Here is a 60,948-nt window from a genome sequence, read left to right as displayed (position 1 = left end):
AGACATTATTGGTACGTTTCTAGTAGTAGCTGACATACAAGCAGATGGGCCAGGAGGTGCATCACTCCACATTCCCACAACGTGTTGTTATCCGCTAAGAGCCTCCACTTGAGCTTATTGGTTTTACACTTAGCCACTCCACCTATTCAGGATCCTCCAAGTAGTATAAGGGAGGTCAGATCCTTCAGCCGTATCCTCCTATTATGTTCTTTCTTGCTCGATGGTCTCCTTCTTCTCACATCACTCTCCTGCATGAAGTCACAGTGGGATACTCCAGTTTTATTCATTGTTACCTCTTACATCTGATGGTGCTATTTTGACTTTGTGTTCTTGTTGAAGTACGTAAGGCTTAAGAAATTCAAAGCCTCCCTACTACCAAACCAAAAACCTTAACTCCCCCCTCCACCCCTGCTTTTTATTCTTCCTATTTCTCGAAAAAAGAAAGCAATCTTTTTCCCCTATGTTCTTTCTCAGCTGCTTCATCTAGTGGTTAAAAAAAACCCTGTAAGCGGCGAATTCAGCCAACCACATCCATCTTTCTATCTTTGCTGACAAAAGCTTTAAAGCTCAGCTGGTTGAACCTACATTTTAGGAAGTTCTCAAAAGAGAAGCAGTGTGAACGCTTCAATCCTCATCAGGGTGAATGTCTGAATGGAGACGTCAAGGTACGTGATGCCATGACCAATTTCATTTTCTGGAGTATGTGTGTGTGTGTGTGCGTGATGATGGTTGAAGCACATTCAAATGTGATTTTAGTCTCTGGGTTTTTAGGGATTCACTTAGTGCCATTGTTTCAAACTCTACATGAGCTAAGAAACCAGCCACAACACGCACGGCTCACTGACAAGTTTATCAGCATTTAAAGATCAGAAATGACACTTCCAAGAATGGGCAGTTTTAGGAACTACATTTTTAAAAAATATTATTATTTTGCAGTCCAATAGGAATGTATACAGTGATGTGAGGGCCCATAAATCGACAGCTTTTCTATTTTATTTTTATTTTATGCTTTTGATGTTTTTCTGATGAAATAAGCATACGGCTTTGCTCATGGGATTTACTAAATACAGCTAGTCCTCGACTTACAACAATTCATTTAGTGACCGTCCGAAGTTACAACGGCACTGAAAATAGTGACTGAGGATGACCTTTTCTCACACTTACGACCATTGCAGCATCCCTGTGGTCCGTGATTTACATTCAGATGCTTGACAACGGACTCATATTTATGACGGTTGCAGCGTTCAGGAGTCATTTTGCGACCTTCTGACTAGCAAAGTCGGTGGGGAAACCAGATTCACTCAACAGGCAGGGAGCATTGTGTAAAGAAAATTAAGAATCTCGGGAGCTAATTGATTAGTTTCCCTATCTTGCTTTAGAAGAGTTTGCTCCAGAAATAAACCCTGGGATTTATCTATCTATCTATCTATCTATCTATCTATCTATCTATCTATCTATCTATCTATCTATCTATCTATCTATCTATCTATCATCTATCTATCTATCTATCTATCATCTATCTATCTATCTATCTATCTATCTATCTATATCTATATCTATATCTATATCTATCTATCTATCTATCTATCTATCTATCTATCTATCTATCTATCTATCTATCTATCATCTATCTATCTATCTATCTATCTATCTATCTATATCTATATCTATATCTATATCTATATCTATCTATCTATCTATCTATCTATCTATCTATCTATCTATCTATCTATCTATCTAATCTCAATCTCGAGAGCACAAAAGCAACATTCTTCAGAGCTTGCAAAGAGGAGAAGCTAATATAAGACAGGCAGAAATATTTAAGACTGGCCTTAATGCCAGCATTATGCTGGTTATGTTTTATGCTGATTTTAGGCTATTTTATTGGCTATCCTTATAAAACACTTAGAATCAATAGATTATAGGTTAACAGAGTTGGAAGGTACATTGTAGGTCATCTAGTCCAACCCCCCGCCCAGCAGACCCTGCACCATTTTTGACAGATGGCAGTCCAGCCTCTTCTTGAAAGCTATAGAACAATAGAGGATAGTTTCCCTATCTTGCTTTAGAAGAGTAGCACATGTAGCTTCACACATATAAATACATTTTTGTTGTTTTAACCATTCAGTCGTGTCTGACTCTTGGCAACTTTATAGGGCAAGTGCAGCTTCTTTCAGTTGTTGGATGTTCATATTTGTATCAGATTTGATATGATCAACCCAGAGAATTCTTTGCTTGTCCCTTCTTCTTGTTCCACTAACCATTCCTGGCATCATTTCCTGCTCCAAAGAATTTGCATGATCCGGGTAAAGTCAATCAGAGATAATCTCGTGATTTTGGCTTGTAGTGCTTATACCATTCAGCACCTCTCCGATCTAAATGAACAGCAACATTATATATTTAACATGTGTTTGCAGACAGCGTGCCTACGTATATGGGGAACTTGCAAAATGAATGTGTCTTGGTGTGCTAGACTTTCATTATGTCTCTGTCACTTCTGTCTTGCAAAACTAGCTGGCAGCGAATTCTGCCATTCCTCAGTCCGATTTAGGTATTTCAAAGCAGTTCTCAACAATGCATCCTACTGGTACCTGCTGAAAAACAGGCTTGATTGGACCCAATTAAAAGCAAGGAAAAGACAATAGCCTTCTTTGATTTCTAAACAACTGTTGTATGGTCCGTTTGATACTACAGTGTGTAATCAGCTGTACAGCAAACAAATGTTACTTTTTTCCCTTTTTGGGTGTGTGTGTGTTAAATTATCTTTGAATATTTTAAACATTTTTAAAAAGCCACCAGATTCCGTGCATGCCAATGTAAAAAGCAGCTGATTCCGGAACTCAAGGTTATTTAAATCTATTGGCAGCTCTTAGCAACGTACATACCCTATCTAGATATTAGTCAAATGCCTATGGGTGCCCGTCTACCATGAGGACAATAGCAAAATAAAAACATAACATAGAAATCGAAGAATGATATCAAGGAGCCAATACAAATATGCTGTCAATCATGCTGGACTTCATTTACATCTTGCCCCAATGCCTGCAAAGCTAATTGTTCACGGCTATTTAAAAAAAAATGCCTTTGAGTTCGTTTTTGATTCTTGGCGATTGCCTGCATATGGCTCTGTGGTTTTCTTGGCAAGGTTTTTCAGGAGTGGTTTCCTTTCCCTTCTTCCTAGGGCTGACAGATAAGGACTGGTCCACAGTTACCCAACTGGCTTTTTGCCTAAGTTGAAACTAGAACTCACAGTCTCCCTGCTTATAGCCCGGGGCCTTAATGACTACACCAGTGGTGCTTCATGGCCTTAAGTATAGCTTCAGAGCCGTGGTGGCGCAGTGGTTAGAGTGCAGTACTGCAGGCTACTTTTGCTGACTGCCCTCTGCCTGCAATTTGGCAGATCGAATCTCCATCTAACCCGCTCAAAAGCAACATCTCTCCGCACTTACTCTAATGGCAAGTTGAAACGAAGAGGCACATAGCTGCCAACTTTTCATAATTAACACATCTGCCACTTGTGCTGTCAGTTCTGAACAGGCCATGGCCCAGTACCGGGCCGCGGCCTGAGAGTTGGGGACCCCTGCTTTATACCATAGAAGAATCTGCTTGTTCCTGGCTTAGCCTGTGATGTGAATCTACCTCTTTTCTTTTCCATCAACTTTTTTATTTTATACATTAGAGCCTCAGTGGTGCAGTGGTTAGAGGGCAGTATTGCAAGTTACTTCTACTGACTATCGGCTGCCTGCAATTTGGCAGTTCAAATCCCACCAGGCTCAAGCCTTCCATCCTTCCGAGGTGGGTAAAATGGGAACCCAGATTGTTGGGGGAAAATATACTGACTCTGTAAACCACTTAGAGAGGGCTGTAAAGCACCATGAAGAGTCTAAGTCTAAGTGCTATTGTTATTCACAAAGCCAAGGGCCCTGGGAGGGTGGTAGCGATGGTTTAAAGAGAAGAAACAAGTCTACAGGTTCATTCCTGCTAAGTTAATTAGGAAATGATGAGGTGCCAAGAAATTTATGGAATCATCTAATTGTTTCTGCCATTTTCCTTCCATAGCATTATGGACATCCGCTCCTCTCTCGGCGAGAACCTCTGTAACGGATCTAACCTATCTTCTGAATCCACGTGTAGAATCCAAGATGGCTTCCTGATGGAGACCCTGCCCGCCATGTACTCCATCATCGCTGTCATCGGTTTCGTTAGCAACCTCCTGGCGCTCTGGGTGTTCACTTTTGGCCCCCTGAAGACCAACTCTATCACGGTCTACATGAAGCACCTCGCCATCGCCGATCTCTTGCTCGCCCTCTGTTTGCCCTTCCGGGCGGCTTACCAGAAACACAGCGGTCCTCCAGCTCTCTGCAAGATGGTCGGCATGGTCTTCTACATTACCATGTACGTCAGCATTCTGCTCCTCAGCTTGATCAGCCTGGACCGCTACTTCAAAATCATCAAGCCCCTTCAACAGTTCCGAATCCACACCAAGTCATTCAGCGTGGCCATGTCCATGATGGTGTGGGTCCTTTGCCTCGTCACAATGCTTTTCTTCCTTTTGGACACTAATAAAGGTGGACCCTGTGACCACAAGTGCTTCCATTTCAAGTACAGAGCCACCAGCGGAGGCATACTCAATATGTTGGCGGTGACTTTTTTCTTCCTTTTGCTCTTCTTTTTCCTTTATTCCTACGGTAAAATCTCGCTCAGGCTCCGTGCAGTCTCCCTGAAGAAAACCCAGCAGCGCAGTAAAAAGATGAGCACCAGAATTGTCATCAAGACTTTTGTGGTTTTGGTAGTCTTCTTCGTGTGCTTTGTCCCCTACCATGTGGTTCGAATACCCTACATCCTTGCCCAAATGAGGATCATTTCCGAACAGAACACCCAGGCCCTTCACCTTGCAAACGAACTGGTCCTTTGCATTTCAACCCTCAACTGTTGTTTTGACCCTGTGATTTTTTTCTTTCTGTCCAGCAGCTTCAAGAGATCCTTGCTGGACACCACTGTCCGAAAGCTGAAGTGGGTTTCTCAAAATAACCAGAGAGTATTGTACGTCAAATAATCCATCAGAAACTTCAGGGTAGAGGAGGACTAAGTTGTGTAACTAGGATAAACTTTGGATAGGAGTTTTTCTTGCTAGATCAGCTTTCTTCAAGAAGGTGAGGACCAGAAGTTGCGATTAACAAAAGCACTAGCTAAGGATTTTTTTAATCCAACAAGTCCAGAAGACACCAGGATCCAGAAAAGTGACTCAAACATCATCAGTGAAAATATCAATATACGTTAAGTGGAGACACAAGCTATGAGTGGGGTTTTTAGTCCCAACTGACAATGTGCTACATTTGAATTTTTTTTTCCCGAGAAAACCACAGACAAAGCAAAAAAGAAGATGAATGTTAAAAATAATTTGTGAGTGCTGACAAATTTGGTACGTCTAGGCAGAAAACTGAGCGTGTTCCTTTTAAAAGTTTGTCAAGCTGTTCTTACGTCTTCAAATATTTGTTTATCTTTGGGCAAAATCTTCTCTCATGATTCTACTTCAGTCTTCTAAGGAAACAGGAAATATGCTGGCCATTGTCTTCTGCATAATTGTTCTAGTACCTTTTAGTAAGAGTGGGAACCCAGGTTTATGAAGCCTCTGAGTGTTGAAATGCATCATTATTACTGGCTTCTTTGTAAACTCAATTGTCCACATATTCAACATTAGATTAAGGAATTGTTGCTTGGAAATGATTTCTTGTTTGCTTACAGGGAACAGTAATTCTTGAAAGGTTTTTCTCTTCTCCTCTTGAAAGGAAACAAAATCTTCTGAGAATTATTGTGAGTTTGAATAGAATTGGATATTTCTATGTCAGATTTTGAGATTACTAAAAAGGGGGGGGGAGTCTGTTGCTGAATGTTAGACATCTTATGGACAATGAAAAAACCAATATTAAATTTGGTTTCAAAATGATGTTTTGTTTAAAGAATTTGGAGAACTTGATGATAGTTTTTACTGGACAGCAATTACATTGGATGCTTTGGCTTTTTCAAAACAAAGAACAGAATAGATTTGCAGTGATTCTTGAGGCTTAAAAGAGCTAAAATTAAAGTATGAACATGCTTTGCACTGAAGTAGCAAGTTCAAGAAAACATGTGGTGAGGTCTATCGCATTGCAAAATCTACCACATGCAGCGTACAATTAAAACTGCAAAAAGGCAATCATTTTTTTGCTCTGCACTCAGAAAAATATTTAACAAGAAAATTCTTACCATGGCAACGCAAGGTTTTCTGCTCGTTATTCCTTTTGTGTAATTTAATCTAGGTTAGGTTACTTTCATTCTATTTTCATTTGGGTTATGGAGTGGAATAGAGACTGGATTCCTAGGAGGGAAGGGGCTGCATTCCAGAGGACCAAGAGACCACAAAGTTTTAGATAGTTTGGTGGGAGAAAGTAAGTTAAAACAGTTTCTCCTTAGGTGTTCTCGGAGTGTATTTTAAGTAATGCAAGTAGTTTGCTTTTACTTGGGCAAGATTTCTATCTATAGGGAGGAAAAATAAAAAAAACCTGTTTTGAAGTGACTCAGTTTGTCTTTCTTAGTTTTAGAACCGCACAGATAAAAGAACATATTTTTTTAAAAAAGAAATTCAACAGTCAGACTTTTCAGAAAAGGCACCGAATTTTCTGCTATTTTTCATTAGCTAGGTTGTACAGGTAGTCTTCGACTTACAGCCACCACTGAGCGCAAAATTTCTGTCGCTCAGTCAATATTGCCCCGTTTTTCAACCTTTCTTGCCACAGTTGTTAAGTGAATCACTGCCGTTAATTTAGTAACATAGTCTTTAAGTGAATCTGGCTTCCACATCGACTTTGCTTGTTGGAAGTTCGCAGAAGGGGGTCACTGCAACCGTCATAAATATGAGTCCATTGCCAGGCATCCACATTTTGATCACATGACTATGGGGATGCTGCAATGGTCGTAAGTGTGAAGACTGGTCGTGGGTCACTTCTTTCAGTGCCGTTGTAACTTTGAATGGCCACTAATGTGAACTGTTTTTAAGTCGAGGGTTACCTGTATTGTTTTTTGTGCATATATGTCATTTTCTTTACGAAGCACTTCGTTTTGTTATGCTCTGCACATTAAAGTAAGAATAAACAAATCCAGGCCTGGAATATAAATGCAGAGAGACTTAAGGTCTTGGAACTTTTTAATATAAAAAATAAATAAATAAAACTGGAATAAAAGCGACTGCGGGATAAATCTAGATAAGAGTTATATCAAATAAGAGCCTAATGCAACCTGTAGGCACACTGTTCTGACCTAGGCTTCCCCAGCAGCACGAAGCTGAGTCCTCGTCCTGATAAACCCCTTTTATTTAATTGACAGTGAATTCCTCTCCAGCAAAGTCTTTCCTCTCCCACAGTCTTTCAAGATAGCTCACAATTACCGACCTTGATCAGGCTAGGACAATGGCCAGGCCGATATCTTTCAGATGCCGCAATATTTGGCAAGAATGCAGGAATGAACTAATTGTCTCCTGCAAACTCCACTCCCCTGTCGCTCCTCTTTTATTCCCTATGAGAGGAGCCATTCACCGTTCACCTGTGGCCTTAGTTCCAAGTTGACCCCTGTTCTTTAGCTGTTCCCTTCGTCTGTCAACTCTGTGCATGTGCACACTGGGAACAGGCTCCAGCTGTTCATCTGCCTCACTGATGTCTGACTCCGAAGGCAGCTGATAACTGTCAGACGGCTCTGGCCCCCTCTCTGCCTCTGACACAGAGCCCTCTTCAGAGCCTTCCCCAGACTCCAGGACTGGCCCATGTTCCTCCCCAACCTCTTCACTGTCCGAATCTGCTGCCAGCTCTGCTGGCAGGCCACAACACATGCAAGCTTGAAATTGTGTGTGGGTGGGGTGGGGTGGGGATTTAAGTCCGGATTGCACCCGGAGAGCTGTTAGAGAAGGAAGAAAAAATTTGCAGAGAGACTTGGTTGAAAAGAACATACATCCTTTAATACTCAAATGCGTAAACAGCACAACCAGGTGCATATCAGTTTCTGTTCTACTCCTGGGTGGTCATGGCTTGATTAGAAGAAGGGGGGGGGGAGAGATGCTTCTCACGCCTATAGTTGGAAGTTCCTCAAACTTTGCAAAGCTCAGTCAGATGATGCTGATGCCCTTTGAAACTGTTCAGTCTGGCACCTGTGAGACATTCACAACAAGAATCAGAATGCAAGGAAATTTCTTGCTGTGTTGGAGGGTTTTGCAGTTTGGAGATTTGTAAGAGCAAGCTGGTTGAAGTTGCTTCACTCTTCTTCTTCTTTTTGTGTGTGCAAAGAGTGGCTATATGATCAGGTCTAAATTGGCACTCCCCCCCCCCCTTTCGACATCAGCACTGCTAAGAGGAACTTACTCCATTCTTATTTTTTTAAAAAGCTGAATGGACGTTATTGAAAACAACTGCAGTTAAAGCTGGCCTCGAGCTAACCTTTCCCTTTGGAATCCATGGGTATTTCTAGCTAGGAACCATATTTCCTTGCCAGGAATCTTGAGTAAAGGTAGTCCTTGATTTACGACCATTTGCTAAGTAACTAAAGTTACTATAGCACTGAAAAAAGTGAGCTTTTTTCACACTTACGACCATCGTAGCACCTCAATGATCACATGATCAAAATTCGGACACAGGGCAACGGGTTCATATTTGTGACAGTCACAGTGTCCCGGGGTCATATGATCCCATTTTGTGACCTTCTGACCAGCAAAAACATTGGGGAAGCCAGATTCAGTTAACAATGGTGTTACTAACTTAACAACTCTAATGGTTCACTTAACAACTGTGGCAACAAAGGTTATAAAATGGGGGAAAACTCACTTAACAACCATCTTGCTTAGCAACAGAAATGTTGGGCTCAATTGTGGACATAAGTCAATGGCTTCCTGTATTAGGGCCCAGTTCGATATACACCATCATTTTAAATAATCAGAGGTTGCAGAGAAGAGCAACCAAGAGGATTAGGGGACTGGAGGCTAAAACATATGATGAACAGTTGCAGGAACTGGGCATGACTGGTCTAGTGAAGAGAAGGACCAGGGGAGACACAATAGCAGTCTTCCAATATTTGAGAGGCTGCCATAGAGAGGAGGGGTTGTACACACTTGCAATTAAACAGAGAATTTGACAACGCAGAAAGAATTTAGGGAGACTTCTATGTGGACTAATGTGGGCCAAGAAGAAGGAGAGGAGAGAGGGTGAGGAGAGGGGAGAGAGGGTGAGGAGAGGTGAGAGAGAGGAGAGAGTATGAGGAGAGGGCGAGAAGAGGTGTGAGAGAGGGTGAGGAGAGGGGAGAAAGGGTGAGGAGAGGGGAGAGAGAGGAGAGAGGGCGAGGAGAGGGCGAGAAGAGGTGTGAGAGAGGAGAGAGGGTGAGGAGAGGGGAGAGAGGATGAGGAGAAGTAAGAGAGAGAAGAGAGGGTGAGGAGAGGGGAGAGAGGGTGAGGAGAGGGGAGAAAGGGTAAGGAGAGGTGAGAGAGAGTAGAGAGAGTGAGGAGAGGGGAGAGAGGATGAGGAGAAGTAAGAGAGAGAAGAGAGGGTGAGGAGAGGGGAGAGAGGGTGAGGAGAGGGGAGAGAGAGAGGGTGAGGAGAGGGGAGAGAGGGTGAGGAGAGGTGAGAGAGGGTGAGGAGAGGTGAGAGAGAGGAGAGAGGGTGAGGAGAGGAGAGAGGGTGAGTTGAGGAGGAGAGAGGGTGAGGAGAGAACAAAAAATAAAACTAATAACGAAATGTCACACAAAACTCTGTGGAATGTGCGTGAAGGAACCAAAGAGGCATGAGAAAATGGAGCCCTATATTTTCTGGTTAGATGAGGTTAACCACGAGGCTTCAACTCGAAGCATTTCAAAGAATAAGAACAAAGAACATGTAACCTTTCCACATTTCCGTTGTCCCACTTTTTCTTGACAGGGTCCTAGAGACCCAAGACTCGCAAATTCTTCTGAACATAAGCCTCCTCGAGTCACCCATTGGATGTGTTGAAAGGCTACTACCTACGTTTGTTTAACACATAAATATGTACGGGAAATCCTTGACTTGCCACCACAATTGAGCCCAAAATTTCTGCTGCTAAGCGAGGCAGTTCCTAAGTGAGTTTTGCCCCATTTTGTGACCTTTATTGCCACAGTTGTTAAGAAAATCACTGCCACTGTTTAATAACACCGTTGTTAACTGAATCCAGCTTCCCCATGACCCCGGGACACTGCAACCGTCATAAATATGAGTCAGTTGCCAAGCATCTGAATTTGGGTCACGTGGCCGTAGGGATGCTGTAACGGTTGTAAGTGTGAAAAAGGTCAAAAGTCCCTTTTTTGCAATCCCGTTGTAACTTCAAACGCTCACTAAATGAGTTGTAAGTCCGGGACTACCTATAAACCTCAGGGACAAGAAGCGGAGTTCGTTGCCAAAGTCATAATATTTAGAATGATGTACAAATTTGAAACCTCAAATTTCTTTTGGAAGCCGAATTCAACCCCCTTAACGCACGAATAACTCTTCCTCAAGGGTTTTTTGTTTTTAAAAAAAGTTCACAGCACGATTCAGTGTTTTTAATCGGTGGACCACACTTTGCAAAATCAGTTTAGCGAAACAAAGTTTTCTCTCCCTCTTCGAAAAAGTCATCGCTGTACTTTTTTTTTTTTAATGAAAAGCAGAATGACAGGAATTACAATTACAATTACTGTGACCGTAACAATCTTCTTCTTAAGAGTAACACATGAGTGGCCATGCGAGGGACAGGATGAAGCAACCTCAGCTACTTATGACAAAGCCACATCGGTCCTTACACAACCCAAGCCGTGCTATTTTTGCAAAGACTTTCTTAGATGTTAGTAAGCATATTTCCGAAATTTAGTAGCTAATACCGTAAATACCAGACAGATGCAGGAGGTGTCTTGATCCAAAGATCACATTTGCACCACCTGATGCATTCTACGGGTGATGAAACTCACAGTTTTAAGAAAATCAAGTTAGAAATGGCCTCGAGTATCAAATACCTTCTGCTGCTAAAAACTGAATGTTGTCTAAAAGAAATCCTTAGGAGTGTTAAGAGCAAAAAGTGCTACTACATCGATCAAGTTAAAACGAAGTCGAAAACTACAGGTAAGAAAGGAGAGAACAGATGGAAGGGACCTTGCAGGTCATCTAGTCCAACCCCCTGCCCAAGCAGGAGACCCTACATCTGCCTCTACCTAGGATCGAACTCACAACCTCCTGACTGTGAGGCGAGAGCTCCTGGTTCGTGCAAAGAACATCAACTCAATGAGGTGTAGCCAAACGATAGCTGGGCAAAATGACGTCAGACAGCAGCTTGGAGCTCATGAGATAAATTCTGCTTCACTGAACAAACAAGCCTAAAATACATTCCTTAAAGAACTTGAGCATCTCAGGTAGAAAATTGAACTAGACCTAAATTGCTAGTGTAGGACTCTAGTTCCTTGCAGAAGCATTCTCTCTCCTGCTCCCCAATTTAAGACCGGAAATCTTGTCGTTCAAAATATGACTTCTGCAGTTTAAAGGTAAAGGTTCCCCTTGCACATATCTGCTAGTTGTTCCTGACTCTAGGGGGCGGTGCTCATCTCTGCTTCAAAGCCAAAGAGCCAGCGCTGTCCGAAGATGTCTCCGTGGTCATGTGGCCAGCATGACTAAATGCCGAAGGCGCACAGAACGCTGTTCCCTTCCCACCAAAGGTGGTGCCTATTTTTCTACTTGCATTTTTACATGCTTTCGAACTGCTAAGTTGGCAGAAGCTGAGATGAGGAACAGGAGCTCACTCCATTACCCGGCGCTAGGGATTCGAACTGCTGAACTGCGACCTTTCCGATCGAAAAGCCCAGCGTCTTAGCCACTGAGGCACCACGTCTGCCGTTTAGTGAGAGTCAAGCTGTATCCTTCTTGACTTGGAGGGATCTTGCCAGCTTTCCCGGTATTTTAATTCGAAAGCTGCAAAGAATCCTGTCCAAGGAAAATGCCAGCCACTTCCTGATGCGTATAAGAACTGGCAAAGTTCCTTTTCTAGAGTTTCCTCCTTAGCAGGTTTGCATGTTCACTATAATTCTAGGAGAACAAAAAAAAATCTTGTTTACCTGAACGGGATTAAGTGCTCAGCTGAGAACATAGAAAAGAGGGTTGATTTTCTTTCATTGGCAGAAATGTTCCAACGAGTTCAATTTCAACCACGAACAAAGATTTCTTCTGTTGTTCATGGCATCTACCTGGCCCCTCTTAAACTCATGCACAGATTAGTTTCGAAGCTTGGCCCCAGGAAGACCCAACTCAACCACAGAATTTGCATCTCCACTATCTGATGAAGCATTTCATCCTTCGTTATTAATCATGGAAAAGTCGCTTCAAGTCCAAAGAAGGCAAGGTATTTCTTATTTGGTTTGAAGGCAAAAAGTTAGCTTTGGCTGCTTCTTGTAGGTGCTGTAGCAAACCTTGGCTTTCTATAGAAGTTCTGGGCATCCCTGTTGGACCTTGCTCAGGAGATGTAGTAGGAATGGGAATCCCTCTGGTGATGGCAAGGCTGCAAGCAATGATCCTCACCCATCTCTAGAAGGAATGACGATCTAGAACTCCTCGTTCCTAGTCAAGGAGCTCATCCCTAAAGGACCTGGTGATAAGAGAAGATAGTAGAAGCAGTGCCTCCACTCAGATCTTTGATCCGATCATCTCAGTTCCAGATAAAGGCCCCACTTGCTCTTCTTTTGAAGAGCCTGCAAGCGCTTAGTGCCGTGATGCCGAACCAGAGCTTTCTCTGCTGGCATGCGTGCTGTTGCCCCAGCTCATATCTCCGTGGCGTTTCTTTCAAGAGCTTCTGTTTCCCTGCAAACTACAAAACAGAAGCTCCCGAAAGAAAAAGATCTTGCCTCTTGCTGCGCTGCTGGTATTGGGATGCCCCTCCTCCTGCAGTTCTAGCAGGTCTTCGGGGCTCTGCTGCAGATGTGCGCATCTCCGCATGTGCGCACATTCACGCCTTTTAGTTTGGGCATGCGCATGTGCGGAGTTTGGACACTTGGTGCTGAAAAGGGTTGCCATCTCTGGCCTAGTGCTACCAAGGCGGCCAGTCAAAGCGAAACTTGCAATTATTTTCACTTTAACTAGCTAAGGGGAATAACCGAGTGTCTTCTTGTTCCTTTCTCTTCCCGATTGTTGGAGCTTTAGTTCAGAACAAGGATTGGGGGCTTCCAGCATCTGAAAGGTAGGGCCTCTTGTTGTCCATCAAAATAAAGTCCTTCGAAGGGAAGAAACAAAGGAAAGAAACAAAGCAAGGAAATTATGGGATCAGTGCTTCCTCCCAACATAGAATGGACAGCAAAGAAGTTCTGGAGGAAGTTGAAATCAATGACCCAGATGAAGAACGGACAACAGAGTGAGCTGGAAAGAAATGCAGTGCTATAGTTATATTGTTTTTTTTTTACAGTGCTGGGAAATATAGGACTTAATATTGTCTTCCCTCCCCAGATCTGTGTGTTTTCTTCCTTCTTCCTGCTCTAAGGCTTTCTAAAGCAACTCTCCCATCACATGGCAAGCTTAACATCACCAGCAGGAAGGAAAGAGAAGAGACACGGAGAAGCAGAACTTATAAACGTTAGGTAGCGGTCTACTTTGGAGGTCTCAAAGGCTGGAATGCCAACAAACATATCTTGCCAATGAACTAGCTCAACTTTCCTTGAGACTCTACCAGTTTTCAAGAATGGACGTCCAGTAAAAAAAAACCTTGATGGTTTTGTACACGGGAGGTCTCCTCAAGAGGACAGGGCTGCTTTCAATAGCAAGAGGTAGCGCCTTGGAGGTCAGAACAGGTCTCTTACATGGCTGCCAAGTCCATCTGTCCTGAGTTGAGCCAATGGGCTGGCTTTGGAAACCAAAGAAGAACCAATCAGGGAGCTTAGAATGGGGAGAATGAAGAAAAGGCAATAGACAATATTTGATGGACCTCAAGTAATGCTGAGAGGACCTCTCCTCTCTCTTGGGACAGGAGGCCAGGTCTGTGAGGTATACACTTTGTTCTCTCCATTCCTGAATCAGCAGCTCCCGACCATCAGAGGTCCAAGCCACTCTAGGCTTGAAGGCCAAGGAAACGGGCTGTGTTTAGCACATCATCTCTCGTGAGGTAGCAACCACAGAGCTGGCGATATCCCGTGAAAGATTCTCGGCCGTGCAGCACTCGCCAATTGTCTATGAAGAGGGCCTACAGAAGGAGTGAAAAGAAGCAAAGTGAAGGAGGCTATTGTTGAAGCGGCTAGCAGAACTGGTGGCAGACTCAGTCAGTGGGGAGTTTGGGGAGGAACATGGGCAAGTCCTGGAGTCTGGGGAAGACTCTGATGAGGGCTCTGTGTCGGAGGCAGAGTTGGAGCCAGGGCTGTCCGACAGTTATCAGCTGCTTTCAGAGTCGGTCATCAGTGAGGCAGAAGAACAGCTGGAGCCTGTTCCTAGTGTGCGCATGCGCAGAGTTGTCTGACGAAGGGAACAGTTAAGGAACAAGGGCCAACTTGGGAGTAAAGCCACAGGTGGACGATGAATGGCCCCTCCCTTAGGGAATAAAGAGGAGGGAAAGGGGAGTGGAGTTTGCAGGAGGCAATTAGTTCGCTTAATTAGTGTGAAGATTTATTTGTGACTCTCAGAGATTTCTTGCCAAGTATTTCTTGTACAGCGTTGCATTTGGAAGATATGAGCCTGGCAGCTCTCCAAGCCTGATAAGGTCTGTGGTTGTAAATTCACCCTTGAAAGACTGTTTGCCGGGACTTTGCTGGATGTGAACGAGAGGAATTCACATCAGCTTAATTAAAAAGGGGTTTTGTCGGGACAAGGAGTCTGCTTCGTGCCCTGGTCCGAACTGGTAGGAACCCACCACTGCAGTACATGCCAATTATCAAGCACCTAGATTTTGATCAGGCGACAACACATATGCTGCAATAGTTGTGGGAGTGAGAACGTGGCGCACTGAAAGTTGGAACTTCAAAAGCAAGCAGGGTAGGAACCTGGTGTTTTGGGGGAGGAAAGGGTATCAGGACTTTTAAGGGCTCAAATGAGTCTTCTCCCAACAAGCCACCTTCTAACTTACTTTGCCCGGTTTCAGTTTGACCCAGAGCTCATTCTCGGGCCTCCGCAGCTCAGTGGTGAGTGTACGATGTGCAATATACCAACGGTGCACAGTGTCATGAGGCACTGTGTTAATGACAGCTCGGTCGTAATTATTGTACCTAAGAAGAAACAGAAGAGGAGTCAGATGCATTTGGTTGGAAGAGTCCCTACTAGTGAGAACTACCTGTTGCTGAACCCCTAAAAAGAAGTGATTTCAATCATCATTGGCCAATCACGATCAAGCTGGTTTTATACATTACAGACAGTCCCCCTGAGGCTGGAGGATGGCTTAAACCACTGTGAACCAGGTTCATTGGTAGCATGATTAACAATCTACAAGCAAATATTGATTTGAAACCAGAAATATTTTTGTTGGTCATTTTACTGGATAAGTATAACGTCTCCGGCATCATGTGGCCGGCATGACTAAACACCGAAGGCGCATGGAACACTGTTACCTTCCCACCAAAGGTGGTCTCTATTTTTCTACTCGCATTTTTACATGCTTTTGAACTGCTAGGTTGGCAGAAGCTGGGACAACTAACGGGAGCTCACTCCGTTATGCAGCTCTAGGGATTCAAACTGCTGAATTGCTGATCGACAAGCTCAGCGTGTTAGCCGCTGGGCCGCCACATCCCTTTCAAGTATAATAAAGGGAATGCATATTTGATTTTACACGCATTGACTGCAGATAGAATTGTATTTGCACAACAATGGGAAAGTGAAGAGATCCCAACAGATGAAAATGTGATTTAAAAAAATGTTAGAATTTGCAGAAATGGATAGGCTGACACTTATAATTAAGGAAAAGAAAGAAACTAAATATTTTTCAACCTGTGATTTATTTTACCAATGATTAGCTAATAAAAACAGGAGTTAGAAACAGGGAAATATAAGGAAAGGATCAATAATGTAAGGGAGATATGTTAAAATGGTTAAGTACACATTATTATTAGTAGTAGAAGCATTATAGAATCAATACCAATGTAATGAACACTGTTGTAAATATTTTGATTACTATTTCCTAAAATTATTTGTACCCAGATAACACACAGTTTAATTGAAAATGGAATCTTTATAGCAATAGCAATAGCACTTAGACTTATATACCGCTTCACAGGGCTTTTACAGCCCTCTCTGAGCAGTTTACAGGGTCAGCCTCTTGCCCCCAACAATCTGGGTTCTCATTTTACCCACCTCGGAAGGATGGAAGGCTTGAGCCTGGTGGGATTTGAACTGCCAAATTGCAGGAAGCCGATAGTCAGTAGAAATAACTTGCAACACTGCCCTCTAACCACTGCGCCACTGAGGCTCTTATGTATAAAATAAAAAACTTGATGGAAAAGAAAAGAGGTAGATTCACATCACAGGCTAAGCCAGGAACAAGCAGATTCTTCTATGGTATAAAGCAGGGGTCCCCAACTCCCAGGCCGCGGCCCGGTACTGGGCCATGGTCTGTTCAGAATCGGGCCGCACAAGTGGAAGATGTGTTAATTATGAAATGTTGGCAGTTATGTGTCTCTTCGTTTCAACTTGCGGAGAGATGTTGCTTTTGAGCGGGTTAGATGGAGAAAGGAAAACTCCATGATTCTGCGGAAGATGGCGAAAGCCTGAACCCTTTTCAAGGACATCGTAGCAGGTGTGGAGTTGAAGCAGACAGTTCCCATGCTTGCTTATATGAACTATGTGAAAGGTTGAGGGTTTGGCTGGGGGAAATTATTGTTTAATTCTATGAACTGGTGTGTGGGAACCTCAGAGCAAGTTTTGCTTTGACATTACCATACGGTGTACTCAATAAAAAGTAGGTTTTTTGGAAACGGAATGAGCCTGGAGTTTTATTTGGATTCTTGAGCTGCATGTTAACAAGGGGAGCATGTGTGCACAGCTCCTTTTGCAGGAGTGGCGGGCACTCTCTCACGCACTTGAAGCTTCATTCATGTGTTGTGCCCTCCCCCCCCCCCCCCAGCAGCAGAGTTGGACAGTGAGGAGGTTGGGGAGGAACATGTGCCAGTCTTGAGGGCTGAGGAAAGCTCAGATGAGGGCTCTGCGTTGGAGGCAGAGAGGAAGCTAGACAGCAGTGAGGGAGAGGAACAGCTGGAGCCTGTTCCCAGTGTGCGCATGCGCAGAGCTGCCAGAAGACAAGAACAACTAACAAAGCAGGGTCGACTTAGGAGTAAAGCCACACCTTGGAGGTGATTGGCCCCTCCCATAGGAAACAAAAGAGGAGTGAACGGGGAGTGGGCTTTTGCAGGAAACAATTGGTTCGTTCAGTTGTTTCAAGAGTGGAAAGTTCTGTTTGTGACTATAAGAAACTCTGTGCCAAGTTTTGCCTTGCCCTGTGTTTGGAAACTAGCTATCTGGCAGCTCTCCAAACGAGATAAGGTTAGTGTTGATAAACGTTCCTCTGAAAGACTGTTTGCTAAGCCTTGTGGACTCTGAATGAAAGGAATTCACAGTTGTGTAAATAAAAGGGGTTTTGCTGGGGCCAAGGGATCATGCTTTTTAAGGAAGCCAGGGTCAGAACATCATGTGCAGGCTCCTGCTGCTCACACAGAACCATTTCCTCTCCCCCTCTCCCCTCCAAGCAGGTCCGCAAAGCCAGAAAGGTTAGGGACCACTGGCTTAAAGGGTGATGTCCCTATGAAGGCAAGTCTCAGCAGAAGGCCATTCCCCCTCACCTGATCAGGTAGAGCTCCTTGTTCCAAGGGTAGATATTCAAGACAGGCCCAACCCCAATCATGTGGTTGCGGCAGCTTCCCACGTTCTCGATGTATTCGTGCTTCAGTGGCACCTTCGTGAGAAGGTCGAAGTCCTCTGGGGCTCGCTGTAGCACTTGTTCGGCGGCATAGAAACCATCCACCAGAAGCGTTCGCCCTCCCGTGCCTTCATGCCGAAGGCAATGGAATACCTGGATGCTGAGAAGAAGCACTCAATTAGTGGTAGGAATAGAAGCCTGGAAGGGACAGAAACCAGAAGGGACTAAATTGCTCCAAAGTATTAAAAAGTATTCTAGCAGTCTTGAAAGACTAGACTGATGATCTCTCTACTCTGGTGTGTTATCCCACATTGCAATTAGAAGTTAGATGGCTTAGTTTCCTTAGATGTATTGACTCTATCTATCTATCATCTATCTATCTATCTATCTATCTATCTATCTATCTATCTATCTATCTATCTATCTATCTATCATCTATCATCTATCTATCCATCCATCCATCCATCATCTAGCTACGATATCCTTCTTCATCTGTCTGTCTGTCTGTCCGTCGATCCATCTACCCATCATCTTACGATATCCATCCATCATCTGTCCATCCATCCATCCATCCATCCATCCATCCATCCATCCATCCATGTACAATATCCTTTCATCATGTTTGTCTGTCTGTCTATCCATCCATCTATCTCATATTGACTATAATATCTATCCTACTGTGATTCTATGGTGCCATGTTATGGCAATTTTTATGTTTTTACTGTAATATATCTGAAATTTATCTGACTTCTAATTTGTCTGAAATTTGGCATAGATGTTTCCTGCCCGAGCAGGGTGTTGGACTAGAAGACCTCCAAGATCCCGTCCAACTCTGTTATTCTATTCTATTGTATATTTTACCATGTCCATTGTATCATCCGCACATTTTAGGTACATGTATTTGCTGATGCTTCATTTAAACTTATATTTGTGTTTGTACGGGTAATGTGCTTTATTAGTATTGTATATCAGTGATTGCATGACCTCTGTGATTGCCACATGGGTAATCCCGGGCTCACAACCACAACTGAGTCCAACATTTCTGTTGCTAAGCCACTGTTGGTGGAATGCTCTTGGTGGTTCCTTGGTGAAGCTGTTGTTTACGGTTCGGTTGTTTGTCTGAGTGGGTGTAGCGTTACTCTTGGTGTTAAATCACCTGGGTCATTGACCTAGATCCACTCAGAGTCATTGACAGAGAAGGGTGGCCAAAGAAATCAAACAAAGAAACAATTAATCTCTGCTTATCTGGATATTGATTAATACTAGTTCAGGAGTCAGCAACCTGCGGCTCTGAAGCCGCATGTGGCTCTTTCAACCCTCTGCTGCAGCTCCCTGTTGATGGTTGGCAACATAATTTTGAGAGGAGCTTCCGGTTGCGGGAGAGGGAAGCACGGAGCCCCGGGAGGAGACCCACCGGATGGGTTTTCTGATCAGCTCCACAATTGATAGAGCTTTCAGTTAGGACAGGTAGAGGAAAAAGGACACGGTGCTAGGAGGAGACTCCATAGTGGGGAACTGGACTTCCGGTCGGCTCCAGAATTGAACAGGGGGCTCCCGGTTAGGATCTTTGTGGCTCTTTGGATGTTTAAGGTTGCTGACGCCTGTACTAGATCAACAATACCAGACCAACAATCAGGCAGTAGACAATACCCTATTCAGGAACCACCAATGTCAGATCAAGCCACTTGCGTGCGAACGGAAAGCAAACCTCGCTCCCTTCCAGCACTGATGAGGTTACCTAGTTGCATAATGAAACATCTGCAAGGAAGCCACCCGCGCTCAGAGAGCCCCACAAAATCAGCAGCACCCCTGGGATTCCGTTTGAGCTTTGCAAAACATTCTGAGGTTCCAGTGCCAACTCCTGAGCCATTTTTCTCAAGGTAGGAGGAGAGGCACTTGTGAGAAGAGTGGCCCATACCACCAGCTACGGTCATCTTATTCGCTGTGGTCTGCCTCTTTGGGCGCATTGGCATTCATACCCACAAGGTTCCTGGAAGTAAGTGGTATCTGTATGACGGTCCAAAGCCAGTTTGGTGTAAGCAGTGTCTCCGCGGGAGAAGTCAGAGGTGAAATACCACATCCTGCCATAGATAGTTTCTCTGGAGGAGGAGAGAAAAGAAGATGAGGGAAGGTGCCAAGAAACAGAGAGAGAACCAACGTGAGTTTTACAGATTACAGATTAACAGAGGTGGAAGGGTCGTCTACTAGGGCGTCTAGGAGGTCATCTAGTCCAAGTAGGTCATCCCACAAAAGCAGCTCTTAGCTCTTTAAATGTTTTTATTTATTTTTTTAAATTAACCCACTATGTGTAAGTTGTTTGCAAATCAGAGTCACCTTTCATTCAAGTGCAAGGGGCAATCTTTTTTTAAAAAAAAAAAAACATCAGGTGTGAGCTGCGCATCCCGCAAAAATCTGCTGGGATCTGCTGGAATAGATTTGAGATATTTGACAAGAAGACAGTAACGAACTTGGAGAAGCAAGCATCTGCATTCAGTGCCAGCGTGATGCATTTTGGAAATTCCCAGATTAAAAGAAAAAAAAAAGCCTCTTTCGAAATAATTTAGGTTAAGGGTTAGCAATCTGGGCAGAGAAGAAAGGAAGAAAAGCCGCAAGGAACCGCTGCAAAACCCTTTTTCTTATGATTATGGTCAGTTCAAGGTCATCCTGGCAATTTAATTTTAATTAGATGTGTGAGATGTGTTGCTTTGCCCTTTCCCCTCGAGCAGAGAGAACCGTTTTGATCTTCAGATCTCCCAGGACTAAGGCTGCCGTTTCTATCTGCTCTGTCAAAACAGGAAACGGGGCTTTGCCCCAACCACTAAAACATTCCCACCCGGCCACAAGATCTTGTTTCTTTTCTCTTTAGCTGGAGATCTTTCACCCTCTTTCAGAAAAACTGGATTTTTTTTGCTAGAACTGCCTGCAATTAAACCTTAATATCTTAGCAAAAAACCAACCAACCAGGCAATATATTTAAAGCAGAGAAGAAGTAACATGGCTATAATTCAAAAAGAGACTCTAGAAGAAATCAATGGGACAGATATAGTACAGGAAGGTTGGTGAAAATTCAGACAGGAAAAATATCTGCTTTCTAAAGACAGAATCGTTTCATGATAGGACAACCAGGAAAGAAAGGGTGCAGTTAGACTATCTTGGAGAGGAACTCTCATATTTCTGCTCAGCAAGAATTAAAAAAAATTTAATTCTTTACAGTGAAAAAGTTCAGAGAAGAGCAACTAAGATGATCAAAGGCCTGGAGACTAAAACATATGAAGAACGGCTGAAGGTTTGGGGTTTGGCTAGTCTAGAGAAAAGAAGAATTAGGGGTGATATGAGAGCGTAGGGACACGGTGGCTCAGTGGCTAAGACGCTGAGCTTGTCGATCAGAAAGGCCAGCAGTTCAGTGGTTCGAATCCCTAGCGCTGGGTAACGGAGTGAGCTCCCGTTACTTGTCCCAGCTTCTGCCAACCTAGCAGTTCGAAAGCATTTAAAAATGTAAGTAGAAAAATAGGGACCACCTTTGGTGGGAAGCTAACAGCGTTCCATGCACCTTCGGCATTTTAGTCATGCCGGCCACATGATCACAGAGACGTCTTTGGACAGCGCTGGCTCTTCGGCTTTGAAACGGAGATGAGCACTGCCCCCCTAGAGTTGGGAACGACTAGCACATATGTGCGAGGGGAACCTTTACCTTTATGATAGTAGTATTCTAGTACTTGAGGTGCTGCCACAAAGAAGAGGGGCTCAAATTATTCTCCATAGCACCAGAGGGAAGGACAAGAAGCAATGGATGGAAATTGATCAAGGAGAGAAGCAATCTGGAATTAAGGAGGAACTTCCTAACAGTGAGGACAATTAACCAGTGGAACAGCTTGCCTCCAGAAACTAGGAGGTTTTTAAGAAGAGACTTGACAGCCTGCCTGAAATGGTGTAGGGTCTTCTCCTTGAGCAGGGGGCTGGACTAGAAGACCTCCGAGGTTTCTTCCAGCTCTATTCCGATTGAATTATGATCATAAGTCACGGGCTACCATTGTTAGGCAGCTAACTCACCACCCAATGTGCTTGACCTGCATTTGATCCCAGATTCAACACTTAATACTTTAATCCCGTTTTCCTCCAAGGGAAACATCTCAAAAAAGAAAAAGGGACAAAAGAAAGAGCAAGGCTTCCTCCGACGTTTCGTAGTTTACCTGATCAAACTAATCCTCTCTGCTATGATCTCCGTGTCTTCTTTAGTTGGGGGGACGTTTTCCACGAATGCAATGCCGTACAGCAGGAAGTTCTGCAGGAATTCTCTCAGCCCCTCGTTGGTTTCCAAGAAATTGTGGTAGTCGACCGAAGGCACTTGAGCTTCCTGGTAAATTTCGGCGTTCCACAGAATCCGGGGTTGAATGACTTGCTGTTTCTGTCCCTCGTAGCTGTTCATCAGCAGCCATTCCAGACCATACTTGGTCACGTGGCCATCTGGCCCTGGTGGCGATAGAGAGACAGACGGGGTTATGGGAATGTCCAGTTCTGACCCAGGCTTCACCGGATCACGAAGCAGGCTCCTTGTCCCGGCAAACCCCCTTTTTTTTTATTAAGCTCATGTGAATTCCTCTCATTTACAACCAGCAAAACAGTCTTTCAAGGAGATACACTTCATTTAATTATACATGTTCTAACTGCGGCGCGCATAACTTTTGCGCAGTATTGGAAAAAAGAAAATACACCACCAGAGCTAGCTATAATCAGAAATGCGTTGGCCTGGGCGGAAGCAGATAGGCTCACTCTTGAACTTAAAAATAAAGAGGAATCAGAAATATTTTGAAGTCTGGAACAGATTTTATGATTGGTATAAGACAACGTTGCAAGACTGGAACAAACTGCAGATATTGTGATTGGACAGAAGGATAGACAATGTATTATGTAATTTAATTTAATTTAATTTAATTAGCACTTCTAGACCGCCCCCTCTCCCAAAAGGGACTCGGGGCGGTGTACAGTCCATATCAAAAACATCATACATAAAAACAATTAAAATGTAGGCTAATTGTTAATGGTTGAGACTAGTTGTATATAATGTGAATGTATGGTCACTTCGACTTCGCGGTATTGCATTGTTTTCAATGTAAAAATAATAAAAATATATTTTAAAAAATAAACAGTCTTTCAAGGGTGAATTTACCACCACAGACCTTATCAGGCTTAGAGAGCTGCCAGGCTGATACACTATGTTGCCAAAAGTATGCGCTCACAACTGAGTCTGATTATGTGGATGGGTAAGCGAATACTTTTGGTAATATAGTGTATCTTTGAAACGCAACGCTGTGCCAGGAAATACTTGGCAAGGAGTCTCGAACAAATCTTCGCACTAATTAAGCGAACTAATGGTCTCCTGCAAACTCCACTCCCCTTTCGCTCCTCTTTATTCCCTATGGGAGGGGCACCTGAAATGTCACAAATATTTATGTTTGCTATACAAGAGAAGAAGAAGAAACTCCAGAAAAGTACTGTTAAACTGGGAATAGGTCATTCCTGCACTAAGCTTTTCTATGAATGGCCTTCAAAAATGGGCAGGATGAGGTCGCGATTCTTTAGCTGGGAGATGGGGGCTTAATGGGTGCAATGTGTCCCCTGAACGTCTCCGAAATCCTCCAAAACAACTAAAATGCTTAGCCCTATCCAGCCAGGAGCTCTGGGATTGCAGAAGAACAGTTTTCTGGGTTCCATGTGACCCTAGGCAAACTACTGAGTTCAGGCTCAATTGAATGACCAAAGAAGGAAGAAAGAATCCATGAGAACAGAAGAATTCCTTCTCTAAATTATTCACCAACTGGAGTATTTTTTCCCCCTCCACTTTCATCTTGAATAAAATCTCCAAGCACATTTGAATGTTGCAACAGCTTTACATTTGCTATAAACACACACACACACACAGACAGAGAGAGGGGGGGGGGGAGAAGAGAAGGAGAGAGAGGAGAAAGAGAGGAGAAAGAAGAGAGAAGAAAGGCAGAGAGAGACAGGAGAGGGAGAGAGTGGAGAGAGAGAGGATATAGAAGAGAGAGAGGAGAGAGAGAGAGGAGAGGAAGAGAGATAGGAGAGGGAGAGAGTGGAGAGAGAGGATATAGAAGAGAGAGAGGAGAGAGAGAGAGGAGAGGAAGAGAGAGAGGAGAGGGAGAGAGTGGAGGGAGAGAGGAGACAGAAGAGAGAGAGGAGAAAGGAGAGGAGAGGAGAGAAGAGAGAGACAGGAGAGAGAGGGGGAGGGAAGGAGAGAGAGGAGAGGGAGAGAGGAAAGAGAGGGAAACAGAGAGAGGAGAAAGAAGAGAGAGGAGAGGGAGAGAGTAGAGAGAGAGAAGAGAGAGAGGAGACAGAAGAGAGAGAGAGGAGAAAGGAGAGGAGAGAGAGACAGGAGAGAGAAGGGGAGGGAAGGCGAGAGAGGAGAGGAAGAGGGAGGGGGAGGAAAGAGGGAAACAGAGAGAGGAGAAAGAAGAGAGAGGAGAGGGAAAGAGTGGATAGAGAGAAGAGGGAGAGGGGAGAAAGGAAAGGAGAGGAGAAGAGAGAGACAGGAGAGAGAGGGAGGGGGAGGGGGACGGGAAGGGGAAGGGAGACAGAGAGGGAAAGGGAGAGAGAGAGACAGGAAGAGAGAGAGATTTCCATCCCTATTTCACAAAGAAGCAATCTCCAGAACCATCTCCCACTCTCCCTTTGGAGACACAAAACTCCAGGAACTCACAGGTGAGAAAGAGGGTGCTCTCATCGACTCGTACGGCCTGGGGCTTGATCGTCAGATCCACACCGGCCGTATCCAGGCTGCGTTGGTTGGTCTTGGTGTTGTAGCAGGATGGCGAGCGGCAGTGGTCACGCAGCCAAAAGTAATCGAAGCGCATCAGAGTGTCCCTGTATTTCAGCTCTAGGAAAACAAGACAAAACAAGATCGGTCAAAACGAGTGACAAAAAGAAAGCTTTCCACTTCCTCTTAAACTAGGAAGTATATTTTACCAGCAGTGCAACTTGCAGAATACAGAAGAATAGAATTGGAAGGGACCTTGGAGGTCTTCTAGTCGGACCCTCCACTTAAGACCCAATATCTTTTCAGACAAATGGCTGTTCAATCTCTTCTTAAAAACTTGGAGCATTCACAACTTCTGGAGGCAACTTCTGTTCCACTGATTAATTGTTCTCACTGTCAGGAAATGTCTCCTTAGTTCTGAGTTGCTTCTCTCCTTGATTAGTTTCCACCCATTGCTTCTTGTTCTACCCTCTGGTGCCTTGGAGAATAGTTTGACTCCCTCTTCTTTGTGGCAACCCCTGAGATACTGGAACACTTCTGTCATGTCTCCCTTAGTCCTTCTTTTCATTAAACTAGACATGCCCAGTTCACTCAGTTGTTCATCATACAGTTTTGCCTACATTCCATTAATTATCTTTATTGCTCTTTTTTGCACCTTCTCTAGAGAAGGCAGGGGTGGGATTGAAAAATGTTAGCAACCGGTTCTGGGTGGGTGTGGCCATGGTAGGCGTGGCCTACTCAACCTCCTGCATCTTGGCCGGGGAGGAAGGGAGGGTTTTGCCCTCTCCAGAGACTTTCTCCCAGCCTCCAGGAGGGCTAGAAAAGCCTCCCCCATCTCTGGAGGCCCATTTCCAGACTTCAGGCAGGCCCGTTTTTCGCCTTCCCAGAGCCTCTGAGCGGGCTTACCTGGCATGATGAATGGGTCGCATGGAGACTCCTGAGAGGGGAGGGCCAGGGTGGGCGGGGCCAGCCGGTCCTTGCAACAACCGGTTCGGCGAACTGGATGCAAAACTAACATCCGGTTCGCCCGAACCGATGCGAACTGGCTGAATCCCACCCCTGAGAGCAGGGCTCTCCAACCTTGGCAACTTTCAGACTTGTGGACTTCAACTCCCAGAATCCCTCAGCCAGCTTTGGCGATCCCTGCTCTAGAGGGTCAACATCATTTTTGTAGGATGGCGACCAAAACTGGATGCCGTATTCCAAGTGTGCTCTTGTTGGGGAACAGAGATCCAAATATGAGCAAATATACTTCCAGGAATGTATGGGCCACCCCTGAACACGCAGGTTGCCTTTTTTTTTTTTTCACATGGGAAAATATTCAAGAAACAAACTGTCCCGTTTTGCAAATAATTAACAATGGGCATTCCCACTTGGTAATGTTTCACTCAAAGGAACTGACAGAAATAACGAAAGACAATTATAAGCACTGTCAGACAGCCAATTTAATGTAGCGGTCAAAGGCCCAGGATTAGAAGCAAGGGTGGGCTTTAAAAATTTCAGCAACGGGTTATCTGCCTGGTTGCTGAATGGGCGTGGCCATGTGGGGGTGGCCTAGTTGGCCTCATGCAGCACCACCAGGGGGCGTTTTCACCTTCCCCGGGCTCCCGAGGCTTTCCTTGAGCCTCTGGGTGGGCGAAAACTGCTTTCCCCGCGCTCCGGAAACTGGAAATGGGCCCATGTTTTTCCCCCTCCCTTAGCCTCTGTGCAGGCCCTGCACTTATTTCGTATCCAAAACAAGCCGCGTAGAGTCTCCTGGGAGGGGAGGGACAGGCTTGGAGGGGTGGGCGCGGCCAGCCAGGTGTGTGGGATTTGGAGGTTCTCCGAACTGGCCATAAAGTTACTATGGGTTCTATGGGTAGAGGTGAACCCCTATCAGCCCACCCCTGATTAGAAGCCAAAAGACCAAGAGTTATGGCCCTGCCTTCGGCCCAAACGCCAGCTGCATGACTTTGGACCGGTCCCTCCCTCTCAGCCCTGGGAAGGAGAAGGCAAGGGCGAACCAACTTCTGAAAAAACTTGCCAAGAAAACTCCAGGGCTCTTGCCCAAGCAGTGCCAGGAGTCCAGAACTGAAGGCATTTTAAAAAAAAAACCACCACCCTGTTAAAACTAGAATTAAAACAACTATGGAAAACATGTTAAAAATAAGTAACTGGTCCAATGATTAATTAGTCAATGAAAACCTGCTTAGGCAGCAAATGCGTGATTAAATGGATTAAATGCTCTGAAAGGCTAACAGTTGGTCTAATAGGAAGATCCTTCAGTATTTGACTGAGAAACTCTGAAAAAATCGTGGACTTTGCTGTTCTATGCATGACTTGTGACTCAGCCAAATTTCTTGTGTTCTTGTAAGCTTCCCCATTGCCTGTCTACCAGGGGTGAAATCCAGCAGGTTCTGACAAGTTCTGGAGAACCGGTAGCGGAAATTTTGAGTAGTTCGGAGAAGCGGAAAATACCACCTCTGGCTGGGCCCCGAGTGGGGAGGGAATGGAGATTTTGCAGTATCCTTCCCCTGGAGTGGGGTGGGAAAGGAATCCTTCCCCTGCCATGCCCACCAAGCCAAGCCCACAGAACCGGTAGTAAAAAAATTTTTTGAATTTCACCACTGCTGTCTACTGAACACGTTGCTTAAGAATCTAGCTATAACGTAAGCATGGGTATTTATAAAGCCAAGATGGCATCATGTACATGAAAGGGACGTAATGAGAAAATTTGGGGAGAAAGTTTGCAGGGCCCTTCCTTCCTTCCTTCCTTCCTTCCTTCCTTCCTTCCTTCCTTCTTTCCCTCATTCTCTCCTTCCCTCCCTCCTTCCACTCCTTTCTTCTCGTCTCTACTCTCCTGTCCCTTCCCCTCTCCTCCTGTCCCTTCCCCTCTCTTCTCTTCTCCCCTCCATTGATAATGCTGGAATGCACCAGAGGATCAACCATAAGCATGGAATACATAATAACATTGAAGAGCAGGCCAAAGAAGACTAGAAAGGAGAAGGAACAGAATGTAGGCCTTTGGAAATGAGCATGGTCAGGCAGCTGGCATCCAGAGCAGGAATTCCCACCACCACCACCGATGATGCATAAAGGTGCTCCTACCTAGACCCATCTCTTTTGAACCCCCCCCCCCTTCCCCTCAAGGTTCAGTTCTTACCTAAGTGACCATCTTTTAACTGCCAGGCACAGTTGGGTGAGGCGGGGACCGTGTGATGCCAATGGGTCGAAGCTGGGAGAATCCCGAAGCCTTTCTTCAGCTGGTGGCGGAAGCTGTAGAGCACCTGTCTCAGCTGACAGCCCCACATCCTGGGGAAGGGAGACCCCAAAAGAGAGAACCGTCACCGATTCCTAGAATCAACTGAAAACGCAAAGCAACTGTCAACGTTCCGAGTGACGTAGCCAAAGAAATCAGAACTCTGAGGTAGGCAGGTCCCTCAAAGAACACGTTTATTGGATACCTCATATTGGCACAGCTGGTGAAAACCGACTCTGAAGTTTCCCGCGCTAATAGCATAATTAAAACAACAACCGTTTCCTTCCCCAATTGTCCCTTCCCACCAGAGTCTCCAGTCCCATGGTCCAATCAGCATGTAGTCCAATTGCTCGGTGACCTCAGTCTCCACCTTTCCAACACCTGCACCAATGTCCTTGATTCCCAAGGGAAATAATTTTATTTACAATACAATACAATACAATAGTAGAGTTGGAAGGGACCTTGGGGGTCTTCCAGTCCAACCCCCTGCCTAGGCAGGAAACCTTATACCGTTCCAGACAAATAGCTATCCAACATTTTCTTAAAGACTTCCAGTGTTGGGGCATTCACAACTTCTGGAGGCAAGCTGTTCCACTGATTAATTGTTCTAACTGTCAGGAAATTTCTCCTCAGTTCTAAGTTGCTTCTCTCCTTGATTAGTTTCCACCCATTGCTTCTTGTTCTACCCTCAGGTGCCTTGGAGAATAGTTTGACTCCCTCTTCTTTGTGGCAACCCCTGAGATATTGGAACAATGCTATCATGTCTCCCCTAGTCCTTCTTTCTCTTAAGCTAGACATACCTAGTTCCTGCAACCGTTCTTCATATGTTTTAGTCTCCAGTCCCCTAATCCTCTTTGTTGCTCTTCTCTGCACTCTTTCTAGAGTCTCCACATCTTTTTTACATCGTGGCGACCAGAACTGAATGCAGTATTCCAAGTGTGGCCTTACCAAGGCATTACAAAGTGGTATTAACCCTTCACGTGATCTTGATTCTATCCCTCTGTTTTTATGTAGCCTAGAACGGTGTTGGCTTTTTTGGCAGCTGCTGCACACGGCTGGCTCCTATTTAAATGGTTGTCCACTAGGACTCCAAGATCCCTCTCACAGTTACTACTGTTGAGCACGGTACCACCTATACTGTACCTGTGCATTTTGTTTATCTTGCCTAAATGTAGAACCTTACTCTTTTCACCATTGAATTTCACTTAGGCTACAACACCCCAGCTATCTCTACACCCACCCACCCCTCCCTTGCCCCTTCGCTAAGCTGTTTTGGTGGTTCTTCCCCAGACTCCAGGACTGGCCCATGTTCCTCTCCAACCTCCTCACTGTCTTGAGTTTGCCAACACCTCCGCTGGCCACTGATGGACCACAGCACTGAAGAAAAAAACTCCCCCGGAGAAAACTAACAAAAGAAAATCGCCACTGTTCCGCCAACATCAGGGTTGACAGAGACTCTCTGTGGCTCAGGGAGTCCTTGGTGCTCTCTGAACTTGGCTGTTTGCTTGCAAGATGTTTCACTACCCAACCAGATAACATCTTCAGAGTTCAATCAGTGCTTATCAAACTTCATGATTTCATATAGATTTGAACGTAGCACTCCTCAGCATGCTTACCCACTACATCCGGAGCACTTTTCCAGATGTTTGAACCTGTAGAAACCCTTCTTATTACCTGCCCCATAATTCTTCAAATTGGAGAAGAAAAAAGTTAAATGTAAGAATGTCTGCATAAACCCGCCTATCTTGAACTTCCGACGCGTCTTTGGAGCTTAAATCCAAAACCGAAAGTCAGAGAGAAGTATATTTTATACATGCAGGTGTTGTAATTAAGCATCAAATAAAGCATTTGATGTTTATTTGATGTTGAGGCTCTAGAAAAAAATGCAGAGAGGATTAGGGGATGGGAGGCTAAAATAAACGAAGAACAGTTGCAGGAATTGGGTATGTCTAGTTTAATGAAAAAGACTAGGACTAGGGGTGATGTGATAGCACTCTTCCAATATTTGAGGGGTTGCCACAAAGAAGAGGAGGTCAAACTATTCTCCAAACCACCAGAAGGCAGGACAAGAAGCAACGGATGGAAACTAATCAAGGAGAGAAGCAACCTAGAACTAAGAAGAAATTTCCTGACAGTGAGAACAATTAATTAATGGAACGGCTTGCCTTCAGAAGTTGTGAATGCTCCAACACTGGAGATTTTTAAGAAGGGATTATACAACCAGTTGTCTGAAATGGTAGTGGGTTAGATTAGAAGACCTCCAAGGTCCCTTCCAACTCTCTTTTTGGCAGTAATTTATAAAGATTTACAACTTTGGAACCTTGGAAACTTTAAATGAGCTTTCAGAATAATATTCCCGGGCGTGAATTGTCAGATATACATCGCAATTGAGCATTTTAAACCTAAAATTTGCTTCTTGATTTTTACAGGATCAAAAATAACCCATATCCGATAACCATCTACTCCCACCTCATGGAAATTATTACAGATGAGCACAGTTTCCCCAATGAAGGGGTCCAGGGCAGAGTTGCACCCCGAACGACATCGTCTAGATGCAAGTGTGAGATAACTGGATATGGTTGTGCTTCTAACAGCTGTTTCTTTGATAGTTGGAAATTATGATATTTGGGTTCCGGAAACGTTATCTGGAGATCTATGATTTGAAGCCTTCTTGCATAGAACAAGAAAAACAAAACCACACAAAAAACAACAACAATCAAACGGTAGAGGAAGGAAGAGTGCCATTATCAAAAGGAATGAAATAGCATTTCTCTAGCTGTCCTATTTTTAAACTTTAAGATATCTGCACGTGCGTTTTCTCTCAATACAGACATTTTGGTGCACGCTTTGAGAGGCATATTGCATTGCAAAGTTCTGGAAAAACAGGCACTTTAGCCCAGAAAGACTTTCCAGTTCATATACTCAAGATAAATGGATGCTGTACAAGAACTCAGACCTGAATATATTTCTCCAACATCTCTGCCTTTGAAATTTATTTGAATAGAATAGAATAGAATAGAATGGAATGGAATGGAATAGGATGGAATGGGATCAGGGGTGAAAACTAGCAGGTTCTGACAGGTCCTGGAGAACCAGTAGTGGAAATTTTGAGTAGTTTGGAGAACCGGCAAATACCACTTCTGGCTATCCCGAGAGTGGAGTGGGAACAGAGATTTTGCAGTATCCTTCCCCTGCCATGCCCACCAAGCAACACCATTCCCACCAAGCCACGCCCACAGAACTGGTAGTAAAAAAAAATTGAATTTCACTACTGGATGGGATGGGATAAGAGTAGGAAAGAGGAGAGCAGAAAAGGATGGGACAGAAAGGAATAGGAATAGAGAAGAGAAGAGAAGGATGGGACAGAAAGAAATAGGAATAGAGAAGAGAAGAGAAGAGAAGAGAAGGACAGGACGAAAAGGAATAGGAATAGAGAAGAGAAGAGAAGGATGGGACAGAAAGAAATAGGAATAGAGAAGAGAAGAGAAGGACAGGACGAAAAGGAATAGGAATGAGAAGGATAGGAGGGAAAGGAATAGGAATAGAGACGAGAAGGATGGGACAGAAAGAAATAGGAATAGGAATGAGAAAGGAAGAGAGGAGAAGAGAAGGATGGGACGGAAAGAAATAGGAATAGGAATGAGAAAAGAAGAGAGAAGAAGAGAAGAGAAGAGAAGGATGGGACGAAAAGGAATAGGAATGAGAAGAGAAGAGAGGAAAAGAGAAGAGAAAGATGGGATGGTAAGAAATAGGAATAGGAATGAGAAAAGAAGAGAAGGATGGGACAAAAGGAATAGGAAAGAGAAGAGAAGAGAAGGATGGGATGGATGGGACGGGATGGGACACCACAGATTAGAAAGAACCAGAATTTCTTATTGGCCAAGTGTGATAGGGCACACAAGGAATTTGTCTCCGGTGCATAAGCTCTCAGTGTGCATACAAACAAGGTCCTAGATTATAAATTGTAATTACGATCATTAATCATCAGATACAAACAAATCATAGATGATAAGATACCAAGAGGAGAAGGTAGTGGGAAAGACGAGAAGAAGAGAAAGATGACAAGAGAGAGATGAGAAGGATAATAGCATTACATCCATACAACAAGGGTGAATATCCTTAGGCCTAAAACGGTGCTGTGGGAATTAGGTGTTCAGCAGACTGATGGCAGGGGGCAAAAACTATCTTTGTGTCTAGTTGTTTTGGTGTGCAATGCCCCATAGTGGCATCCTGAGGGAAGATAATAATAATAATAATACTTTATTTACAGTCACAGACCAAACACGAACAGTACAAAAGAGACAACAGCAGCCAGTCACCAAAAGCCCAACTAAGGGAGTTTACAGCTTTCTCCTCTAATGGTCACAGCTCTCAAGAAAAACCTGGAAACCTGAGAGGTGATGTACGAGGAGACATCCCCAAGGCAATGCACATACAAATCACAGCCATCAGGATCAGAAGGGACGATTTCAGGAAGAGACAGTAACCTAGATCTGTCCGCGCTATACATAGGGCAAAATGGAAGGACATGCTCCGCTGTCTCAACCTCGGCTCTGTCACAAGGGCACAGCCGCTTATTAATCGGGAGCCTCTTGTAACGACCATCCAGAAGTGCTGAGGGCAGGACATTGAAGCGAGCTAGGGAAAAAGCTCTTCTATACTTGGGAATGGTTAGGGTATAAAAATAGGAAGCCATCCTCAATCCATAGTTATTAACTTGGTTGAGAGTCAGGGGGGAGCAAGTTTTATTGGCTCTGGCTCGTAGATATTGTAAATCAATGTCCACAAGCCGTTGGACTATCCTAAATTGGGCATCCTTGAGGTCGTAGTTTCCCAAGGCATCCTCCGTGAAACCTAGCAGATGAAGTTTCTTCAGCAGCTCTTTCTCCCAGCGAGAAATATGGGAGTCCGTGAACACCAGGGAGAGGTAGCTGCCAGGAACTGCCAGAAAGAGCACCCGAAACCACCATTTAAAGGTGTTTATCCAGGCCATACATTCCACCGATCGAATGCCTAGTTCCAGGTATATCGGGGCAAAACCAACACAAGGGGGAAGACCCAGAAGTTTTCTAAGGAAAGCAGCCTGGGTTCTTTCAATGCAGTCCTGAGGGAAGAAGCAGAAATATGTTGACTTGGCCCTAGATTCGGTGCTGCAAGAACCCTTCGCTCATTTGCCCAGAAATTCAATTATAAAACAGTGGGGATTTCTTAATCCCAGAGGCACCAGACAGAGATTAATTTACAACAAATCATTCATGCTGTCAAAAAATCATTTTAATCAGGGGATTGGTCTTATTTTCAAATGACCCAGAGGGCAGGAGGAGAAGCAGACGGCAAGGAATGAAGTTCAAGTTAGATGCCAAGAAGAACCTGTTGACTGTACAAACTGTCAGCCAGTGGAACAGCCTGCCACATGATGTGGTAAGCTCTCCTTCACTGGACTTTTTTTGAGTCCTACAGAGGCTAAATGAATGACTCGGCCAGATGAAAGCCATTACAGGTAGCCCTCGGTTTACAACAGTTCATTCAGTGACCATTTGAAGTTTCAACGGCACGGGAAAAAAGTGACTTATGACCATTTTTCACACTTATGACCGTTGCATCATCCCCATGGTGCCTGGAGATGTCTTTGGACAGCGTTGGCTCTTCGGCTTTGAAACGGAGATGAGCACCACCCCATAGATCTGGGAATGACTAGCACATATGTGCAAGGGGGAACCTTTTACTTTTTTATTTAGACTTTTATACCGCCCCCTCTCCCCAAAGGGAATATTTACCTTAAGGATAGCCAGAGTCACAAAAGCAGCAATAATAACAACGAAAGACCAATTTGAACATTTGACGGACAAAGAGGGCAAGGAAATGAAGAAACAAGAACATCTGACGTTCTTTTAGGATTAGCTCAGAGAGCCTGCTTCTTGGGAAAGCCAATTTAGAAACAAATGACTTGTTCGTTCAAAGGTCTTTCCAAGACTTCTCCAAGCACTTCAGACTGTGGTAATTCCCCAGAGTTATTAAAACACAAACCTGCTCAAACAAACCTGTTGAGTGATTTCTTGTTTGTCAAGAGAAAGAAGAGAAAAGCTCTTATCTCCTTTCCCAAGACACGGCCATCAGCCTTCTCTGTTCCACTATCTTTGCCCACCAGAAACCAACACCAAGAACCATTCGTGGTCAGAAAACCCCTGCCTTCTGCTTACTTGATTGCCTGAGCTCCTGGCTCTCATCCAGCTCCTTAACTCAATTCAGAACTTTGAAGCTGCCCAAGAGACACCTGAAGGGGACACAGCGTTTCCACCTTTATTAGAACTTTTGAGAGTCCCTGCACCCCTTCCTCTTCCTCCTTTTCTCTAGCTCCCCATATTTTTCTCTTCTTTCTAGCTTTCCCATTGTCCTTTCCCTCCTTCCCTTCCCTTCTCTCTTCCTCTCACTAATGCAGGAACAGAATTGCAAGCTTACCCTTGCAGTTGCGAGGATTAGTAGAATAAAATGAAATAAGTTAAACCTGATAATGATATGTAGCTAATTAAGATGTGAGTGAATTACATTAGCATTATTAGTTGTAGAAACAAATCAAGTAAAATGCTTGTTATATAAAAACTGGATTTGAAGATATATGTCACCTAAAGAAAATAGATGGAAACGAAGTGATAAATTTGGTTTACTTCTGAAGAGATAAAAATGACATTGTTTATGTGTTAAGAAAACATTAAGTCTAAGATGGAAAATATGGGAAGAAAATAATACAGCTAAAACTGGAAGTGGAAATATAATGTAAAATGAATTATGTCTATGGGAGATTGTCAAAGGGGGAAAACCGGACAACACTTTGTTCACAAAAGAATTTTAAATATGTAACAAACAAACAAAAAACTTTGTTTGCAAAAAAAAAAAAGAATTGCAAGCTTACCAGATATTCTCAGTTCTTCAAGGGCTCTTTAGGAGAGGGAAGGTGGATGTAGGACAAGGCAACTGTTTTTTTAAAGTCCAGCAAAGTGCCACATTGCCTTCCATCTGCTTCTCACAAACAGCCGATTAAAAGAACAGCTCTGTTCAAATTTGGAGCTTGTTTTTTTTTAAAGAGTCTGAATGTACGTCTTTCTTAATTCTGTGTTTTTCGAGAGTGACGCTGGGCAAGTTGTCCCATCTCTGGGGAAACGGAAATGAGAATTACTTCTAGGATTCGGTGCATGACAGGCACGCCGGGGTTTTTGCCAAGACGTCTGCAGCTTCAACAGCCTTTCCCAGCCATGGCTGAGTGAGTCCCTCGGAAGAGGCGCCCTTGGCTAGATTTCGCTTCCACACCAAATTTAAGCTGAACAGAATTCAAAAATCTTCAGCCGGTCCTTCAGCAGAGGTAACAGCAGCGAGGGGGGACCCACGCTCCAGTGGAACAGACCGTCCATGAAAGGAGAGTGTTTTTTTGGGGGGAAAGCAAAAATGCAATAAAACGGGAGTCCGTGTAGACTGCTGGCCATCAACCAGGAGAGAGAATCTCTTTGGCTCCTGGTGGAGTCCTTCCCCAACGATGCACAGGGGCTGAGAGAACTTCGGCTGTGGGCTGGCTTTTTAGCTTCTGTGTGTGTGTGTGTTTAAAGGAGGGGAAGGGGGAGAAAAGCAGACAGCCTTCCAATGAGAGAGAAAAGCCACGTTGCTCTCCAGCCCTCTGGGAGAGCAGCTGTTTGCACAGATGGACAGAGAGAAAGACACGCACACACACGGATGTAGGCTTGAAAAATATTCTGGTTCCCTCAAATTATTTTTCTTCTCCTCCTTTGTAGTCCCTATCTCCCACTTATGACTATAACCATGTTGCTTGTATCTTTAAAATTGATATTGTTTTATTTGTTTCCTGGTATAACTAGATTGCTTATTAGTAACCGATGACTATTACTAAGTGTTGTATCTTATGATTCTTGGTGAATGTATTCCATTTTATTTTTCTTTATGTACGCTGAGAGCATCTGCACCAAAGACAAATTCCTTGTGGGTCCAATCACACTTGGCCAATAAAGAATTCTATTCTGTTCTTTTATTATTATTATTTTATATCAATCACCATATTCTATTATAACTAAAATATTAATCATATATTATTATATTTAGCATACATATGCATATTCATAATGAATTTTCATTTTTTGTTTGGTCAGTAATTCTATGCAGTATTTTAATTCTGTTCCGTTCCGTTTCCTACTCCTACTCCTACTTCTACTCCTACTCCTACTCCTATTCTATGTCATGATCTAGTGGGAAGTCCCTTTATTGTCAAATTCAAGGAGAATGTTTTTCTTGCCAGTAAGATCCCAGAGGAAGCAAATTAAAGGGGGGGAAAGTTGATTTTGTAAACCTAAATTTTGCTGTCCCCAGGAATGGACTATTTTTGGGAGAGGGGCGGTCTAAAAATCTAATAAATAAATAAATAAATAAAATAAATATAGCACATACGGTAGCCATTTGTCTGAAGTGGCATAGGGTTTCCTGCCTAAGCAGGGGGTTGGACTAGAAGACCTCCAAGGTCCCTTCCAACTCTGTTATTCTAGTCTAACCCAGTGCTGTTTGTTCAAAGGAATCTTTTACAACACAATCGAATCGCTCTCGGTTTGTTTTTCCAAATCCCTAGGATTGACTCTCCTCTTTTGACATCTCTTGATGCAATCTGAACCTGATCTGGCTTTTCCCACCCGAGGTTTGTCCTCATGAATCATTTTCAAATGTCCAGGGACTCGGGAGGAAAACATGGATAGAAGGTTAAGTAACCTAATATCTGAATTTCTTTCCATTATTGCAGCCTGGATAAACATGGCATGCGTGTGTGTTAGAGCTGCAGGCTTATTTTAGTAGCTGGGAAGGTAAGCCAGTAAGTGCTTTTGGCAAAAAGGGGAAACTAAGTGTTTCTTATTGTTCAGTGTAGCTTTTTATTGTAAAACGATAAGAGGTTTGGAGGCTAAACTGTGCCACGAACAGGGAATTGGGTATGTCAACTCTAACGAAGAGAAGGACTAAATAGGAGCCAGCTGTGTGCAGCAGCTGCCGAAAAAGCCAACACAGTTCTAGGCTGCATCAACAGAGGGATAGAATCAAGATCACGTGAAGTGTTAATACCACTTTATAATGCCTTGGTAAGGCCACATTTGGAATAATGCATGCAGTTTTGGCCACCACGATGCAAAACAGATGTTGAGACTCTAGAAAGAGTGCAGAGAAGAGCCACAAAGATGATTAGGGGACTGGAGGCTAAAACATATGAAGAACAGTTGCAGGAACTGGGTAGGTCTAGTTTAATAGAAAGAAGGACTAGGGGAGACATGATAGCATTGTTCCAATATCTCAGGGGTTGCTACAAAGAAGAGGGAGTCAAACTATTCTCCAAGGCACCTGAAGGTAGAACAAGAAGCAATGGGTGGAAACTAATCAAGGAGAGAAGCAACTTAGAACTGAGGAGACATTTCCTGACAGAATAATTAATCAGTGGAACATCTTGCCTCCAGAAGTTGTGAATGCCCCAACACTGGAAGTTTTTAAGAAGATGTTGGATAGCCATTTGTCTGAAATGGTATAGGGTTTCCTGCCTAGGCAGGGGGTTGGACTAGAAGACCTCCAAGGTCCCTTCCAACTCTGTTATTCTGTTTCTGAAGAGCTCCAGGTTGGAGAAAGCTGGACAAGAAAGAAGCTGGGAAGTGGCTGATGGTTCTTCTACCTACAGGTGGCCATTTCTGTTCCCATCCTGCAGTCAGCAAGGCAGTCTCTGCTTCTTGAACACGGGAAAATAAAAGCCAATTGGCCACAATTTTTTACAAGAGTTACCTTTGTTCTGCCCAGCTACGTGCTAAATGAGCAGATGAAAAGTCTTTAGAGGAGCTTCAAAGGAGGAGTTGTTAATGGACCAATTAATGCACTCATTTCCAATTAGAAGACCTGGGATGACTTAGAAAAATGATTTGAGCATGACAAAGGAACCAGTCAGGGACGCTCAGACACCCTTAACAAAAATCACTTGCAAAGTTAGCACAAGCTCTTGCTTGCCTTTTACTCATCCAAGATTGAATAGCATTTAGATTTATATATCGCTTTACATCCCTCTCTAAGTGATTTAGTTTACAGAGTCAGCCTCTTGCCCCCAACAATCTGGGTCCTCATTTTACCCACGTCCGAAGAATGGAAGGCTGAGTCAACCTTGAGCCGGTCAGGAACGAACTGCTGGCAGTCAGCAGAATTATCCTGCAATATTGCATTCTAACCACTGGGAGGGAGGGAGGGAGGGAGGGAGGGAGGGAAGGAGGGAAGGAAGGAAGGAAGGAAGGAAGGACAATAGCAATAGCACTTAGACTTATATACCACTTCAGCATTTACAGCCCTCTCTAAGCAGTTTACAGAGTCAACATATTGCCCCAAACAATTGCCAGCACATCTGAAGGGCACCAGGTCATGAAATGTTGAAGAAATAACACAGCTAAAAAGTCTCAACTCTTTGATACTGAGCTCACTTAGGGACATTTCCATTAAGAGGTTTGTATTTCCACTTCTCTCTCTCTCATTCCCTCTCTCTCAAAAGGGAGATGCTTTTGTCCCTGCCACTGGTCAGTTCCATCCCTTGAAAGAATGCAAACAAACAGGAAAAGTGACCCAACAGCCTCACCAGCCATCAAAGATCACCACTCATGTGTTTTTCAGAATCCAAAGGATGAGTAGAATCAGAATAGTGCTGGAAGGGACCTTGGAGGTCTTCCAGTCCAGCCCCCTGCTCAAGCAGGAGACCCTATACCATTTCAGACAAGTGACTGTTCAGTTTCTTTTTAAAAACCTCCAGTGATGAAGCACTCACGACTTCTGGAGGCAACTTCTGTTCCACTGGTTAATTGTTCTGATAGGAAGTTTCTCCTTAATTCCAGGCTGCTTCTCTCGTTGATTATTTTCCATCCATTGTTTCTTGTCCTGCCCTCTGGTACTTTGGAGAATAAATTGACCCCAGTCTTTTTGGTCCTAACCTTAATGCCCAAATTCTGGAATACTGTTATCATGTCCCCACTAGACCTTCTTTTCCCTAGAGTAGCCAAACCCAAATCCTGCAACTGTTGTTTTAGTCTCCAGGCCTTTGATCATCTTAGTTACTCTTTTCAGCACTTTTTCCAAAGTCTAAACATCTTTTTTGTAATGTGGTGACCAAAACTGCAGTATTCCAAGTATGGCCTTTAAAAGGTAAAGGTTCCCCTTGCACATATGTGCTAGTCATTCCCAACTCTTAAGGGGCGGTGCTCATCTCTGTTTCACAGCCGAAGAACCAGCGCTGTCTGAAGACATTTCCGTGGTCATATGGCTGGCATGACTCAACGCCAGAGGCGCACGGAACGCTGTTACCTTCCCACCAAAGGTGGTTCCTATTTTTCTACTTGCATTTTTTACGTGCTTTCAAACTGCTAGGTTGGCAGAAGCTGGGACAAGTAACAGGAGCTCACTCCGTTACGCAGTGCTAAGGATTCGAACCGCCGAACCACCAGCTTTCTGATCGACAAGCTCAGCATCTTAGCCCCTGAGCCACCGTGTCCCACAGCTGGCTGTTATGGGATGCCTAAACAAGAGGAGGCAGGACCTCCAGCCTGCCATTCTGGGTCCAAGGACATGGGGAGCAAAATCTTGAAAAGAGAGGGAGTTATGACTGAATAGCAGAGGAGGAAGAGAAAAGGAAAGAAAAGAAAAAGCAACAAGAAAAATTGTATCTAGGATCTCTTTGGGGAACAAATTGCTTCATTCCTTTCAAATGCTTTCATGCAGATTCCATCACCCAGGCCCTATGCACTCTGGACGTGCACTCTGCAAATGCACTCTGCACATGTTCAGAAGCCCTCTTTCTTGAGCTTCCGAGGCTCCCTCTCAATGAAACCCAGCTCCAGAAACCCCGAAAGTTCTCCAGCCCCCTCCCCAACCTTCCTTCTTTCTTTCCTCTTCCTACCTTTCATCCCTGCAGCAACCGAGAGACGGGCTTACCTCGCGGGGTCTCGGGACGGCAGACGGACTCCTGACCCGCCCCGCCCCTCCGGGAGGAGAAGAGCAGCAGCCACCATAGAGTGACGGGGCAGAGCGGGCCCCCCAAAGACCCCGCCCCTAAAGAAAGAAAGGGAAAGGGAGAGCAAAGGGGAAGAGATGCATGCGCCAAGACACTTCCGGATCCCAACAGAACATGTGGCTAAAAAAAAAAAAAAAAATCCTCCCCCTCTTTTCCACCTTTTGCCTGCAAAGAAAGGGAATAATTGCGCTGTTATTTGCGAGATCCTAAGTTGTAGTCTTGCATGGTCATTGCTTTAATATTCATAATAATAAAAATAATAATAATTTGAATTATTATATACTTTATTCTTTAAACATGAAACTCAGCCAACTGAGTTATAGTTGTTGTTATTGTTATTATTATTATTATTTGTTATTGTTTGTTATTGTTTGTTATTGTTTGTTATTGTTTTATTGTTTGTTATTGTTTGTTATTGTTTGTTATTGTTTGTTATTGTTGTTGTTGATGATGATGATGATAATCTTTGGTGAGATTTGGTGGGTTTTTGTAGAATCAGAATGTTCAAGTCTGATAAATTTAGAATTTATTATTTATTACATTTATTGTTGTTGTTTTATGGTATTATAACATTATTCCTCCTCCTCCTCCTCTTCCTATCATCCTCATCGTATTATTACTATAAACCTTTATTCATTAAACATGAAATTCAGTCCACTAAACATTTAAAAATGTATCACAAATATCATTGACTGGCAGTGATTGACACGGCTTGCTGCCAGCATCCTAGGTATCAACCAAGTATCTTCTTAAAATTTACGATGTTCCGAGTAGCGCAGTATTTCTCAGTTCCACTGGCACTACAGCAGGAAGCTGCAACTTTTATTATTACTATTATTATATATTGAATTAAGTTTCCCCCAGGCTCAGACTTTCAATCTAACTGTAGATTCCCAAACTTATACTAAACTTCTATTTATTTACCTAATTTCTATAGCCTCTCAACTCTGCATGCAACAAGAGAGGATGATGTCGATGATAATTTAGCTTCTTAATTGGACACTGGCCATGTTCCTATTCTACTGCAAATATTCCTATTCTATTGTTAATGCATTTTAGGATAACCGATTCCTTTTTGGTTTAGTTGTTTAGTTAGTTTAGTTAGTTTAATCTTCCTGGTTTCATAGGTGTCCTGTTCCTACTTCTCTGTTATATTTCATTCCTCTATTCATATAGGGAACTCTTATTGGACCCTACTGTATTTTATTTTGCGATTTGCAGGTCATTAAACCAAATAGAATTTCTGTTTTGCTAGATATTTTGCTCTGCGGATAGAAGCGGTCCCATAGAAACCGGAAGTCAAGCTGTCCCCACTTGAGCCTCTATGACAGTGTTTTTCAGCCTTGCAAACTTTAAGAGGTGTGGACCTCAAGTCCCAGAAGGAATTCTGGGAGTTGAAGTCCACTCTTCTTAAAGTGACCAAGATTGAAAAATGCTGCTCTGCTGTACTGTATTTAGTGGAGGGCTGGTCACCCACCAGATTCCAGGCTTCTGCATAGTGATTTCCGGTTTTTCACTGACATTGATGGATTCTCCCACTGGCAAACATAGAGGTTTAATTCACAATGCACCTGTGTTCTTCAGCCACCCAGCCCACATTTTAGCTGTAGGTATTGTGGCCCTCCCTCCCTGTGGTTCCGTGGGTTGGGATACCAAAAGGACATTGGATGCATTGAGTAAATCCTGATTTTAGTTCAGTCCGACAGCCACAGAAAAAGGAACTGCAATAAAATATCACATGAAATGCCTCTTTGTTGCAATTGCATTTTAAGGCAAACAATTTCATGTCACTGTCTATTGGCTGCTATGAAAGCAAATTTAAGAATAACATCCCAGAAATGCTTGCAACAGTATCAAAGCCAAACAGCAAAGCAAAACCTGTTTTGTTAAGCGTTTCTTAAATGTTATTTTTCTAAGCAGAACTGCCCAAAGCCAACGCTTCTATGTCCTTGTACTCAACTCATGTAGTTCTGCCGAGTTCTGTTTTTTTTTAAAATAAATAAACAAGTGGTGCCATACCCCAAAAATACCTGGAAAAACATTGAACCCAGGGCCGGATCTTCCTATAGGCTAACTAGGCTTCAGCCTAGGGCCTCAAGATCAAGAGGGGCCTTTTATTTTTATTTATTATCCGTGCCACTTTTTTTTATAAAGGTTAGTACCAATTACAACATGTTTCATTTAATATATTGATATATATCACAGTAATGGTGTATTTTATTATCTCTCATGTAATTTACAAACTTAAAAATGGGAGGTCAAAGGGCCCCATAAGTGGAATAGCCCAGGGCCTCTTTTCATCTAAATCCGGCCCTGATTGAACCCAATAGAAACAGACAGAATCTCAGTATGTCAATCACAAAAGTTGTATTATTTGAAACAGAGCACATATAATGATTTATAAAGATATCTTTAGCTACTCCTGGTTCCTGGCAAAGATACAATAGTTAAAAGTACCCAACCCACTCGGACTTACCTGGTAGGCTGTGGGTGAAAATGCTAATAGTATTAATAATAAATGCAACAACCTGCAAATAGAAGTGGAAAGTCTGTGGCAAAAGAAAGCCAAGGTAGTACTAATATCAGAGTGGTGCCTTAGGTGCAATCCCAAAACATCTGGAGCACCAGTTGAACATCATTGGCATTGGCAAAATCACCATCGAGTCCAGCCAGGCTATTCCAGGCACCGGCATCTCATAGCCTGATCTCTTGCAATTATTCTTTAGTTACTTTTTTTTGTAATTTTCCTTGATCAATTTCATTCTAACTTACGGTTTGAATTTGCTTTTTACGCTTTGTAAGCTGGCCACAGGTTGATTGGCACCAACACTGAATAAATGGAATTAAGCTAAGCCTGCGTGAAAGCCCTTTTCTGATCACTAGAGGCCGCCCTACTCCACGATTGAAATAATTTTAGGTTGTTTCTTCCCCAAAGGTGCTTTTTTCAAGAGGTTTCTTGTTTTTTAAAAAACAGATTAACAGAATGGACCTTGTAGGTCTTCTAGTCCAATCCCCCCCCCCCCCATCCAAGCAGGAGACTCTACACTATTTCTGACAGAGGGCAGTCCTGTCTCTTCTTGAAAGCCTCCAGTGATGAAGCTCCCACAACTTCTGAAGGCAACTTCTGTTCCATGGGTTGATTGTTCTCATTGTCAGGAAATTCCTCCTTATTTCTAGGTTGAATCTCTCCTTGATCAGTTTCCATCCACTATTCCTTGTCTGGCCTTCAGGTGCCTTGGAAAATAGCTTGACCCCTTTCTCTCTCTGGCAGCCCCTCAAATATTGGAAGACTGCTACCATGACCTTCTCTTCCTAGACTAGCCATGCCCAGTTCCTGCAACCGTTCGTCGCATGTTTTAGCCTCCAGTCCCCTAATCATCTTGGTTGCTTCTTCTCTGCACTTTTTCTAGAGTCTCAACGTCTTTTTTTTTATAGTGTGGTGACCAAAACTGGATGCAGTACTCTAGGTATGGTCTTACTAAGCACCAGTGATGTGCGGTCAGGGGAGGCAAGGGAGGCAGAGCCTCACCTCTCTTCATGAAATAATAGTATATTATATATATATATATATATATATATATATATATATATATATATATATATATATATATATATATATATATATATATATATATATATATATATATATATATATATATATATATATATATATATATATATATATATATATATATATATATATATATATATATATATATATATATATATATATATATATATATATATATATATATATATATATATATATATATATATATATATATATATATATATATATATATATATATATATATATATATATATATATATATATATATATATATATATATATATATATATATATATATATATATATATATATATATATATATATATATATATATATATATATAATATTATAAATCCGTCCGTGCGTGCCCGGGAGCTGCGTAGGGCGGAGGCAGAAATGTTGTCGGCGCTCCCGGATGACATCATCCGGAAACGCCGACATTTCTGCCTCCGCCCTCCGCAGCTCCCGGGCACGCACGGACGGAGGTAGCCACAGCGACACCGAGGCGATCCGGGCGGACGAAAGAGCAAGCGAGGCAGCCCGATCCTCGGTCGCTCGCCCGCTGGATCGCCTCGGCGCCATTCTGCCTATCTCTGTCTGTGTGCGCCCGGGAGCTGCGGAGGGCGGAGGCAGAAATGTGTGCCTCCAGCACACGTGGTGCCATTCCCCGCCTTCCTGATGACGTCACCAGCCTCACCAGCCATTAATCTCACCGCACGTCACTGCTAAGCACTAGCTGAAGAAGCTTCTTGGACGAGAAGCGAAACGTCTTCAAAGAAAAACCAAGAAAGTCCAGTTGCCTCATGCAAAAGCACCTTTGGGACAACCATGACCTGGATGACTGAGAATTCCCATAGACCTTGTTTCTTCCCATTTCTAGCTTAATCAAGGCATACCGAATAGAGCCATCAACAACCAATGGCTTGGTTGAAGAACCATGCCTGCCTTCCAGCTTTGCAGGGCTGTCCTTACTTTTGGGTCAGTGACCAGAACGGGGTTTGCCAAAGTTGGAGATCAGCAGGCCAAGGGTGCTTGCAAGAGGCAAACCCATCCACATGTTTGCTGCTGGATCCAGTGACTTGGGAATTACGTGGGAACATGCCTGAAAGTCTTAGCAATTAATTGGGGGCTTTAAAAAAAACATGAGGATACTATTTGAACCCTATGCAGATTCCTTGAACTGGAGGAGCTTTGACCAGTTTCCTGCTGTTATTAATTTGTTCTCTCCCGAATTGCATTCAACAGGAGTGGAAAAGTAATCCCATCTGAATTGCTCTGCCTGATCCACATTTTTGTCACTGCACTATAAAAAAGATGTAGAGACTCTAAAAAGAATACAGAGAGGAGCAATCAGGATGATTAAGGGACTGGAGGCTAAAATATACGATGAACGGTTGCAGGAACTGGGCATGGCTAGTCTAGTGAAGAGAAGGACCAGGGGAGACAGGATAGCAGTCTTCCAATCAGGGCCGGATTTAGATGAAAAGAGGCCCTAGGCTATTCCACTTATGGGGCCCTTTCACCTCCCATTTTTAAGTTTGTAAATTACATGAGAGATAACAAAATACATCATTACTGTGATATATATCAATATATTAAATGAAACATGTTGTAATTGGTACTAACCTTTATAAAAAATGTGGCATGGATAATAAATAAAAATAAAAGGCCCCTCTTGATCTTGAGGCCCTAGGCTGAAGCCTAGTTAGCCTATAGGAAAATCCAGCCCTGCTTCCAATATTTGAGGGGCTGCCACAGAAAGGAGGGGGTCAAGCTATTTTTCTAAAGCCCCTGAAGGCCAGACAAGGAATAATGGATGGAAACTGATCAAGGAGAGATTCAACCTGGAAATCAGGAGAAATTTTCTGATAGTGAGAGCAGTCAACCCATGGAACCGAATTTGCCTTGGGAAGTTGTGGGAGCTTCATCACTGGAGGCTTTCAAGAAGAGACTGGACTGCCCTCTGTCAGAAATGGTGTAGGGTGTCCTGTTTGAGCGGGGGGTTGGACTAGAGTTGAAGTCCACAAGTCTTAAAGTTGCCAAGTTTGGGGACCTCTGGCTTACGACAACTTTAAGATCCAGAGGCACATGTTTTTATCACTGTCTTGCTCTGGGGGTAGGAATGGAAGAGCATTGCAGGAGCTCACATGCCGAGCATGTTTTCCCAGAGGAAACAAGATGGTGACTCACACTCCATGAGCTCAAAGTTTAGGCATTTCTGGCCTCCCTGAGAAAATTTCACAGGCCCTGCTTGGGATTCCTGAGGGCTGCTGGCACCCCTCTGGGGGGCCGTGGGAGGGATCCGTTCCAGCCCCTGGCGGGTGGTGGCCAGGCCTGGTGTCCATGGGAATGACCTCTGTCTCTTGAACGGAATCTTGTTCCTTCTGAATATTAACACCACTGTCTCCATCGCTTTCCTCCTGCGTTGACCCAAAAAAATAAATAAAGCACAGCCCTCGGGTTCTGTTTTCACTTTCCCTGTCGGGAATAACAGACAAAATAACAGAGTAACAGACTTGGAAGGGACCTTGGAGGTCTTCTAGTCCAACCCTCTCCTCAAGCAGGAGACCCAATTCCATTTCGGATTAATGGTCCCCAATCTCCTCTTAAGAATATCTGGCTGACTGAAATGATATAAGGGCCTTTGCCTTGAGCAGGGGTTTGGACTAGAAGACCTCCAAGGTCCCTTCCAACTCTGTTGGTGCAACCACAACTTCTGAAGGCAAACAGTTCCACTGATTAATTGTCCTCACCATCAGGAAATTCATCTTTATTTAGAGGCTGGTTCTCTCTTGGGTTAGTTTCCATCCATTGCTTCTTGTCCCGCCTTCAGGTGCAAATTTGTTTCCTGCTTTCAATTTCCCTGTTAGGGACCCAGAAGGAAGGACTCCAGCTTTCCGGAAAAAGAAGGGTTTCTCCAATCTCTGAAATAAAGAGTGACAAAATATAGTTTTAGTTTAGTTTAGTTTACTTTATTGTCATTGCACCTCATACAATAGAATTAAATGCCATCTTCAATGTACATTATTATAAAAATAAAAACACAAACACACATCCTTCACATTCTGTGCAATTGAACGGAAAACCTGATCTTGCATTAATATTGCACTTTGTCCTTGTTTTTATTATCCTGTACCGACTGCCAGATGGTAATAGTCCAAAAAAAAAAAAGGATGTCCAGGATGAGATGGATCAGTAATGTAGCTGTCACTATCAAGTTTACAATCAATTCCTTTTTTGTTTCATTTATATCCCATTTTTCCACCATTTTTCCACCATTTATATCCCATTTTTCCACCATTTTCCACCATTGCAACAATAATGCAATCCTCGGTGACATCTCTAGATTTACATTCAAAAGTACTCTAATTTCCCTAAACACCATGTCCCATATTTTTTGTGAGCTGTCACAATCCCACAACTTCACAACTAACAAGAACAACAAAAATGAATTGTCCAGAAACTCAGAAGTATTGGATTAAATTTTGGAAATGGATACAACAAATTACAGATGAACACATAGAATATAAAGCGGAACTCTTTCTCCTGGGAATAATCAAGGAGAAATATACAAAGAACATTAAATACATACTAATATACCTGTTGACTCCAGCCAGAATAACGTTTGCCCAATGTTGGAAATAAAGTAATATTCCCCCAGATGAACTGGTGATTCAGAAAATTCTAGATAGCGCAGAAATGGACAAGTTAACATTAAGATTAGGACAAAAAAGGGTCTGAAAACTATTAAATTTGGGATAATTGGTATAAATGGTTGCATAACAGGAAGCCAAGAAACAATAGAGAAATGTATAGAACTGGAGATGAATGTATATAAATATAGAAGCGATATAAGATTGATATATGCAGGTATGTTGACACAACAATGTTAATGTGATGATTGTAAGATGTTACAGGGAGAAAAAAACAATACAAATGTGATCAACAACAAAAAAAACGAATTGGAAATTTCATGAGGTGGCAACGCCCCAACCTATGATCGCTGAGATCTATAAAATGCTATTGAAATTGAATTTGGGAAAAGGAAAAACACAGAAAGTCCAGCAGCCTCTTGATGGGATATCAATGTTCTCTTTCAAAGACCTTGAATCCCCATCGTCCCTGAGATCTTTTGCTCCGGAGACGTAAGGACATATTTATTTGTGTTACATTTTTCACAGGCGACTGTTTCCTCTCTGTGCTGAAAAAGAGGGGCAAAGATTTGATCTGGCAGAGGAAGGAAGTCATTGCTTAGATGTCTATCCATTCCATTCTGTCCTCGTTCTCTTGGTCTTGTTCCAGCCAGGAATAATTGGGAATTGGTGTGATGAGAACAATGACAACGTTTAGGAGTAAACCAGGCCTCCCAGCTTTCAACTGAGGACGACAATGGAGTTCAAAAGTTGCTGTGACTAAATGAAACCTTTAGTTAAGGGAGTTTTGCCTCACGGTATGACTTTTCTTGCCACGGTTGTTCAGTGAATCATTGCAGTTGCAAAGGACGTAACACACTGTTATGAAGGGAATCTGACTTCCCCGTGGATTTTACTCATCAGAAGGTCACAAAAGAGGATCCCGTCACCCTGGGACACTGCAACCGTCATAAATATGAGTCAATGGCCAAGCGTCGTGAAATTTTGATCATGTAACCATGAGGATGCAGCAATGGTTGTAAGTGTGAAAAATGGTCAGAACAGAAGTCACCTTTTCCAGGGCTTTTGTAATTTCAAACAGTCAATATGCAAACTGTTTTATGACTCCTTGTACACTCTGACCCATTTCTGTCTGGGGTGCAATTTCCTTTCAATGTTGTGAAGGGTGGGTTTCCTCATTCTCTCTCATTCTCTTTTTCTCTTTCATTCTCTCTCTCATTCTCTCTCATTCTCTCTCTCATTCTGTTGTTTCTCTTTCTCTCTCTCATTCTCTCTTTCTCTCTTTCATTCTCTCTCTTATTCTCTCTTTCTCATTCTCTCTCATACTGTTCTATCTCTTTCTCTCTCTCATTCTCATTTTCTCTCTTTCATTCTCTCTCTTATTCTCTCTTTCTCATTCTCTCTCTCATTTTCTCTCTCATTCTTCTTCTCTCTCTCTCTCATTCTCTCTTTCTCTCTCTCATTCTGTTATTTCTCTTTTTCTCTCTCATTCTGTTATTTCTCTTTCTCTCTCATTCTCTCTCATTCTCTTTCTCTCTTTCATTCTCTCTCTCATTCTCTCTTTCTCATTCTCTCTCTCATTCTGTTGTTTCTCTTTCTCTCTCTCATTCTCTCTTTCTCTCTTTCATTCTCTCTCTCATTCTCTCATTCTCCGAGTCCCTTTTGGGAGAGGGGGCGGTATAAAAGTTTGAAGTAGGGTAAATTCTCATTCTCTCTCTCATTCTGTTGTTTCTCTTTCTCTCTCTCATTCTCCTTTTCTCTCTTTCATTCTCTCTCTTATTCTCTCTTTCTCATTCTCTCTCTCATTTTCTCTCTCATTCTCTCTCTTTCTCCCATTCTCTTCTCATTCTGTTATTTCTCTTTCTCTCCCTCTTTCTCTCTTTCCTTCTCTCTCTCATTCTCTCTTTCTCATTCTCATTCTTTCTCTCATTCACTCTCTTTCATTCTCTCATTCTCTCTCTCCCTCCCCTCCCTCTCTTTCGCTCTCGCTTTCCCTTTCTTTTTTTCTCTGCTGACTTGTGTCTGGTGCTTGAGCTGTTATGCTGGAGCAGATGGGAAGGGCTTCCGGTGACAACCATCCATCTTGCACTGTGGGAATTCCAGAGAAGAAAAATGCCTTGAAGGAGAGCCAAGCAAACAATCTGTTAGCAGTGTGGAGAGAAAGGGAGGGAGGGAGGGAGGGAGAGGGAGAGAGAAAGATGAACTCTTGTATCGATTTGAAAGCCATTGCAGATTTGAAGATGGAACAGGGGAAATTGGTCAGTTTTCAGATCTAGGTCATGGAGAAGAAGAACGGTTTAAGTCTAAAGCAGCACAACTTCAGAAGAAGTTTGAGAACACATTTCAAAAGGAACCCATTGTATTTCTACCGAATGAAGTGAGCGATAATTCACGGTTCACCGTGGTAGGCATTGAGCACTTTATGAATTGATAAATTCACAGCACTTTCGAACTCCTGTTCCTTGGTTACTTGCACCCGACGGGGATGGTTTTAGTAACAGGTGGGTTATGGAAGTTATGGAAACAATCTGCAACTGTTACATGGGAAACGTCCAGATTTCCGTTGCTTTATTTCCAATATTTAGACAGCAGGGGTGGGCGGGGTGGAAATGCCATCTGCCTCGCTTCTTATAAGCACTTTGTTCTCCAATTAATTAATTATGTTTGCATTTTAAATGAATGAACTATCATTCCTCTGCAATAATTCCTTTCCTTCCCCTCCCCTTCCCTCCCTTCTCAGGGTGCTTCGTTTCCAGCATTTGAACATTGGGAAAAATGCAAATGGCTTTGGTTCCTTGTGGGTTTACATTGCTGTCCTCTGCCTAGATGGTTCCAGACCTCATGTGGCTCTTTCCTCCCTCTGCTGCGGAAGGGAGGAAGGGAATGAGAGAAAAGAAAAGAAGGAAAGAAGGAAAGGAAGGAAATTAGATAGATTGGAGTTGTAGTCCAGTATTCCTGCTGGGAACAGATTATGAAATGTAGCTTTGCTGGTATGTTGTTTAAGATCACCTTACCTGGACAACTGGCTGGGAATGATGGGAACCGAGTCACACACTTTCTGAAAGGCGTCGGGGTGGGAAAAGTGACGTTGCTGGATCCCTTGGGCTTCCAACAGGCTAACATCAAAGCAGCCGGGTGGCTCTTATTATCTGCAGGGGAAGAAAATCCATCAGGACCCCCTGCAGCTTTTAACACAAGCCATTAGGTTGCAAATGCTCCACTTCCTTACACAACGTAATATATGTTCGACATGGTCCATAATGGCCAAATATTTATGGAGTATTGAATATATGCCGTGCGGGGATGGATGAAGAGAACACGGCTTGCTGATAGATGCACTGGGCTTTTCATGCCCTCGCTGTAGCCCAGGATAAAAAGGGAGGTCTTGCTAAGTTCACAGGGAAGCAACGGAGATGCGCTGAGCATTTAATGGGCACGAAATTCTGCTGATTGTCTCGCATGCACGCACATTTGTGCACATCGTGTCAGGGTTCCCAATAGCACCCAAAAGTAAATCAGAGTCCAAGGCAAAGTATTACTCAACGTTCCAATTGATTAAGAGAGCCATGTTGGCACATCTGGGAAAACCCGAATCTGAAAGCTTCCCGGTTTTCCCCACCCAGTTGAAAGTTCAAGATCTTGCCCCCACACCCACAAGTCCCATCACATGGTCCAATCTCCCACTGCCACGCTGGCAGTTCCACTCATCCAGTTCCGGCCAGGTACAGAGGTGCAGAGACAACGGATGACCTTGGCTTTCTAGAAAGAATTTCGTTATGGCTACATCGCATCGCACTCCTACAATCCCCCTCCCATTTCCCCACAATGTAAAATGCATAGTAGAGGAATGGAAAGTGTGGCAGGCAGGCCAAGGATCCAAAAGAAAAGATGGCTGCAGGCCTGACACACCGTTTGTCTGAAATGGTACTATAGGGTTTCCTGCCTGAGCAGGGGGTTGGACTAGAAGACCTCCAAGGTCCCTTGCAACTGTTATTCTGTTACACTTAAGCAAATTGAAACAGAGATTGGAAGCCACAGCCATGGACAGAAGAGAAGGATGCTTGTTTCTCCATAGATCAAGGTTGGGCAATTAACAGAATACCACAGTTGGAAGGGAGCTTGGAGATCTTCTAACCTAACCCCCTGCTCAAGTAGCAAATCCTACACCTTGCCAGACAATTACTTTTCCCAAGGGGTCACATGAGAAACTGGGACTGTTGCAGAGGATCAAATCAGTAAGGCTATTAAGATGTGCATGCATGCACACATGTAAACTGAAAACAAAAAAAGAACACCTTCAAAACAAAAGCAATCCATGCAGGCTGGACAGGGACAGCCAAAGAGCCAGATGTGGCTCTGTAAAATACCCACATCTGCCATAGACGGATGAGGTCACATGATGCATTGGGGTGTGAGATTTCCTGCACTTTTTGTTTCTCTTAGTGGCAGTGGGGTTTGCCATTGGGCCGGGATGGCACAGTGGTTAGAATGCAGCATTGCAGGCTAACTCACTGTCCACAGCCTGGCGTTTGATCCCGACCGGTTCAAGGTTGATTCATCCTTCCATCCTTCCGAGATTGGTAAAGTGAGAACCCTGATTTTTGGGGACGACGACGACGACGACGACAATATACTGACTTTGTAAACTGCTTAGAGAGGACTGTGAAAGCACTATGAAGCAGTCTATAAGTCTAGGTACTACTGCTGTTGCTTTTTTTTTGTTGGAAAAGCGCGCTAAGCCTATTTGGTAACCCTAAAACACATACGCCCATTTCTTCTGGTGTGTCTCAGCCTGTCTGTGAATGAGAGTCCCACCCAGGAGTGAAATCCAGCAGGTTCTGACAGGTTCTGGAGAACTGGTAGCAGAAAATTTGAGTAATTTGGAGAACCGGAAGCGGAAATTTTGAGAAGTTCAGAGAACCGGAAGCGGAAATCTTGAGTAGTTCGGAGAACGAGTAGCGGAAATTTTGAGTAGTTCGGAGAACCGGTAGCGGAAATTTTGAGTAGTTCGGAGAACCGGTAGCAGAAATCTTGAGTAGTTCGGAGAACCGGTAGCGGAAATCTTGAGTAGTTCGGAGAACGAGTAGCGGAAATTTTGAGTAGTTCGGAGAACCGGTAGCGGAAATTTTGATTAGTTCGGAGAACCAGAAGCGGAAATTTTGATTAGTTCGGAGAACCAGAAGCGGAAATTTTGATTAGTTCGGAGAACCGTTAGCGGAAATTTTGAGTAGTTCGGAGAACCAGAAGCGGAAATTTTGATTAGTTCGAAGAACCAGAAGCGGAAATTTTGATTAGTTCGGAGAACCGTTAGCGGAAATTTTGAGTAGTTCGAAGAACCAGAAGCGGAAATTTTGATTAGTTCGGAGAACCGGTAGCGGAAATTTTGAGTAGTTCGGAGAACCGTTAGCGGAAATTTTGAGTAGTTCGGAGAACCAGAAGCGGAAATTTTGATTAGTTCGGAGAACCGGAAACGGAAATTTTGAGTAGTTCGGAGAATCAGTAGCGGAAATTTTGAGTAGTTCGGAGAACCGGTGGCGGAAATTTTGAGTAGTTCGGAGAACCGGTAGCGTAAATCTTGAGTAGTTCGGAGAACCAGTAGCGGAAATCTTGAGTAGTTCGGAGAACGAGTAGCGGAAATTTTGAGTAGTTCGGAGAACCGGTAGCGGAAATTATACTACCTCTGGCTGGCCCCAGAGTAGGGTGGAAATGGAGATTTTGCAGTATCCTTCCCCTGCCACACCCACCAAGCCACGCCCACAGAACTGAGAGTCAAAAAAAAAGAATTTCACCACTGATCCCACCCCCCAATGGTTTTTACCCATTCTGTCGAGAGGGGGAAACGCTTGAAAAGCTGCACAGAAGCCTTGATTGTAGTTAGGTTTAACCTCGGATTAGCCTTTTCTGAACCTGGCCATTCCACACAGGTTACCTGCATTCACACAGCAGAGATAACGGTGAGAACCCTTTGAAGGTCTCACCTGGGGAAACAGCGGTGAGCAAGCAGCTGGAAGAGTCTGCCTTCCGATAACATTGCTGATATAGGGACGCCCCTTGCTTCCTGCGGACGCAACCCCCAGCCATCTGCTAGCTGGCAGTAACTCTAGCCTTGGCCTCTCTCTGCTTCCCAACCCCTCAAGCTGCTGACTCAAGAGCTGCTAATTGAAATGGCAGAGCAGGGAAGATTGGCAGGCGGACGGAAAGGGGTCTGATGGGAACTAAATGTGCTGTTAAAAACCAATTAAATTAAGACATTTGCCCGGACTAGCTGTCTTTCTCTCCACTTGGGTCCATGTGCCTGATAATGCTCAGAGTGTCTTAGGAGAAGGGCCCTATGACAACCTCGGTGTCTCTTGCCCCTAAGGGGTGTCACTCCTACGATGGCAGTGATGCAGGGACACCTCACCTTTGAATAAATATAAACATCACCTAAAATGAGGATTTGTTAATAAAACAAACACCACTAGCTAAATTCACTAATCCCATTAAACTATGGATCTCCATCCTGGTAAGCAGAAGGATCAATGTTTCTGATATTACTACTTTGGCAGGCCAGGCTTCATGCCCCAGTGCCATTTTAGATCAGTTTGATTAAAATGAAATGAAATATGATTATATCTGTTCTGGCCGAGGCTTCCCAAGAACGTGAAACAAACTCCTTGTCCCGACAAAAAACCCTTTTATTGATTTACTGTGAATTCTGCTCCTTCACATCCAGCAAAGTCTTTCAAGGGAGGTCACAGACCTTATCCGTCTTGGAGAGCTGATAGGCTGATATCTGCAAAACCTGGTCAGGAGTCTCGGAGAGTCATGAAGCAATTAAGCAAACGAATTGTCTCCTGCAAACTCCATTCCCCTTTCACTCCTCTTTTATTTCCTCTGGGAGGGACCATTCATCGTCCACCTGTGGCTTTACTCCCAAGTCAATTCCAGTTCCTTAGCTGTTCATTTGACAACTCTGTGCATGTGGGAACAAGTTCCAGCTGTTCGTCTGCCTCACTGATGTCTGACTCCGAAGGCAGCTGATAACTGGCATACGGCTCTGGCCCCCTCTCTGCCTCTGACATAGAGCCCTCATCAGAGCCTTCCCCAGACTCCAGGACTGGCCCGTGTTCCTCCCCAACCTCCCCACTGTCCTATTCTGCTCCCAGCTCTGCTGACCACTGATGGGCCACAACAATATCATGTTGAAATGCTAACCTCAAAGACCACACATATTTGCAACCCATAAGCTAATAAAGGAGAATATTTGTAGTTCAGGGTTGAAAGGGGGAGGCCTCGGTGCTCTCTGAAGTTGGTTGTTTCCTTGCAGACATTTCATTCCCCAACTAGGTAACATCATCAGTGTTGACAGCAGTGATGATGGAGAGCACTGATGATATTACCTCGTTTGGGTAATGAGACATCTGCAAGAAAGCAGCTAAACTCAGAGAGCATCAACACCTAAGCATTTCTGAGATCCAGCATGATGGGTGGCCACTCAACAGGACTTTCTTTGGACTGTTGCTTTGTCCAGAAAATGAGAAAGGGAAACTAAGGTAGGAAGGGGCATTTGGGAGGGCTACCAATAGTGGTAGAGAGAAATCTCGCCTCTCTTCTTTCTGGTTATTGGCTGCTTTATGGCTTACTATGTCCACCATTACTGCTATTTTGTGAGAGCAGCCATTCTGTATTCTTAAATGTCCAGATGTACCAAGCTACTATTCGTAGCTCAGTGTTGAACTGTGGGGTTCTTGGTGCTCTCTGAGTTTGATGGTTTCCAGATGTTGAGAGTACTGGACTAATCTTGGTTGACCCACTGCACTTAGACAAGTGGACCAAGCTTGTTTCCTAGGATGCATGAATAGGAAAGAGCAGCAGTCTCAGTTCATCTGCGAGAATGCCTTTGTATCCCTGGAGAGGGGAAGAACATCAAAATGGGGGCAGATTTATTTAGCTTGTTTAGCTTCAAACAGGGGTGTCCAAACTTGGCCACTTTAAGACTTCAGCTCCCAGAATTTCTCAGCCAGGCATGCTGGCTGGGGAATTCTATGAGTTGAAGTCTACAATCTAAAAGTTGCCAAGTTTGGTGACCCCTGCCTTAGAAGATACGGACCACATAACATCACAGAGCAATTTCATTTTTATTTCCCTGCCATCCATAATTGGTACCTGTCCAACTCCCCCCCACCCTCTGCCTTTAAGTGATTGGCAGCCTTTACATGACGCTTAATCATGGTTAGCTCAATTAACCCATTTTCTGGCTTTGTCCAACCTCTCCTACCACATACCAATCTCAAAGATGGATTCAGACAATAGGTAAAGGTAAAGGTTCGCCTCGCACATATGTACTAGTCGTTCCTGACTCTAGAGGGCGGTGCTGAAGAGCCAGCTCTGTCCAAAGATGTCTCCGTGGTCATGTGGCCGGCATGACTCAATGCCGAAGGCACACAGAATGCTGTTACCTTCCCACCAAAGGTGATTCCTATTTTTATACTTGCATGTTTTACGTGCTTTCAAACTGCTAGGTTGGCAGAAGCTGGGACAAGTAACAGGAGCTCACTCCGTTATGCGGCACTAGGGATTCGAACCGCTGAACTGCCGACCTTTCTGATTGACAATATGCTAGGTGAAAATGTGATTGGATATGATTTGCAGTTCACCCACTTGTGCAAACCCAACCGTTCTATTATATCCCATCTTTGGATCTCCAACTCTTCTTTCCATTCTACCCATAACTAGTATGGAGGTTAGGCTGCTAGACAGGGAGTGACTTGGAGTGGCCCTACCGCTTTCCAGGCTGAAAGGGGATGTAAACCTGATTCTAAACTGACACTTCATCATCACGCTGTTCCTCCACTTTATTATAATTCCCATGGGTGCTTAGCTTCCACGTTTTCCTCCATCTGCTCTACAGAGAGAAGGCATTGTATTGGCATTCTGCAAATGCCCAAAGGAACAGAAATTTTCAGCAGCTTGGTTGGATCAGCCTTGAGCTGGAAAGCATCCCCTGACCCTTGGACTGGGGACCAAGTCTAAGTAGCTCAGAATTGTGTCCAGAGGTGGAATTCAGCCAGTTCTAGTGAACCGGTAGCTGGAATTTTGAGTAGTTCGGAGAACCGGCAAATACCACCTCTGGCTGGCCCCGCCCCCATCTATTTACTGCCCCCCCGAGTCCCAGCTGATTAGCTGGGCCTTCTTCTGTTGCCCTGCACAGGAGAATGGAGCTGGAAAGCAAGTTAGTGTGGTGGAGAGGGAATGGGGATTTTGCAGTATCGTTCCCCAGCCGCATCCACCAAGCCACGCTCACCAAGCCACGTCACGCTCACCACGTCACGCCCACCAAACAGAACCAGTAGTAAAAATGTTGAATCCCACCATTGATTCCTTCTCTTAACCAGCTGAAGTGAAGACGAGGTGAAAAGACCTTGTCTCTGCAGACTAGGTACTCTAGCACATCAGTATGTCCTCCTTACGGTCTTGTGGGCGATGTGTCCTGACCCAAGGAAAGGATCCCCAGGAAGAAGACTGACACCCCAGCCTGTGTCTCCTTCACCCTGTGGCTTTCCTCCATCTTTACGGTACAGTTAGACCGGGCGGTGTGTGTGTGGGAGCACATACAGTGACCTCCTGTGGGATGTATTATAAATATTTGATAGGTCTAATGTAATCATATACAATCGATAAGGACAAGAATATATACACCCCAGTTTCTACCTCCTCTGCATCTCTTCTGTTCCTTCCCCGCCTCTCTTTCTTTCTTTGCCTTTCATTAATGCATTCTCCATTTTACATTATTTATTAACTTCCTTCCCTTTTTTTTCCTTTTGAAAAAAATAAATTAAATAACATTGGTTATCTGTCGTCTCAGACGCTCAGACTAAGCATTTTAAAGGGTGGGAGGGTAGGAGGAGGAAGAATTGCTGCTGGTCTTCTATTTTTCTCTTATAATTTAGAAAGCTTTTCCTGCTGTTATAATGTCAGGGGCTGGGCATCGCCCCAGAGTTCCCTGTGTAATAGATCCCTGCATCATTCCTGAGATTCAGGCCTTTCACTACTCACTATCCCTCGGACTGATCTACTTCAAAGGGATATTGTGAGGTTGAAGCAGAGGCAACTGTGCCACGGAGACTGATTATGGGCCTTCTCTCGACGGTAGAATAAAATAAAATAAAATAAAACTTATTCTGGATACTGGATAGCCTCTTCTAAATGCTCTCTTTGGATGATGGTGAACTCAATTTGCAGAGGGAATATAGCAGAGGTGGTATTCAGCAGCTTCTGACCAGTTCTAGAGAACCGGTAGCGGAAATTTTGAGTAGTTTGAAGAACCGGTAAATACTACCTCTGGCTGGCCCCGCCCCTATCTATTCTCTGCCTCCCGAGTTCCAGCTGATCAGGAGGAAATGGGGATTTTGCAGTAACCTTCCCTTGGAGTGGGGAGGGAATGGAGACTTTACAGTATCCTTTCCCTGCCACGCCCACCAAGCGACTCCCACGGAACCAGTAGTAAAAAAAATTTGAATCCCGCCACTGGCAATGCCAGATTAGCAGCTAGTATTAAATGAAAGTGAATGCAGTTTCAACATTTTTACTCTACTACTGCAGCAGTGGAACCAGACGAAACCACGCAGTATCAGCTGCAAGGAAATTGTCTATTCCAGTCAATACATAGTGATCACCAACGCGGTAGAATGTGTAGCGTTCCAGAAGTTCCTGAATTACATCTCCCAACAACTATTGGGAATTAACTTCTAGGTATCATTCACATCTGGACAGCTTCATGTTCCTTATTTTTGTATAGGATAATAGGCCCATTGGAACAGTACCTGTAGTTGGCCTTTAAACATAGATAAGGGAGAAGACTTTTTCCAAGTCTTCCATCATTCTTGGTTCACTTTTATTTTTCTGCCTCTCCACTTCCTGAAGCCAGAATTCTGGGATCTGTGCCTGCTGGCCCAGACAAGCAGATGGATATGCAAGAGCAAACGAAGCAATGGTTGATGGTGAGCACTAAATTATTCATCTCCTGACAGTGTGGTATTCCGGTTCTTCTGTTCTCAATCAGCAGAAGAAGCCACAATGAGTTGAATGACTTGATATGGAGCATTCAAAGAACCTTTCCCTTCCCTAAAAGCTGGACTCTACAGATTAGGGACTTGCTGTGGTCTTCCTTTGCTCTGGAAGCCACTTGATGTCTTCCATCCATTGTAGACCCAATTCCATCTTCCCCAGGGAGCCTATGTCCATGGATTGTGGGAGATGGACTTCAAAACTTGTTGAGGGATACTAGGTTATCTGATATCCTCAGCCAGCAATCCTTTGGAAGCAGGGTTGTTTGCAATAACTATCATTGGCCTAAAAATGGTAGGCAATGGCTAGGCAATCAAAACCCTACTCTCTTTTTTTACATTTATGGAATGCTGGTAATGTTCCTGTTTCAAAATCATGGGGATCTGAGTACAACATCTGGAATAGGGAGAGAGAGAGAGAGAGAGGACTATAGGAAATACATTCCTATATTTTTCCATTGGGTCCAACTTAGCCATTATGGTCTGCTCTGGCTAGAATCAGTTATCCGACACCATTTTATCATTTTACTTGTCTAACTGAAGAGATAGATTCCCTAAAGAAGAATCTCCACCTTATAGAGCTTTATAGAGAACTCACACCTCACAGAGCCAGTTTGTAGTGTTTCTCAGCCTTAGTGACTTTAAGTCCTGTGGACAAGTCGCCAAGGTTAAGAAACACTGGTGTAGGGGTTAAGGTGCTGACTCAGAAATCAGGAGACTGTGAGTTCTATTCCTGGCACAAGCTTAAAAGCTGACTGGGTGACTGGATCAATCACCAAGAGATGGTGAGTTCTAGTCCTGCCTTAGGCATTGCAGCCAACTGGGTGACTTTGGGCCCGTCCCTCTTTCTCAGCCTAACCCATTATTGTGGGGAAAATAGGAATCAGGCGAATTAGGTAGGTTTGCTGCCTTGAGTTACTTATAAACTGATAAAGGCAGGGTAAATATAAAATATAAAAAATAACTATGAAATCTCTCTATATAAAAATGGCTGTGTGTGTGTGTATGTTCCAGCATAACTCTGGAATGCCTAGAGCAATTTCAACCAAACTTGGTACACAGGTGACTTACTCTCTGGAAACAAATACTGTGGGGGGTAGGACACCCCTAAAACCCCTCGGGGTGTGTGTTTTGTTAGGATACAGCCTGTTGTGCCTTAAAATGGCTTCTACTGTGCAGTACAGTGGAGTTTCCATGGTAACGGCTTCACAATACTCCACAAGGGGGATACCTCTGGTAAGGGAGAAAATCCAACATTAGAAATTACGTTTGGTCCGGACATTCCCCCCCCCCCCCCAATATAAATAAATACCCAGGCAACACCGGGTTATCAACTAGTACATAAATAAAAATATAAAAAATAAAAGTGTATAAATAAAAATATACATCTATGTAAAAATATAAATCTACCAGGGAATTGTGCAGCCATTGTCCACATGATGCCACAAACGACAACACAAGCTTGTAGTTGTATATAAATAAATATATTTTACACCTATGTTTACAGCAAATAAGAGAGTCAGGCACATCACTACACCATGAGGTAAATTGTCAGGCGAATCACAGAACACACAGAAGAAAAAGGCAGGAAAAAAAGAGAAACTCCTCCTTTACACCCAGCAACCAATCATAACATAGATTGCCTCGTGCAGGAGCCCACACTCTCCAATCACAGCTTAACATAACTATGACTAAACAATGGGCGATTAGCTCTATCTGGATTCGCTAAGAAGGTTGAGAACCTTCACAGGCCAGATGTGCTACAGACGTGCAGGACTACAGCATTGATTGTGTCCCTCAACTATGTCACATGATGTCACCCATTATAGGATTGCGCCGAGTTGGGAGTGACAGCTAATGTATGCCTCCATATTTTGAGGGAGCCTGTTTAGGGAAATCTGTTAGGACATAATTTTATATCTCAACTGACAGCCCTACTGGGAAATTCTGGATTTGTAATTCATATTGTTTTAGCCATTCATATGTTGCACCATCTGTTTTATTCTCCCCCCCCCCATGTGATTGTAGTAGCACTCTCTTACTTTTTCCCTCAAAGTATTAATGAAGGCTCATACATATGCATGTGCAACTCTTCTTCAGTCACAAGCAAGATCGGTGAAGCATCTTCTTTTTTTTTACAGGAGCTGCCATGTCTTTATTTGCTTCTTTCCCTACCTCTCTTTGCGGTTGTGTTAAGGTCAGGAACAATTCCTCTAAACTCCCAAGAGGCAAAATAGAACTTCAAAGGTCTAAAGAAGGGGCAGCCAAATCTCCTTTGTTCCTGGTGTAAATGCCATTCCTTCAAGCTGCACGACTCCGCTAACCTTCTTTACAGCTTTATCCATTGGCTGATTAAGCATCTTCACTTTAATTCTTTTACAATAGGATTATACAATATTCCCTGTTGCAAGGACTACCTGTAGTTTTGAGGACTACCTGTTTGAAGGACTACCTCTCGCAAGGAGAAGTGACATGCAGAACAGGATAAAAACTAGATGTGAATTAATTTAAGACAATTACAATTAAATATCAGGATCTCCTGCAGAAAGGCTTGCAATACCGTTGACAAATAAGTTTCCAAAACCATTTGTTGTGGTAAAAGTAAATGGTTGCTTATTTTTTTTGAGGAGCCACATTTCATTTTGTGTATATTTGTGGTGAACGTGAAAGATTATGGAAACTTCTGAAGTCAGTTCAGTTGGTCTGAGTAATACCTAGCTTTGATTTTTCAATTTTTCCTGAT

The 60,948-nt window shown here is 43.6% G+C and overlaps 2 protein-coding genes across 7 annotated transcripts; one reads left to right on the top strand and one right to left on the bottom strand.

Moving 5' to 3' along the window:
* Positions 1 to 576: 576 nt before the first annotated feature.
* LOC309397938 (putative G-protein coupled receptor 34) lies at positions 577 to 7,116 on the top strand. Its single transcript, XM_081964384.1, has 2 exons — positions 577 to 665; positions 4,060 to 7,116. Exons 1-2 carry the CDS (start codon positions 652 to 654, stop codon positions 5,054 to 5,056), a joined length of 1,011 nt encoding a protein of 336 aa, XP_081820510.1. The 5' UTR covers positions 577 to 651; the 3' UTR covers positions 5,057 to 7,116.
* A 2,432-nt stretch (positions 7,117 to 9,548) lies between these two features.
* On the bottom strand, positions 9,549 to 39,965 carry TMLHE (trimethyllysine hydroxylase, epsilon). 6 transcript variants are annotated; one of them, XM_081963912.1, is made up of 8 exons: positions 39,855 to 39,965; positions 27,774 to 27,974; positions 24,575 to 24,751; positions 22,050 to 22,329; positions 19,839 to 19,958; positions 17,783 to 18,019; positions 15,085 to 15,223; positions 9,549 to 14,211 (listed from the first exon to the last, which is right to left on the bottom strand). In XM_081963912.1, the coding sequence occupies exons 2-8, from the start codon at positions 27,919 to 27,921 to the stop codon at positions 14,080 to 14,082; spliced, it is 1,233 nt and encodes a 410-aa protein (XP_081820038.1). In that variant the 5' UTR covers positions 27,922 to 27,974; positions 39,855 to 39,965; the 3' UTR covers positions 9,549 to 14,079. The 6 variants fall into 6 exon arrangements, with proteins under 6 accessions (XP_081820038.1, XP_081820041.1, XP_081820042.1 ...); XM_081963915.1 differs by having other exon boundaries at positions 27,774 to 27,922; positions 39,855 to 39,907; XM_081963916.1 differs by having other exon boundaries at positions 27,774 to 27,922; positions 39,820 to 39,884.
* Between the last annotated feature and the right edge of the window lie 20,983 nt (positions 39,966 to 60,948).

Source organism: Natrix helvetica (genome assembly GCF_964273705.1).
Source record: "Natrix helvetica genome assembly, chromosome: 11".
NCBI classification, from domain to species: Eukaryota; Metazoa; Chordata; class Lepidosauria; order Squamata; family Natricidae; genus Natrix; species Natrix helvetica.
This window is presented reverse-complemented; position numbering and strand designations above follow the sequence as displayed.

What these genes read in the sequence shown, in the direction of transcription:
- TMLHE (XM_081963912.1), bottom strand. Translation starts at nt 27,921, where the DNA reads ATGTGGGGCTGTCAGCTGAGACAGGTGCTCTACAGCTTCCGCCACCAG. An exon ending in AAGGAGCTCTACCTGATCAG is followed by an intron (nt 15,224 to 17,782) that starts GTGAGGGGGAAT and finishes GTTTCTTCTTAG; the next exon opens with GTACAATAATTACGACCGAG. An exon ending in TCAAACTGAAACCGGGCAAA is followed by an intron (nt 14,212 to 15,084) that starts GTAAGTTAGAAG and finishes CTCCTTCTGTAG; the next exon opens with GCCCTCTTCATAGACAATTG.